The 72,089-nt window shown below is 37.4% G+C and overlaps 2 protein-coding genes across 2 annotated transcripts; one reads left to right on the plus strand and one right to left on the minus strand.

Moving 5' to 3' along the window:
- Positions 1-578: 578 nt before the first annotated feature.
- MS3_00003636 (uncharacterized protein) lies at positions 579-13,523 on the minus strand. The gene is made up of 7 exons (XM_051211479.1): positions 13,474-13,523; positions 6,597-6,733; positions 6,492-6,559; positions 6,350-6,448; positions 6,173-6,310; positions 4,252-4,375; positions 579-1,614 (listed from the first exon to the last, which is right to left on the minus strand). Exons 2-7 carry the CDS (start codon positions 6,697-6,699, stop codon positions 1,469-1,471), a joined length of 678 nt encoding a protein of 225 aa, XP_051073262.1. The 5' UTR covers positions 6,700-6,733; positions 13,474-13,523; the 3' UTR covers positions 579-1,468.
- Positions 13,524-20,773: 7,250 nt separating this feature from the next.
- On the plus strand, positions 20,774-32,699 carry TRAF4_2 (TNF receptor-associated factor 4; the record flags this gene model as incomplete). The annotated part of the gene is made up of 6 exons (XM_035732700.2): positions 20,774-20,840; positions 22,982-23,270; positions 25,992-26,211; positions 27,545-27,901; positions 30,089-30,400; positions 32,287-32,699. 6 exons carry the CDS (start codon positions 20,774-20,776, stop codon positions 32,530-32,532), a joined length of 1,491 nt encoding a protein of 496 aa, XP_035586004.1. The 3' UTR covers positions 32,533-32,699.
- Between the last annotated feature and the right edge of the window lie 39,390 nt (positions 32,700-72,089).

The raw sequence follows: 72,089 nt of genomic DNA on the forward strand, positions 1-72,089 counted from the left end.
CCTCTCTGAGGACCTAACAGGAAGAGATTGACAAGAGCTAAAGATAAATCAATGATAGCAACAGATCCAGAAAGTAAGAAAAAGCACCATGAGTATCATTAGACACTGTAGCTGACTATAAATCGTGACATAAATGATCAATTAACAGTTCTATGAGTAGTAACACTCATAATTTAAGCGGTAGTTACAATAAGTTATCTCATCGACGGAAACTGTTTCATTTTATTTAATATACATACATTCTGGTACAACTGTGGACCAAACGTGTTAGCACTATAGAACTAGACAAATAACAACAGAAATAACGGAGAGTGACTACGATGTATGACAGGGGTCCGGTTCAAATGACGAGATAACCAAGGACATCTTACAACTTAATAAGTTCCTTTTACTTTATGACGAATCTGAAAAAACTGCAGCTGAATCCCCGCTGATGTCTAATCAGACTCATGTCCGACAATCCTTCAAGCCAGAGTGGCACAGTCCCAATCGCCCCAAACGTGGAGTCGTGCCGAAAGGACATATACTAGCTTTATACAGCTACTTTTCATACCACAGTGCCATCATCTGAACCGGCCATCTCTCCACTTTTCTTCATTCATTACAAACATCCAGACATGGTGTACGACATATAGGTCGCTGGGATGACATTCGTAAAGCATGTCAATGCCACCGAAATCGATGGTAACAGCAATTCAATTATCGTCACTACACTCGGACACACATTGCTGAATCTCGGAATTAACATGGCGCCAAGACCGAATGTCAGAGATCCTTCGGATATGACGATCATCAAACACGGAGTCGCCGAGCATCCTCAAATCGGAGAGGTCACGTCTCATAAACATGTAGCAAAGCTGCTCCCAAACAGTATGTTGTAAACCTGATCTTCTACAAACAAACTAAAATCACGATAGCGCCAAAGATGACTCAGATCAACATAAGCCGCTCATTATACGTAGATTGATTTCACTTGTTACGTCATCACAAATAAAAACAACTACTTAAGTACATAAACTTTTCAATTAATTTTAACATGACACAAAAAGTGAATGTAGGAGCAGGTTCCAACCAGTCTCACAGAAGTGCTTTGAATTTAGGAGCAATTTATATACTTCACTTACGAACACTAACTACAAACTGGTTAAGTGTAATTCCCATAGTTTGTGTAACAGGGCACAGTAAGACATCATCACGTACTTAAAGTTGGAAAGTCATTCATCAGGAAACTGTATACATAAGGTAAAACTAAAATCGTACTAATTGAAACTTTGAATATATTATATTAGTTTTTAAAATAAATAACGATGAATATACAAGAAACAGATACACGAGATTTATATATTACATTTGTAAGATTACATAGTACTGTACGATATATATATATATATATATATATATATATATATATATATATATATATATATATCATATGGTACAGTAAATACATATCTCTTTCAACGAAAAATCATTTGCTGTTATGTTTTCTTCTCTTCTTTAAAGGTGAACAAATTGATAGAAAATTAGGATTGGATACATTTGTATTAGTTAGAGCAGTATATAATCGATTTATTGAATTGTTCCGTTCATATATTGAAAGACATAATTCATCGACTAAATCACAATAATTGTAAAACAAATGAACAACGACAAATATCAAATTAAAAAAAATCTCTAAATAGTTAACGATGGTAAGAGTTAAGAATGTAGTTGGTAATTCATGTACACTTTAATTTCTAACCATTGGATTTATACGTTCGAATGTAGTTTAAAACGCAAACACGTATTTACCCATACAATAATAATAATGATAAAAATAATAATGTAACTTAACTATCAAGCACAAATTCATGTGTCCAGTTTAGTGACATTACGCGTCTACTACAAAATGAATTAAGTGGAACCGAGTTTAAACCAATCACCTACCTACTACTACTGGTTAACTCATTTAGATTATTGTATTTTTGATTACTTCTCCGATTACAAATTCTATATACGGATAAATTAAACGTCTGGAAGTAAAGAACTGACGATATTGAATTTATCAAATTCACCAGATATTACTTATTACTGATGGAATATTTCCCGTTGTATATTATACAATTTGACCATATTTTATGTAGACTTGAAAAGTCTTTGTGTTCTAATTTATGTAGCACATTAAAAAAAATAAACTGTAGATACTGTGTTTTTTTAGGAGGAAAATCAGCAAGTCTTGTTTTAAAACAAGCTGACAATTTTACAAAAAATGAAGTATAAGTTCAAGGTAGGAGGAAGGTGTTGAGATAAGTAGGCAGGTTAACACATCACTTACAATTGCTACATATGATATTTTCAACAAACAGATCTTAAAGAAAGGTATATCCATTGATGAAGACATTAATTTGAATAACCCCTGTTTTTATGATGGTATACTTATTTTATGGGACGTAAACTATAGATCAGTTTAATGAAAACATTTACTTTTTTGTGCTCAACTTGATTTATGATGTTAAATTTTAAGTAAATGCACATTCTGAAAATGATAATTGTGTGTCAAATGAAAACTAGTTGACATAATTCAGAAATCGCTAATACTTTATTTCATAGATTTTAACAAGCAATTAGTGATATAACACACTGTATGGTCGGAAAATATAAACTAAACGATAAAAATAACAGTTAATTACTTAAAACGACATATAAGTTTATACATATAGAATTCTAAATAGTTTACATATAAACACTTAACTTTTCGCCTTTAGTTAGCTACTTTTAAACGTCTAGATTGATCATGTATTTTTAGTTCACTGAAAATGAGTAAATTATTGTTTCATTTAGGATAATTAAAATTCATGACATTGTCTCATATGTTTCTTCTTGTAACAATATAAAATTTTGTAGACAGTACGGACTATCGCTAACACAATAACTCATCAGTAATAAGAAAACGAATAAATCTAAGTTCAAAATCACCAGTATAATTGTTTTTATTCCTTATTCGATTCTTTTTCTGTATATTTATATACTACTTACTAATACTCAGTAACTAGTTTCAATTTTGATAACTTTCGAACATTTTATGTGTAGCAGTTTCCATGTTCTCAGTTGTTAACAGTTTTTGTTTTAATTATTGACAATCACTACAAATGCGCTTAACACCCCAAACACCTCACAAATAGAGATTCTTAACCATTTTGTGTGTATTTGTGTAATGGTAATATCGCCTTTTATATAAAATTTACTTCTGATCCGGATTTTTCTCTCTTAACTTCATCTTGTGGTCAGACGCTCTGATAAGATTTTACAATATTGTTATGGAATTACAACATACTGGGACAAATAATAATGAAGCGTTTAAACTGTACAATTAGACTAGTCATTTTCCACGAACAGATAGAAAAGTGACATATATCCGAGGTTCTAAGTCTGCAAAACATTTAATGACCTTCAGATAGTAATGAACACCGATAGATCGTACCGTAGGTAATTTCTAATGATGTTCATTTTGTTTAAAATGTACCTTTGTATGAGAAAGTGCCTCAATCTTTTGTAGAAAGAAAACGACTGCGATTGTACGGTTGATTGATCTGTTATTTTCTATTGTCAATCATAATTGTAACAAAACAGTAGATTCAGTTTTGTGAGCAATTGTTGGTTGACTAAATCATAAAGTTAGGCTTTACTAATCGATTAGAATTTTGTGCATCATTTTAAAAGCCAAATAATGCTCATCAGTCACAGTTCTTCACATTCCAGGAGGACGTAAAAAGTCTACTAGAGAGAAGGAAGATAACTCAGATTTTAATACATAGGTGATTAATTTAAGCTTATTGAAAGTACAGATGTGACGGACGGGAAGATATTGAAAAACAAAAATGAAAAAAAGTAGATCTTTCAACAATTGCACTTAACAAAAAACACCTGCGTTAGTATGTAAGGAATTAATCTAGTTTTAAAAATGGCAGTGACCTAAGTGAACTTTTTAATCCAACTTGACTGTTACGATTTCGCGGTTGTTAAAATAGGCAGCAACGTCAATACTGTAAACCAAGAAATGTAATACAAGATAACTGGGTTAAAACTGGTCAATGTAATGTCACTTTTATCAGAGAAAAGAACTATACAAAAAGATTCAAAGTCTATGGTTTTATCTTTTAAATCCCGATTATCAATAATTCATCAATATATATCATTTAGTATCGCCATAACATGAACGCGGCTAGCAAATATACCTCATTTTAGAAGAATCCTATTGAAGCTAAGACTCACCTGACCTGACACCATAAACATTTTCCAGAGCTTGATTGATGTGTTTCTTCATATTCTTTATGTTATCTACAATTGAGTTGATCTTAGCTGTTTCTTGTTCAATTTTTGTTAGACATGTTTTAAGCTGAAATCATGATAAAAAGTTCGGTAGAATATATATGATCCATAGACAAATAATGTATATATTGCACATGAAGACCAAGAAAATATGTGGTCTACTGTCTTCTATGGAACCAAAAAAATAGAACACAGTTTACGAATCACTACATCCTTATAAGTTATATATACTACTGAATTAATCTGGGTAAACTATATTAGTTATTAGAAATGGTTCCCTAAAACACCTTTTTACAACGTCATCTTGTTGAAGAGTAATTCAACCAAGTATATAAAACGTATTTTTAGTAAGTTGTGGGAATTAGACAACTTAATGGATCATATGTTTAGGGAGATAGAGCAAAAAACGAATTAAAACCTTATTTTTAAAAGTTAAAAATCATATTTATGAGGAAATTTAGCCGTTACAGGGATAAAGGCTATTAGTAAGAAGTCCTAAAGTATTTAGGATTGAGGTATATTTTAAGCAATAAGAACACCAATAGTATCACTTGAGAGGGGCGGTGGTTTGGAAATGCTGCTCAGACCTACATTTACAAACTAGAAACAATGAATAGTTCACTTGTAATGTTTCAGTTGAAGTGGTTAGGACATCTATGACATAAATCAAACCAAAACCTAGCATAACAGGTGTTTTTTGGTGTAAGTTGAAAGAGAGATAAAGATGGCCGAACCAAGACAAGGCATCAGCTCATGAAATCATTGAATGTATGACTGAGTTATGTGGGTAGGTGCAGACCACCTGAGTAGGGTCAAAACGATTATCGTAACCAATGGTTGGAGATGTTGGGTGACATGGCTTGTGATTGATTGAAGTGGGACAGATTCACTCACTCTTGGTCTTCCCTTAGATCTTGAGTTTTTAAATTATCATATTGAGTAAATTTATTCTTTCCTTTCGAATTACATTATCCGTGCTAAATATTTCCTACTACTACTGATATTATTGTTTCTTATCGCCCCCAAATGCCCTGGTACGGCGGAGGGTGGGGAGAGTCAGCTCTCCCTCTCAAAATGCTCCCAAGTGCATACAACTACTGCCAGAGAAGTCCTACTCACCGCCTTCCCGTGACGGGGGTGTTGTTTACGAAATTGAGAAGACGAAAAGCGAATGTCCGGTGTTCTAACCGGGTTGGTTGGTAGATATGGAAGGTCTACCTAGGGGAGTTAGAAAACCCTCATTCCAAACCAATGGTGTACATGGGCTCCAGGATCCTGAGGGAACAAATGACGTGTGAACCAATCATTGATCACCGGCCACCATGAGACCGCATCTTCTGACGATGCTCCACTGACGTGTGGATTGGACATGTAGGTCAAAGGCTCTGGATGTAGACTTCTAAGAAAACCATCTACTTTGGTTTGGGCACCCCAGCAGTATCACAGCCTACACACAAATCAAGTGACTAGTGTGGCGCACATGTATTCGGTGTTCCTTTGTACCAATATTTATGTGTTCAAATAAATAAATAAAATATGTTACTCTTGGATCTATCGATATGGTAATACGGCACGGCAACTTGAACTAATGTACATATGTACCATGTTCTACAATGATCATGACTGACCATTCCAATAATAGGAAACACGAAATAACAACAGATACTCAGAAGTTGTAAAATCAATTGGTTAGTTGCTACAATAGTATAATGAATAAATTTATAATTTGGTAACTAAATCAAACTTTTAATCGCAACAGTTCACCGAATCGGTTATTTATACTTAAAACGTATGGTGAGCATCAAAGTAGACAAAAAACAACATAAGGTGACGAATATTTATAATAACGAAGCATTTTACTCACTACTGTAATTCTATTCGTGTAAGTGATAATACGATTTTCAATAGCTTTGTCACGTTTTTCAGAGTAAACTAGCTGGAGTTCATCATCTTTGAGAACTACTGAAGAACTCAGATACAGTACCTTGCCGACTAAAAATATCTGAAATAATCTGATTTATATTCATTACGGTATATTTACATCGAAAGAATCAAACATGTCTACAAGACGGTCTTCAAGTCTTTCTTTTAAATAATAAGTGAGCGACTGAAGTTTTTCTGACGTAAATTTTAATCCAAACTAAAAGAAGACCATTATAATGTTAACAGGGAAGAGACCAAACTTTATCCAATAACTTCTCACTGAATTCATCTATCATTTGTTCCAAATGAGTAATGATCACATTGTACACTAAAAGGAATGTTGAATAATCACAGAAATGGATTACAATCATCTGAAAGTTGAAGAGGTGCAAACCCAAGTAGCTTTGATACATATTCTTGCGCGACCTCAATTGGAACGGACACCGTCTGTACTTCATTTTCGTGCATTATGAACAACCAACCAACACGAATTTATTTATGTCTAAATAAAATTCACAAATAAGTGAACAAGAGAAGTTAATTTTAATATCATTACATGTAAAACAAACAAAAATCCAAAAATTACACATAGTGGGAGATTTTATATACGTCACGTTGATTGATTCCACGTTTTCAAATCATTTGCATTTTATTGATTTATGGCGTACACAGTTGATTATGCACACAGAGATGACAAATGCGGTTTGTGTTTATTTAAGTACAGGAGAAACTGAGTAAAACTGATGTGCCAGGTAACGTGTCATGCAAATTAAGACGATAACATTGTGAAGAAATGAAATAGGGCATCTAACTTAGTAATGAACTTTTAAAGCAAAGTCCAAGTAAGGGTAGAAAAAAATAAAGTCTTCGTTTTGTTCAGAAGTTAATTTCACTGTACATGTAAACAAGTAAAGGAGACTGAAGTAATATTTTAGAGGTACATTTGACGGTGTTCCAAATAATTGAGGTGTGATGTTTTTGACTGTAATTGGGGGGGGGTCGCATGTACCAGTACATGTAAAAGTCTCATAAACCTATTTTCATTTTAAGGGGCAAAATAACAACGAGCATTTTGTGCTACTTTTGAAATCCCGATTAACATTATTCTAAGTGATTTGAAATAACGCAAATCAGTAGTAGTGAGAATTGTTGATGTTAGCGGAACATAGACTGGATTAAAGCAAGCTCAATGCACGATTGCTTTGGTGCAGGCTGATTGGCTAATTCTTATCCAATCAGCACTAGTCGATAGCTGGAGAATACTCTGGAATCTTCTCATGTAAAAACTATAAATATACTGACGTCTTCCCTATTGTGCTTCTTACTTCCATCTAACCTTGTTATTTGGAATATAATCTCTTTCCTGTTCAACCGCGTTCTGATTTGGGGACCTGTCGAGTGATTGGTGTCCAAGAATATTAAGCAATAGGTATAGCTGGGTCATACCGTAAGAAAGAGAGATTATAACAGTTGACTAGATTTTTTACCAGTAAGATATCTAGACCAAAGATTGGGTAAAGTATTTGACATTGACTCAGAGTAGATAAGTCACTCAAATAACCACCATCCGTTGTTAACATAAGTGTTATGCTGGGTCTCAAACTAAGTGATGTCATGAAACTCGTAATTAACCTGGAGAAGCAGATCCCGACATTTTTTGGGGTTCGTGGTCTTGTTTTATTAGCAAGATTACTAAAAAATCCCTTGGTTAAATCTCAGCTTAAAGCAAACTAGTACCTAAAGTGGTTACGTCATGCGGAATTGGTCGATCTTAACTAGCTATTCAATTTTTAAACGATTTTCCTATGCGCATACAGATTTCTAGGGGTAACAATTCTTCATCACTAACCTTTTTTAGGCTAAAATTAACCGTTAAACTTGACTCAAGTAAAGTGAAATTATTTTGTGAACAACTTGAGTGTATATACACAATCAAAAATGACAAGCATAACCTTACGACTGATTTGAAAACAGAGTTAAAAGGAGTGACTTTTGTTTTTTCTCAAAAGTCCTAAAGGAACTACGTAAAACGAACACACAAAGCTGATTTGTCCTTTACGTTACCCACAGAGCAAATGACGTGTTCATGTGACCATTAGAGCTAATATAGAGCGGTTCATTTTGTTACTTTGTGGATACATGATTTTTGAAAGCTAAAAACACTTATAGATTGCAATTACCCGATCACAGAGGCTGCTGTCATACGAAGAAACAACTAATAAAGTATACCTCAATCTTTACCAGTCAGTCAGCAACAACGTAGAACTTCGTACGTACGTACACCAGTTCAAGTTGTCACACCACATTAGCACAGAGATGCAGTGGTCGATTCAAATCCCGTAGTGGTAGAGGTAATAAGAGTATAAGCAGTAATCAGGAAAATTAGTGTTTGGAGATGTTATTTAAAGAGTATAATACAGTGAAATAAATTTGGGAAGAGAAAAAAAGAGACAAGGAGGAATAAGGAGATCAAAATTTGGGAGAACACAAAGAGTGGATGCACCTGCGCCATTGCAAACGATTTTGAGCCATGTCATTCAGGGTCTCTAACCATCGGTTGCTATCATCTCGCGGTCCCCAACCAGGTAGTCTACACCTACCAACATGACTCAGTCTACTTGTCAGTGACTTCATGGACTTGTGCCATGTTTTGGTCTGGCCGCCCCTAACTTTCTTCCAAACTACTCCTACACCGTAAAACATTGCACGCCGGGGCAGTCGGTGGTTGGGCATACGTAATATGTGTTCCAGCCATCTCAACTGATGAAGTTCCACTACTTCATCAATTGATTTGCCATCCTTACCTAGTACCCGTTTCCTAACAACTGCATTACTTACTCGATGGTCCCAGAATATACGAGCAATATTTCGAAGACACCTATGATCAAATACTAGTAACCTACGGATATCCTCTACTCTTACCGGCCATGTTTCACTGCCATAAAGTAGGACGGAACGAACTGCTGCGCAGTAAACACGTCCTTTGGTTGATAGACGGATATCTCATCTACGCCATAAATGACGCAAGTTGGTAAAAGCTAGTCGAGCCTTCTGTATTCGTGCTGAGATTTCGTCACACACCAGACCACAAGGGCTGACGAGACTTCCAAGATAAGTGAAGCGATCGATATGCTCAATTACTTCACTCCCTATGATTAGTTCGGGTGTCAATGCAATCCAATCCTGAAGCAACAGTTTGCATTTCGAGGGGGAGAATCGCACCCCGAACATGCTTGCATTGTTGCCTAGGGTGGTCAGAAGACTCTGCATTTTGTCAGCGTCTTCGCTAAATAAAACTATGTCATCAGCATATTCTAAGTCAACAAGCGAACCTCCCGGTAGAAGTTCAACCCCTGTAAATTTAGATGAGGAAAGTGTTATCTCTAAAAGTACGTTGACGACAAAGTTGAACAAGAATGGAGTGTACAGCCCTGACGAACACCACTTGAGGTAATCAATTCTGATGACAGTTCGCCATAAGCTCTCACTCTACCAGTTGTGTTCGGGTAGAGAGCCTTTATAAGGTTAATGTACTTCTTTGGTACTCCTTTCAGTGACGAACACTGACATAGAACCTCACGATCAACAGAGTCGAATGCCGCCTTAAGGTCGAGAAATACTACCATTGTGGGGCGTCTGAATGTGTGTCTGTGTTCTAGAACCTGACGTAGTGTAAATAGCTGATCTATACAACCACGTCCAGGTCGAAAACCAGCCTGATTTTCTCTAGTCTGTTCTTCACGAGCTTTGGTTAGGCGTTGAAGTATTATTGAAGCTAATATTTTAGACACTATATTAGTCAGACTGATTCCTCTGTGATTGTCACAAGAGGACTTTTGTCCTTTCTTATGGACTGGAACAATCAGTGATTGGGACCAGTCAGATGGGATTACGTCCAGTTCACAAATTCTACCTAAGACCTCAGTTAATCTCACTGCTAATACTGAACCACCATCCTTAAAAATCTCAGGAGTAAACCTGTCAGGGCCTGCTGCTCTCCCTCGCTTCAGATTTCCTATGGCTTTTTCAACTTCGTAAGGAGACGGAGGACCTACATTAACTTGCCATTCAGGTTGACTGGAGACCGTGGGAAACCGAAGTGTGGCTGAAGGTCAGTTGAACTGATCCCTAAAGTGTTCTGCCCATCGATCCAATCTCCTGGATTGAGAATGTATAATATGTCCATCTTTCTCTGAGTGTTTCTCCAACAGTCGGTTTCCTTAACAAGTCTGAACAATTGTCTGCTATTACCTATTGCCGCTGCCTTTTCCATCTCTCTTGTTTTCGCTACCCACCACTGTTCACGATCATTGCGTAGACTTCTTGTCAGCTTGCGCTTAAACTGACTCCGCTCTTCATTATGTTCAGAGCCAGGTAGAATGAGTTTCCGAGCATCTATCAGTGCGATAGATGCTGCTGAGATCCAGTGTTTCTCCCTAAGCATGTGGTTTACCTTACTAGTAGATATCACTGCTGTTTCCACAGCTTTTCGGATATCATTCCATGCTGCATCGGGGTGGGCATCACATACATGGCTGCCTAACTGTTTTCCTAGTTGTTCCTGAAATATACTCTTAGCTTGACTATCATTAAGTAGGCGCCTAAGAGGTTTCCTTGCAGCGTCTTTCCTACGTCCAGTAAGACGCAGGCAAATACGCGCTCGTACTAGAGCATGATCTGAATCTAAGCATGTGCTCCAGAATGAGCGACAGTCTTCTATCGAGCCCTTCCATCGGTGGCTGATAGAGATGTGATCTATTTGGGTCCGACGTTTGGACGAATTAGGGGTCGCCATGTTAAAAGATGTTTTTCCTTATGCTTAAAGTTAGTATTTGCAAGGAACAGGCGGTTATCTGAGCATAGCTGCAACAGACGGTCGCCATTATCTGTTCTTTGAGCCACGATGCTATAAGATCCACCCAGGTGTCTTTCCCTATCGCTTAGTTTACCTACTTGAGCATTAAAGTCACCGGCCACTATTACTACATCCGAGTGCCTAGCTTTTCGGAGAAGGTCGGAGAGCTTTCTATAAAACTCATCTTTTACATCATCTGAGCTGCAGTCAGTGGGAGAATAGGTAGAGACGACGAAGAAACAACGACGAGTGTCCCTATCTTTCCGGATCCTTACTGTTCCGTTCAGTCGGACAGCGCACAAACGACTGTCTACTGGGATCCACTCTAAGAGAGCTAGTTCTGCCCTGGGACTCAATGCTATACCTACGCCGGCGAGGCCACGGTAAGCAGAATCTGGGTTTCCAGATACACGAAGTGTGAATCGAGTCGGTTCTTTATTTTGACATGGTGAGGTCAAATGAATGACGCTACTTGGATCCTGTATGTGCGTTTCGGAGACGCAGCACACATCGATGGCGCGGGATTCTAAAGTCCTAGCTAAGGAAGCCTGCTGTCTTATTTGGCAGTGTTCGGACGTTAAAAGCTCCTACGTGTAGATTAGAGCGTGGTTTCAGGAGACCAGGAATAGCGTTCCGCGTACTCGAATCGTTTGCCCTAGCGGTGCGAGGTGATACAGAGACGTGAGGAGGGTTAGTCATGGAGATAAGAGAGGTATTAGGAGGTGTAGAAAGGATTTGAATGTGACCAACTTGGTCTCGTGTGCTGTCACGGGTATGAGAGCTGCCTACACCGTGGAAGGGTATTTCTTGAGGAACCTGAAAAGGAAATTGGATTAGCGTTGGTCTTGACGACCTGGGAGCGTGACCGCAGTGCCCAAGGGACAACTGCTTGAGGCCGGTCGCGCACGGCCTTTTCGTGGAAGGTTTTTAACGTGTTAGCTCTGTTCTTCAAAGGGCCTTACCGCCGGAGACGGAAATCCGTGAGGTAAGGTGAGGCGTTACACTTTTAGGGTCAACCTTTTCTAACCCCACCCCTCCTTGTGGGAAGGCAGCATCGCTGCAGATGCTGATTGTCTTTGGGAAACACCTTACTGCTGTCACAACCCTTTACAGTCAGCAGTACGACTTCGCCCTCAGACCTTGAGTTGCTGCTTTTAGTCTTATTGTTCTCCAATCGACCTGCCTGGCATGGTAGAACCTACAGGAGCATGTGTTCCAGCCAATATAGCTCGGTTGGGTCATCACGATAGGCAAGCCCGACCACCGCGTCAAGGTAGCAGCTTCGGTCGGGCATCAATCAATCTTTATACTGACATTCTTACTTATTTGTTTTACTTATCACATGTGCCCCCAGTGCAACATGTGAAAGTGATTAGGTAAGATCCTGACCCTGAATCATCCTTACTAGATCTTGTATTGACCCATTACGAGGATGACGTTATGAACCTCAATTACATGCCATCCCTAGGTAAAAATGATCATGCAGTTCTAATCTTTGACTTTAATATAGTTGCCAAAAACGAGCACGCGTCAGCCCAACCCAGACCTAACGTCTAGAAAGCATCGTCAGCAAATTGGATAATAGAGCCCGAGTTCCCAACTGAAACAGTTTAGGATGTATTTTGAAATTTGTACTTAAAAGTTACTGCGTCCCACATCCCTTGAACTACACCAAGGGGTCCGAAAAATTCTCCACTATGGTTCAGTGGGGAGGTTCGCACCCTTCTCCGTAAGAGAAAAATATGGGAAAATTTTTAGGCTACTGGATATTGATGAAACAAAATCTCAATATCGAGAAGCTTGAAGTACGTGTGCCGCCGTAAGTCTAGAAAGTTGTGCGAAGAAAAGGGCGTTAAGGGACAAAAGAAACTGATGACCAAAAAAGTGGGGAACTGTAAATTATTAGAACCGAAAGTGCTAACAAATACAATAGAAACAAAACACTGAAAAGTACCGACGATAAAAAACTTTAGAAACAAAAATGATACTCTTAGAGGGTAACTTAACTGGAATAAATTCAACTCAAGTGAAAAAAGTAGTCTTGATACGTAACACGATCAAAATAATAGGATTTACTCAGTGAGGAAGAATATCACTGTTTATTTTAAATAGCATGCGTTCCCCTGGATTCAGCAATAGCTCCTTTCGAATTTGTTACTTGCATAGAGTATGAGCTTTGCTTCTTTTTGGTGTTCTCTACGTCTGCCGACGAGGCATGAAGAACGGAACTTATGTAGTACTAAGTATTACACTACTGCTTAAATACCTACGGTGAATATGGTGCAGTTGATTCGAATATTGCGTAAAACTAGCGGATGACTATGGACAAAAATCTATATAATTCTACATCGAACCATGTGGAAACTACCATACTACTAAAGACTAACCAGAAATTCGACGAGCGGATGAGTCGACCACCTCGGAAAGCCGCCAAAACTACAAGGGTCGTCGGTCGATGCATTTTAAAAGTGTATGATTGGATATTGTTCGGGAGTAGACATTTTAATGAAGAATCATATTTATGTATTTACATTCCTTTAACACTTATAAGTCCTGGTGTATTGGATAAACAGTAGACTAAATAAGAGGTAAGGTTGTTGGATCAATCACTGTATGTCAGAAGAGGAAAATGATCCTGTTTCGATCAAAGTCCCACGAAAATCACTAAAAATGACAAGGTATTCCACTCTCATGTACTTTATTTACTTCGCAAGCTACTCATGGTAGATATACTGAATTGAGATGTGAGAGAATGTTGTTTACAAATAAGGATAGCCTTAGAAAACGTGCACATAATTCGGGACCGGAGTATAAGGATCTTTATGCATAAGGAACATTGTTCTTCAGAATAAAAACTCGGCAGAAGTATTGAAAGGGGGGTCTAAGTATTTGTGGACTTCTAATCTACTATAGTTGAACAGGAGTGGTGTGTTTTCAATCTTAGATAGTCTTATGTCGAAGTTGCCGCAAGCGATAATTTCCCTGCTTCCCGTACTCTGAAGTAGCATTCAGGCTATTCTACTTCCACGCCCCAATTTGACAACGAATAGAAGCTCAGTAAAGTAATATCGTGTGTAAGGAATAATATATTCGAGAAATAAAGAGTACGGACAGACAATCTCAGTGACCGATCCATGTCATTTAATTGATCAGTTCGCGTTGGTTATAACTGACCATGATGAAGTTCGCTTAAAGATTCATTGTTTAATGACCAGCCTCTTAACGCGGAAACTGTTTGGCTTGACGGATTATTGGCTAGGGCTCAGAGATAATTCACTGCCTGAACCGATTCTGTACTAATACTGAATAACTACCCTTTCTGACGAATAGTGATCACAGTTTCTTACATAGTAGGTTGTGAACATACACTGTTGCATAAAAATCTATCCCATTCTCCAAAGAATTGATGTGCAGTATCGCCAGTAATCATGCACTACGTTATGTTAATAGGAGATTCCAGTCATTTTGTTCCACCGATCGAAAAAGTGTGCAGTATGTGTACGTCCAGCCTAGAAGAAACAAAGGGCTCATTCATCATACGTTTAACTTCATGTGGCTAATAACATTACCCTCCATAGCACAATAAGCCAATCCAAAAGTTCGCATAGGACAGGAGATATCACTGAAACAGGTTTGTCGAAACCAAACGTGAAGCATTTGGTTAGATTACTTTAAGACTGCAAATATATGACAAACAGAAATAGGCAGATCAGAGACTGATTGTGTCGTCATCATTCTAATTTTCAGGTAACGTTAGATTGAAGGATAAGATGTACTAATAGTGATAATACAAAGCTTCAAAATGGCTCAGACACATTGATTACTGGTATGTCGATAGTCACTAGTAAAACATAGGTATGCCGTTGAGGTTTATGAATTAAAGCAGTTTGGAATGAGGAGTAAATATTGAAGTTATTTTGAACACGCGTGCCCTTACACCTGATACCGTTCGTGGAGGAGCATAGGCCGCTCACCAGCATTCTTCATCGAACTCTGGAGGGTAATACCCTCCAGTTGTTTGAAGTTGCTATTCACTCTTTTTATATCTGCTTCCAATTCTCGACGCAGCGTGTTCTTCAGACTTCATCTTTTCAGTTTCCCTTCATCATTCCCGCTAAGCGCTCGCTTTGTGATGCAGTTTGGTGATTTCCGTAATGTTTTATCAGAATTGTCTTAATATTCGTATTGAAGATTCTGAGTTTGCTGTTGATTGACAGTTGTTTTGAGTCCCATATACTCCCCAGTTGTAGGGATTCTGTCACCACTCTTACATCCCTTGCCTTTACGTCTGCATCAGATCCTCCTCCTTTGTCGATGATGCTATCCAGGCGCGTGAACGTCTCCATATCATCCGGAACCCATGCACCAATCGTGATTTGGTTGCTGTTTGCCGTGTTGTATTTGAGGATCTTGTGTTTTCCCTTGTGTATGTTACGGCGTACAGATGCAGAGGCTTCTGCTACACTAGTTGTCTTCATTTGTTGGTGTGTATGGGATAGAAGAGCTAAATCGTCTGCAAAGTCAAAATCAGGATGATATTATCCGCAACGCAGCCAAGTAAGCTTAATGTATCGTCTAGTTGGATGGAAGCTGTCCATTGTATACCGTGCTCCACCTGAAACATGGAGGTCTTCATAACCTAGTCAACCACCAGAATAAAGAGGAAGAGGGAGAGTAAACAGCCTTTTCTGACACCGGTCCTCACTTGGGATTCATCTGTCATCAGTCCTCCATGCATGACTTTGCACTTTAGTAAGTCGTATAAATTTCATCTGGTGTTGATCTTCTTAGGCACACCATGGTGTCGAAGAGGGTTCCAAAAGTCTTCCTGTCCATACTGTCAAATGCTTTCTCATAATCAAAGAAGTAGGTTTATAGTGACGAGTTCCACTCAGTTGACTGTTCAGCTATGATCCGTAGTGTCACGATTTGTTCTATGCACAACCGATCCTTTCGGATTCCGGATTGTTGATTTAGAAGTTGGGAGTTTGCTGAGTCATTCATCCGGTTCAGTAAGACTACTGAAAACCTTTCCTGGTACTGACAGTAGTGTGATACCTCTGTAGTTTTCATATTGGCTCAAATATCTTTTTTGTTATCTTGATGGGGTAACCTTTTCATTCCGTCGGCACTTGTTCTTCCTGAATAGAACGTGGGGTACATTCGCAGTTACTTCCATATCTGATTTGAGTGCTTCCGCTGGCTTATTATCACGTCCTGCTGCTTTCCCGTTATTGATTTGTCTGATGACTATCCTGATTTCTTCGATCACTGATGGAGTGACAGCTGTAGGAAGGTCTGTGTGTGGTGCTTCGTTATCTGGTGAATTAAATGGTTCTGATATATTCAAAGGGTTCTTCGAACTATTCTACCCATCTGTTTTTCTGTTTCTGAATCTCAGTGAGTCTTGCCTTCTTTTTCCCTGACCAGTCTCTCTGGTTTACTATATTCCCCTGCTAGTTTCTTCGTTGTATCATATAGTTATTTCGTATTTCCTTCTTTTGCAGCTTTATTCTCTGTTGTTGCTAACTGTCCCACATATTTCTGCTTGTAGGCTCTAGTGCTCTTTTTCACTTGTTTGTTTGTTTAAGTGTATTCAGCTTGTTCCTTGACTTTCTTTGTCTTTGTTTTCGTTTTTCTTTGGACAGCGTAAATGCAACACCATGCGTGTGCGAAGCATTTTCTCTTCCATTATTTGAGCACAACAGCGTCTATCTCGAAGCTAAACGTTTCTGTACAGCTTGGGTCCAATGGGTTTTACTGATTCCGGGAACTGTCAAGTTGTGTCTCCTCATTCCCGCAGCTTTTCGCTAGGTCCTCCTGATCTCCATCATTATCCGAACCTTGCATGTACCTACGTTGGTTGTTGCCTCGGTTGTTAGAAGAGGAATCGTCCTCGTGAGTTTTGAAGAATCTCGGCTTTCACCATGAGGCGTCTTATGCCTTCTGTATGACGATTGTTCAACTCAAAGAACAGAGTTTCAATGGTTTAACCTATTTCTTATGGCTAGCATCTTTCCGCAAAGATGTTTCATATGGGATGGGGATGCTGACATTATGCCCAACCTTCCTGCTTTACCCGAATTTGGGACAGGTAATAACCCTAGAAAAGCTACAAGAGTGTCCTTGCTCCTTCGAAACCCAAAACAAAGTAGTTGGGCAAGTGGTGGTTCTATATATTGGTCTGGACTTAAATGTATATTCTTACATAAAAAAGTATTACCACCCAGTTGTTCAACAACTAATCACTCAATAAATAATTATATATTAATTGTGTTAAATCGATAAGTTGATGAAAAAACACAAGAGAGCAGTCAAGTTTAGCAAAGAAAAGTTTCTATTATGTATTCTATTTTTTCTGGACAGATCAAGCACATATTGTTTAAAAGGTAGTACTTAATTTAATATAGATATCAAAAACAAAAGTATCAAGAATTACTCGTTATAACACTAAGTGTTTTCAATTATGGAAGTGTGCTTCACTTCACAATCAAGAAGATGTACATAAGTGCGAACATAGAAAGATTTTCTCACACAACCACAGAAATCTTCGAGAAAGTAACCTACTGTCATCGCTATTATGAGACTTGGGACAAAACTTAACAGTATTTGTGAGACACAACTTGAATACTATCGTGAATTTCAGTGCAGTAGCTACCATAGAGCCTACGTGTTGTCGCCAATTTACAAAGCGTTCAAAGGCTTTGGCGCAGAGATGTCTGATATTGTATGCCTTACTCATACCAGCCATGATATTGAATACTGAATACAGCCAGCCAAATCATGTGTCTTTAGATCTTGAAGTTGGATGTTAAATCCTACTCCAGTGGAATAGGAGCAATGCGCTTTTCTGGTTACATTAAAGTTACACCTTGGGTTTAGTACATAACCTGGCTTATCCTACAGTGGCAATCAAGTGAATCTACAACCCTGGTAACTAGCTAGGATAAATACATTTTTACCAAAGCAGTACATTTTGGAGAAATTTTAACGAGGAATGAAGTTATAACACTGACATATGACCCTTCATAGTACGCTGGTGACTAATCTACACCAGCTACCCATGACCTTGATCAGGTTTGGCGAATCGATTGGCTCTCAGCCGTACATCGCAAAAATGACTTAGTTCGATTAACATTTTGGCCAGTGCACAGAACCATCTCACTGGCCTGACATTTCTTCAAAGATGTCGACAAATTCCATATGTTAAAAGTTAGTCTGGGGAGTGATTGCTACAGCAGTCGGATATAGAACTTTTAACATAAACGGTAAAATAGTAGCCGTTTAACTGTAGCCGATATTCTTGTGTGTTTCATTCATTCATCAGTCGAAGGGGGATGGTGTGAATGCTTTACGTTGAATTCAAACCATTCAATGACTCTCTGTCATGCCCAGCCCTAACCATGTTGCAAGAATAACTCTTAGAGAAATGGTAGAAGCATCCAGGAATAATGCTGTATGTTAGCCAGAATATGTTGAAGAAGTACGTAATATGATCTCACTATCACGTGATTTTATTAATGCTATTCATTGACCGACACTCGTAAGTTTTCAATGTTCTTGACCACTTTCATCAATCGATCAACGTGCAATGATCAGTATCCTACGATATGGATAAGACCAACTTGAGAGATAAGTTGACTAGAGCTCAATTTGACTCAACTGTCTCGATAATATAATATATGTATTTAGCACAATAAAAATCCAGGAATTATCTAAAAGCAATCTAGTTGCTACGAATGAATCAAGATGTGAAAACAGAAGACCATCAAGATGAGTGAGTGTATTGCATCAAAATATGCTGATTATTCGGAAAACATTTATCATTTGATTCAAACACCATGACAGTAGGGTTGTGTCGGCAGAAAAATTTAAAGCTTGTATGACCAATAAAAATATCTGCACATTATAACACCAAAGGCTTTAGTAAAATCATAAAATGACCGAGACTGAGATCAGAACACAGAAACACCTACTACGGCTTACGACGACACCGTAAATGAGGCACCTACCCCCGCCATGTTTACATAAACGCAGACTCTGTGGGTACGATATAACTCCAGCCCACTGTACATACTTGTGACACTTGATCAAATTTACAAGCATGTAATGAGTCGACATGATAGACTGAGATTAAAAATTGTATAAACTGACACAAAACTTAATACTTATGTGGCTGTTATATGCTTCATTATAAACGTATCGGTTACACAGTAAGTATTTATCATACTTGTCAAAAGTTTCATTCATGTACAGTTATTTATGTGCGTGCTCATGTACTATAACTACTCTGATGACCGTACAACACAAACAACGTTGTTATGGAGATATATTAGTAAAAGTAGGTACAAGAAATAGAGTACGACCACGGCCCAATGAACGAGTCCTTGACGTGCAACTGATTGATACGCGTTGGTTTGCCTTGACTTTGATGAGGATTGGTAAGCTATTTAATGTTCAGTGATCTGACTGCCGGGTGATTTAGATATGGGCCCAGTGACATTTCACTGGCCCTACAATACTCCCCCATTAATATATATGCTCTGTGTGGAATTCGAAGATGCCGCAACAAGGTCTGTAGGATAGATACTGTATTGAACGAGAAATTTAATGCTATTTGTTGCATTTACTATTTCATATAAATTAGTATGTAATCGCTGGGGTACACACATAAATTATTCGTGAACATCAAGTCCGTCTTTTAGTGCTTCATACTTGATCAAATCCAACTTGAACCGGTCACTGAGGTTAGATTGTCTATATGGGTTGTGGTTAATTATGACGAAGCCACTTGCTTGTGCAATGGGGTGAATTTAAATTCACTTGGTATTGTTTTGTTTATATCTTCTCATTGAGGTTTAAGACTGCTACTGATCAGTCTGTTATTGGCATATGTGCATACTGTGCGTATGCCTCGATATTGCCCTAATTCATAAGCTTTTATAAGCAAAGATGGATAGTGGCTAGCAGTGGAATTCGGGACCCGCGTTTCGTCCTGTTTGGGACTCGTCAGCTGGATGTACCTGCATCTTAGAGTTGATGTTCACTCTGGGACTCAGTACCGCTCGCCTAAAATGTCATCGCGTTATCCACTTAGCATCTGAGTCCTGGTAGGCACTTGTCCCAAATAGGACGAAACGCGCATCCTGGATTCCACTGTTAGCCACTACCCATCTTTGCTTAAATGAAGTAAATTAGTAATTAACTCACAACGAAAGAGAAAGAACGAAAGAAATAAGGAGATGGAACATTTTTCATGAAAGTTAACCAATCTATTTAAAAACGGGAAAAGGGCATTTATATATAAACAATAAAATCTTTTTTAATGTATCTATATAAGCTTTAGTTAAAATTTCATTTTGCCATATTATTATTTATGTACTGTTTATTTGATTGTCCGGTTATATATAAGTACATATATATAAACCACAAAGTTCATTCTTTTACATTCATAAAGAATAATAGATACCATAGTATCAAGTAAAAAACACACCATTAGAAAACTATTTCTTAAAAAACACCGTAGCAACAACAATGTACATAAAATGATGATTAGTTGCTATGACATCCATAACATTATAAAACTCTATTCAAGTAATCTAATTATATATATAAATGCATATATGAAAACCGATTACCTTTTTACATAGTGGAAATTTTACTAAAGAAAGGGATTAATTAATTTTTATGAATGAAATTAATGTTCTGTCAAAATCTACTGAAGTACTTAATGATAACGTAGATGTCAGTAAAGGTAAGAAAATATCGATTAATTAAAACCGAGTAATAATTTATTTTTATCGCTGAAAAACCCCATTATATTAAAACACAATTATATGAACGAAGAATATTCTTTTCAATAATTTTTCATCAGGTTCTACAATTATAAATCCAAATTAATAATCCATAAAATTGGCCAGATTTAAGACAGAGTGCATCAGTTACGATGGTAACATATGAATCAAGGCTTGTTTCTCATATAAAATCGACTCGTTAATATTTGGGTGACAAATATAAAGTGTTAACTTGAATCAGTTTATAAGCTAAATGAAATTGTGCGACAAATGATCAGAATAAATATGGTCAACTTGAGGTGAAAGAGAAAATAATGGAATAAAAATCAGAAATTACGTAAGATGTAGATTAATATAAATTAAGTCAAAGTAGATTTAGGGGTGGATACTGAATAAATTGCTCAAAAAAGGTTATCAAGTGTAATAATAATAAATGATAAAGGGAACTGTGTGTATGTAATAATAATAACAATGATATTAATAATAATAATAATAATGATAAGATAAATTTGGGATATAAAAATGAACATTAATCAATTACATCACGTTAATTGATTAATGTTCATTTCTGAACAATTTATTCAGCATGCACCCCTATTTACTATATCTGACCTAATTCATTATTAATTCGGATTTATGAATTGTAGAACCTGATAAGAAATTATTGAAACGAATATTCTTTGTTCATATAATTTATTTGTTTAAATCAAGTTGGTTAGTTAGTTGACTGAACAATAAAATTTGATCGAATAGTTTCACAATATTTGGGCGCCGAGTTAATGTGAAACATTAAAGAGGAAGGAAATATCTCCTTGAAAAAAAAATTTGAATCAGATTGCCCGACAAAACGTTGGATTTACTTCAAAATTCATTCGCCGAGATTTTAGAAACTATAATTATCCATTCAATAAAATCTCTTTAAATTTAGCCAATCATAATTCGGTTTTTTTTTAAATAAAAAAAAATGGTTTATTATTATTATTATTTTATGAAATGAAGAATATGATAAATAAGATATAGAAAGTATTTTGTAAGCCAAGAATTCTGTTTAAGAATTTAACATTTAAAGGTTCATATGTAAACTTTTCAGGTAAAATATCAAGTCACAAAAACGGATGATGATAATAATAGTGAAATATAGAATAATCTTGACATGTATATGTCATTCAAATAGCTGTTTATTGTGATATAAAAAAGGAAGTTATATCAATTATTATACCGAATTTACAATAGTTTGATAGAAAAGATATTCTCATTTAGTAACCTGTTATAAATTAGTCATTATGATGTCGAAAGATTAGTTAGATATCATTATCTTCCTAAAGTAGTAACTGTACACTCTTTAAAACAACATAAAATGAATATAAGCAAAGATAGATGATGGCTAGCAATGGAATTCAGAATGCGCGTTCCGTACTCTGGGACTCGAATCCAGTATTTTTCACTTCAAGCACCATCATATTATCTACATGGCTACTGAGTCCTGCTAGTTACTAGCTTGCGCAATGGAGTGAAGTTTAAATTCACTTTTTATTGTTTATTTGTATCTTCCCATTGATGTTTAGGATTGCAATTGATCATCATCTATCTTTGCTTATAATGTTTGTGAGTTAAGTCAATATCGAAGTAATCCGTATAGCATACGCACATGCCAACAAGAGACTGATCAATTGTAGTCCTAAATATTAATGGGAAGATTCAAACAAACAATAAAAAAATAAAAAAACCAAATATGTTTAACACTTTTCAGAAACATGAGTTGCACTAACATTAATTGATCATTGATAATGAACTAGTTTACACTTATTTAGTCTTTAAATTTGATGAAATTCTATCAACCATTTATAATGAATGATTACTTTGTCATGAATTCAGTTGACAGAAACTAATACATTTGCATACTGATGAGTTTATTAATTTCTCAAAGAGGCAATGATCATGATTAAGTATTCAATTTATTATTATAAAACATATGTAAAAGTTCAGTTGTTTTGATTTCACAGAAACCAGATGTAAATCGTTTTAGCTTGATTGTAATTTTACGCAGTACATTTGAATAAATATTTAGCACTATTACCATAAATTTATCATATTCGTACAGAAACTAAGAAACGTTTGGCGCGAATGAAAAGTACGACCAATAGAAAAACTGATCCGTTGAATACATCGAAACTACCCAATGAAGATGAAGAGCCAAAATCGTCGGAGACAGTTAAGGACGAAATCCATGGAATTGAATATAAGATAAGTCGTGAACCAGAGATTGTATTCGTAGACCAGTTGGATAATGCATATAGATGCGTGAAATGCAACCGTGTATTGCGTGTACCATTTTTATTTGAAGATTGTGGACACAGATGCTGTTCTGGTTGTGTACCGGATATATTCAGGTAGGTCAAAATTAAAAATGAACAAATTCTCCAATTCATAAAAATTACTGTCGTAGTTGATGGAGTGTTATAAGTGGAATGAAAACGAAAATGATATGGTAATCATATCTGAATTCCATTTAAACATTACGAAATAACTTTCGATCTCTCAACATCACATATTCACCATAAAGTGTTAAAGGGAAGCATTCACGTCAACGAACAGCTAAATGATTACCTATGTACAAATCATTAGACAAGAAATATTCACAGATATAAATGCATAATAATCATATGAATTCATTTAATGAATTCAAGTGTATCAGTGTATCATCATCAACATATTTGATGTTAACAGTTGGTCAAACTAAAAGGTAATACAGATTCGAAATTTCACTGTTGATCTGATGTCAACTGGATAGAAATTTTGCATACTAAACATGGTGTTTCTCTCATAACTTCCTCATCACATTCCTCTTGTTGATAACTTTTGAAAGTAGATCTCAGTCATTCAACCACGGTGCACCTACCGTTGTAGAAAGAAACCTTTCAGATATGGTAACATGTGATTGAGTTTCATCGCAAGATATATTGAAATTAATGTTGTGTTTCGATGAGAAATCACTCAGTCGGTATTGAGTTGAATCTTGTTGACAGATATCACTGTTAGTTTTAATGAAGCGTCCAACTACACGATTGATGTACGTGTTAAACCAAAGTTCAAGAAGACATCGACTTGTCTAAAGAACGGTTGTTTTATTTGAGGAGCACAAACATACATTGATCACTATCTCAACTCGTGAGAAATCTGGATCGATTAACGCGTCTGTGTGTCTGGGAAGAGAAAGGCTTCGTGTAATAATAACATATATCGTAATAATAACACACCATAGCGTAAATGACAGCCGATAATCATATCGAATGTTAAAGACAGTTAGTCAACAGCCGAAATCGGAAGTAAGACCACACAAATCTGTGAACTGTTGCGTTTAACCAAAGATCCAAGGAATATACAAAATTGAGAATAACTTTCACAGGAGTTTAGAGAAAGCAGTTGTATTAGTAAATACAGGCAATATCACAGGTCAATGAAAATGCTTTAGCATATTACACAGCAAATAAACTTGCGTTACACCATACGTCTACGAATTGTTAGCAATAGAACTGCTTACCGAATATTGACAAGTAATAGTAAAAAGCAATACACAAATTACAGGTTGGATGAGGAGAGAATGGAGACAGAAAGTGCAAACCGACTTAACGATAACACCCATCATTTCCTCACTTCTCAGTAGACTTATCAACTGACCGACTGTGGTGTCAAACACGCTTTCCAATATCAACCATCCAATCAACATCAATCATCATTTGGATCTCTGTCAATCAGTGTCATCAACTAAATTACAAATAAAATGCTTGACTGACATCAACGCTCTAATTCCAGTTCAGTCAATCCATTTACATGAAACTACGAAACTGTCAAACATTCACATGTATGTTACACAAAGTGTTCAACATACACATTATACTATCTGAGATATTGGCACTTGAGTGACGTGCTTTGTACATGTGGATTATATTATGACTGGAGATGAGTAGAAACTTGTGTGTCAACTAATGCATATGGTTCATGTGCTTAATCTATCTTATTCTGATTTGTAAATGAAGAATTTTTGATTGCGTGATTATTTAATTGGATGTTTAGTTAGACAGACTGTGAAGTATTTTGTTGTTGACCACTCTGAGTGTAATTCCGAAGAGCAAGTTATTATTGCCAGTCTAGTTTTGTTCATAATAATGAAGTTAATTGATTTATGTATCTTCCTGACATTTCGGGATTTCAAATGAAACTATTGTTGTATGTACTAAGCAAACACTTGTAAAGCTCCATTGGTTGGTTAATGAAGTTCATATTGTATGTCAGATACATGTCCTAAGGGAATATGTAAATGTATATAATGAAATAATGATAAGCATTTGTATAGCATATGGAGTGTAACCTGTTACTATCGGTATTTGTAGTCTTGTGACCGTCAAATATCTGTTTTGCATCAAGTGAAATGTGATAAGAGCAGACCAACAAAACAATTTACTTGTTTTATTTTAACCGGGAAAATTTGAAAAAATGTATTGAGCAATTTGGGAGTTTCTTAGTTACGAATACTTATGATTTTGATAGTTGTCAAAACACTATTAACTATCTGATAATTATAAACAAAGATGGATAGTGGCTAGCAGTGGAATCCAGGACGCACGTTTCGTCTCGTCAGCTGGATGTACCTGCATCTCAGAGTTGATGTTCACTCTGGGACTCGAACTCAGTACCGTTAGCTTCAAACGCCATCGCGTTATCCAAGTGAATTAAACTTTACCCTATCTGATAATTGCTTATATCCAGTTGTATAACTATCCTATTACACATGCACTAAATAGTCTTTACATCTATCTCGTCAACTTAGAAAGTATGAGAGGTGAGGTTGGAGGAATGTTTCTTCGCGATATTTACTGATTATTATAAATTTAATGTTCATTCCTGACACAACTAAAAAAATTCTATAGTTGAAGCTTTTTAAGCTCTTAAGTATTTTTCCAACATGAGCTATTGTAAACAGGCGTTCATACCTCACCTACATTTCAAACAGACTTGTATGAAGCACCGCATAAAATTTAAAGAAATATATTTACAATAAACCGTTTATGATGATTGACCTAATTTTAAAATAAATCTTCTATTTATGATAGAGCAACTTCAAAATGCCCAATAGACAAGCAAAATCTGAAAAAAGATCGTGTTCATTTGGACAAAGCATTTCAAGAACACATGGATGGGTTGAATGTGAAATGTTCTTATCATATTGAAGGATGCTCATGGACAGGAATTCTCAGTGAACTAGGCTATCATCTCAGTCAATGTGAATATAGAATTGTCTTATGCCCAAATGAATGTGGTACAGAATCTCAAGTTAGTTAATATGACAAAACATATGGATGTAAATATTTTAAAAAAATGCTTTAAACTGATTCTGTGTTTGGAATTATCCTGGAGACGAACCAAAAATAAATTTGTAGGATTACTTACTCACTTATGCCTGTTACTCCACGTCGAGGAGCATAGACCTCCCACCAGAACTCTCTATCCAGTCCTGTCCTGGGAAATCCTTTCCAGTTCTTTCCAGTTGCTGTTCATCTTTTTCATGTCTGTTTCCGATTCTCGACGCAGTGTGTTAGTAATAAATAAAAACATGAATTACTACTCTTATAATTATGCCTATTAGAGAAGTTTAAAAATGAGAATTAGGATAATTTAGATGTTGTATATTAGCATTCAATTGTAATTGAGGCATTTACTTAGATCTATTCATCATTTATCATTTAAGCCTTCCTTATACAGTTTGATTCAAAAGACATTAATAATTAGTTTAATTGACATAAAAGTAAGTATCTCCAACACACTATAAGTGAATGAAGTAGTCATTTATTTATATCAAAATAAAATGTGTCATTTTGTTAGCAAAATATGAGCTTTTTGATGGAGTTTTGTTCTTTGAGCCCCCAAATGCTCTGGTACGGCCGAGAGTTGGAAGAGTCCGCTCTTCCTCTCGAAATGCTCTCACATGGCCACGTCTATATAGCGTCTGCCAGGAAAGTCCTACTCACTGCCTTCAAGTGGCGGGGGTGTTTTTTACGAAATAGAGAGGACGAAAAGCGAATGTCCGGCGCTTTAACCGGATCTCAAACCAAACCATTGGTGCACATGGGCTCCAGTATCCTGCGGGAACAAATGGCATATGAACCAATTGTTCGTCACCAGCTTCCATGGGACTGCATCTCCTGATGTTGCTCCACTGCATTGTGGATCAGACCTTCAGGTCGAAGGCTCGGGGAGTGGTTCCCTAAGAAAATCACCTGCTTCGGTTTGGGCACCCAGGCAGTATCACAGCCCTCACACATATCAAATGAAATTTGTGTGGCGCATATACATTTGGTGCCTCCTTGTACCAATATCTATGTGTTAAACTAAATAAATAATGAATAAAAATTTGTTCTTTGAGCTGGATGATTTGGTCGTGGAGCTTTCATCGTTCTTCTAAACGACATCCTCAGCACAAACTTATACCATAAAAATCATCCATCTGAGTTACAAATCTTCTTCACCATCTCAAAACATGAACTCGTATTGGAACCAATTTTTACTTTTCATTTCTATATATAATAACATTATCAGTAAATGAAATATTAATCAACAAGATTTATTTTTCCCTTTTTTTTTAAATATTTTTCAATCTATCTGTAAGAGAAAATCTATTGAGAATCATATTAGAAATGATTGTTTAAAACGTATTAAACAATGCAAATTTTGTAATGTGAAATATATTGCTGAAAAAGAAATTGAACATACTAATAATTGTCGTGAATATCCAGTATCATGTCCAAATAAATGTGAAAAAATTAAAATTCCAAGAAGTTTAATTACAGAACATTTAAAAAATGAATGTTCTAGACAAAATATACGTTGTCCATTCAATATTCATGGTTGTGAATTTCGTGGTCTTAAAAATAAAATTGATATACATTTAGAAAGATCACTTATAGTTCATTTAAATTTACTCAATTTATCTATACAACAAATGTCATTGTTAGTGGAAACACAAGTAAGTTAAAAAATAGATTAATGTTGCCTTGATTCTAACACTTAATAACCTCTAACCTGTTCTTGCATATATATATATAGTTATTATTGTATACCTTTGTCATTCCAATCATTTACATTCATTTATGTCAACTGTTTCACACTATTTCTTATCTCAATGTAAAATTCTATTACATAATTGGTTGTAAGCAGCTGATGAGAAACCTCGAAATATTATAAATTCATACTATTCTGCATCAATATTTGTTCTTGCTTTATTTAAAGGGAACTAATTGCATGATATAATAATATACTGTTAAGATATTTTATTTTAAATCATTTAAACTGATTTCTTTAATTAGATATTCCTATTATTTTGTAGTAATATCTTATTATAATTACATTTTTCTGAATTTGTGTAAATGAAACAATCGTTAATAGATCCGACTTGATAGTTAGTTCATATGATTATGAAACCTGTACTGAACAGATCTTTCTACGAATTGATTAACAAATATAGTTCATCAATGACCAATAATCACTATGATATGAGTCTCGAAGCAGTAATTGGCTGATATATAATGAATAGTTATAATAATGATTTTAAATTGATGTAAAGAAGTGTGCAGTTACAAGTACTTGCTAAAAGGTAGAAAATTCAAAATTAATCACTCATAATAATACAGTTTATCATCAAAGTTTCAACATTCAAAGAAGATAGTTATACTAAGTAAAGATAGTGGTTAGCAGTAGAAACCAGGACATAGGTTTCGTCCTATTTGGAACTCGTCAACTGGATGTGCCTGCGTCTCAGAGTTGTTACTGACTCCGGGAATCGAACCCAGTACCGTTCGCTTGAAACAGAATCGCGTTATGCGTTTACTTATTGAGTCCTGATAGCCACCTGCTTGTGCAATGGGGTGAAGTTTAAATTCACTTGGTGCTGGGTTTGAGTCCTGGAGCGAACATCAATTCTGAGATGCAGGTACATCCAGTCGACGAGTACCAAGTAAGAGGAAACGCGCCTCATGGATTTCACTACTAGCTACTATCCATCTTTGCTTAAAAAGCTTTTGACTTCAGGCTATCGGCACAGGATTCCTATATGCCAACAAGAGACTGATCAATTGCACTCCTAAATAACACTGGGAAGATACAAGTAAAAAAACAACACTAAATGAATTTAAAATAGTAATAATAGTTTTTAACTTTTAAATTTAAATACTTTTATTCACAGTGTTTACCGTCGCTATAGAAAAAGATTAATAGAATAAGTTTACTCGGCGATTTAAACCATCATATGTAATTTAGGCCACAGTAATTATCAAACATGTTTAAAAACCAATCAACTATTAACTAATATTATACTAAGATTTATTATTTAGATAATATATTTAATCAAAAGGTGACCTGTTATTCTAGAACCACACGAATACTGACATATAGATGTTTATGGTAAAACAACACTTGTTAGAATACGTTTTATACAGAATAGATGGATTATGACCAACAGTGTAATTCAAGATGTTCATCTCATTCTATTTGGGATTTGTCAGCCGAACTTACATCCATCCGAGTATTATTGTTCACACAGGGATTAGAAAATCATTTGGAAACTATGAAAAATTTCATTAATTTGAATGGTTGTGACATTCGACTTATTGTATATTTTTGTTAACTATCAATACATTACTAACTATTTTTTATAGATTTCAGATATGTTCAAGTTACTCATTAAATTGTAAGATACCATTGTTTAATTATCTCTGACGAATATAATTTATATATGCGATAACATCAGTAGAATGTATAAACTAAATTAACATTTCTGAGAAGATCACAATGCATTCATGTTACAGTACTAATCTTTTTGATCGACATATTATGCAACAGTTAGCCATTCGCTAACAATGATGAAGAATAGTAGTAGTAGTAGTAGTAGTAGTAGTAGTAGTAGTAGCAGTATTATTATTATTAGTAGTAGCAGTATTATTATTATTATTATTAGTAGTAGTAGTAGTAGAAATCCAAAATTCTCCTTTTTTAGTTTAAGCATTCAAATATCTTTCACTAGGTGTCTAGTAATTGATGAACTACATATTTGTAACCGTATTTAAAACTCTGGGTTCAATAAACATCAAAGAACGGTATATGTAGAATACTTTTATGTAGCTGTAGTTTAATAATATTTCTGTCTACTTGTTTTTAGACGAAGTCATATGCAGAAGTCCGTAATTCATTAGAGTCTCAGATAAAGCGTGTCACAGCATTAGAACAATGTTTCGGAGCCCCTTTTCTTTGGAAAATCGATTCATATGCTGAAAAATTAAACAATGCTAAATCTGGTAAACAAACTGCTCTATTCAGCTCTCCATTTTATACTCATCGATATGGATATCGAATGGCTTTGTCTGTTTCATTATATGGAAATGGAGATGCAAGAGGAAAGTATATGTCAGTATACGTTTGTCTTTTTCGTGGAGATCACGATTCATTATTACAGTGGCCATTCTCGCATCAGGTAAATAAATGGAAAATGTGTTTTGCAATATACTTTTGGTTAGCGTTTTTTAGCGAGTTAGTTTTCTACGGGATGGGGACGCTAACCCCATGCCCAACCCGGGCTTGGAACCGGCAGTAACTCTAGAAGAGCTACAGGCGGAGAACATATGGAACTCAAAACAACTTCCAACCAATATCAAAGTGAGAATCTTCAATACCAAAGTCAAGGCAGTTCTACTGTACGAAGCTGAAACTTGGAAAACTACAACTACCACCACCAAGAAGGTACAAGTATTTATAAATGGTTGCCTACGCAAGATACTCAACATCTATTGGCCGGATACCATCAGCAACAGCCTTTAGTGGGAGATAACAAATCAGCTTCCAGCTGAAGAAGAAACTAGGAAAAGACGATGGAAATGGATAGGACATACATTACGCAAATCGTCAAACTGCATCACGAGACAAGCCCTAACTTGGAATCCTGAAGGAAGGCGGAAAAGAGGAAGGCCAAAGAACACATTACGTCGGGAAATAAAAGAAGATATGAAAAGGTTGAACAACAATTGGAAAGAGCTAGAAAGGATTGCCCAGGACAGGGTTGGATGGCGAATGCTGGTGGGCGGCCTATAATCCTTCACACGGAGTAACAGACGTAAGTAAGTAATATACTTTTGCAAGCGTTTAATTACAATGAATAATCTAGGCTTTGATTTAGTCTTATACTCTGAATAAATAAAAAATTTAACAATGTCCAATATTTTTCTAAGTTCAGCCATTAAGAAAGTATACACCACATTCAATACCAGTTAGTACTAAATGCTTTAGCAAGAACAGGAAGTGAAAAACCTTAATCATCAATAGAAAAACATATGATTGAAACATAATACATATAATTGATATTAAGACAGTTTTTAAAATGGTGTATAAGAGTTCCTAAGGATGAATGCTTAAGTTAATAGGAGTCATAGCTATCAAACTGTTTTTGCATGTACAGAAACAACTGGACGTAATCCTGAATCTATCCCGTTAATCCTTGATCTATTTTACTACTTAAGGCGGTGTGATAACTTCTCATTTTATTTTAACATATTTTCTGTGCTTATTTTTACGATTATCACTTTATATTTATTTGTAATTCCATTAAATTAATTTTTATGATCAATGTAGGATTGTGAAGATTGTTGAATTTGATTAAGTGGCTTGTCAAGTATATATACAATTAGATTGTTTGGAATATCTAGCACAAATATATCACTATTATCAAATCGAATTCGACTTCTCATTGTTCTGTTGAAATGTATAAAAGGGACTAATTACTTTGAATAATAATAATTCCAGTTAAAGAAAGTATTTTTTCAATCATCTTAACAGTTTATTCACATCGAAATCTGTTGGATTGACAAAAGAACAAGAATACTAAAGAAGTGTAAATGAAATACATCCTACTATATTACGTAAAGATAATAATAATAATATCCAATGAAATATAATCATATTTAAAAATACTGAAGGGTTTTGAACTAATATACGAAAATTAGTTAGGTAGTAGTGTAGTGAAGGAGAACATACAAGTGCGGGACAATTGAATGTATTTGAACACAAAATTATTGAATCTCTTGGTGAAATCTGAGAACCATACAGTAAATAATTCATTTGTAAAATATCATCCAATTGTGTCAGACTTCATTGTTCCTTAATTTCCACATCAACCATTCTTTGTTATCTTTCTCTTTTCTTCAATCTTCTTGACCTTTTGCCTTTAGGTATTTCACTTTCAATCGGTGATACATACTACTTATATCTATTGATATCATTAGCACACACCATAGTAGGTTTTTAACATTTTAATGTAATGCATTCAATAAGACTTTTTATAAATGATTTTATCCTATTCAATTTTAGTTAACATTTACATTGATTGACCAAAATCCAGAGATCAATGCTCGTAAACCAATTGTTTATACAATTAATCCTAGTTTAACTGGTGATTATAATCAATTTTTGGGTAAACCAATGAATGAACGAAATTCATGTTTTGGTGCTCCACGTTTTGTTAAATTAGAGTTGATGGAAATGTCAACTTATATCTTGAATGATGAAATTTATTTAAAAGTAACAATGAATATGGATCAAGTAGTATCGGTTTAATTAAAGATTTTGATCATTTGAATGTTTATATTACTTAAATGACTTTAATTAATAATTGAATATTGTAACTTGTTGTTGTTGTTATTGTTGTTGCGTGATTCAGTTTGATTTTAGAAAAATAAAATTTTTGTTTCGTCATGAATTATAATAAAAGTTTTGTAGTAATTTAAATTGTTTGTTATCAGTAAATTGAAACGATTGAGGAGTCCCACAATAGAAAGAAACAACCGTCTAGTGCTTTCAGGTTTTCAATGGTTCTCTAACACCACTCGATTCATGATCTCAATTAAAGGTTGTTTAAGTAGTTTCAAACGTTCTAATATGTGCGATGAATCAATAAATGAACCGATTAAGTATATATTATAATTTTTTAAGATGATCACGAATATTATCAATTTGTTTTTAATTGTATTTAATGAACGAGAAAATATAGAGATCAAGATGTATAGATGATTAAATTGTTAGTTTAAATAAGCTCAAATAAATAATATATGATCTAATAGTTGAATTTATGAGTCAATTTAAACTAGACCACCATGAAAAACCTGAAAGCACTGGACGGTCGTTTCGTCCTAGTATAGGACTCCTTAGCCGTATGCATCCACGATCTCGCCTCGCTGGATTCAGAATCAGAACTTATCGGTCTCGCGCGCGAACGCTTAACCTCTAGACCGCTGAGTCGGTGTCTAATGGTGTTAATATTTTACTTCAACCAATCATGTAATCGTCAATTCAGCGTTAAGTTAAACTCGTTACAGTACTGTTTTCTCTGGTCCTAACCAAAGAGAAGACAAGAATTCGGGGGTTACAGTAGTATTGTATATGAATTCGTGTATTTTCAACAGGTTGAACGCTAGTTGTTGTAAAGTTATATTTTCGCGCATTTTGCCACTTTTATAGAGTGAAAGTCATTCATAATATCATTAGAAAATTCAATTCTTTCTTTTTTAAAATAATTCTTCAGATCTGTTTTATAATTAGATTTGTCAACTTTACAGTTTGCTATAAAAGTGGACTTTTTCAAATAGTTTAACATGGTGAAGTAAACAAACTGAATCACATGTAATCTAATATTATAAGATACTGAACAACTGATGGCTAAACGGATTTCTCTGAACTGTAAATTTGTAGTGAACGAAAACGCAGTGACTTTGTAAAGTATGAAAATCATACATTAATTACATCATTTGAATAGCTTCCTTCAATTGTCCTTTATATACTCCGTTATTATTCTAGTTCTGTTATTATTCTGATTGTTCTCCGTTTTCCTTCTCTTTCTCTTTATTTCAATCTTCTTTTGGTGAGTATTTCAATTCATTTTCCTACTACATACTACTTATGTCTATCCGTATCAGTAGCAAACACCATAAATTGATCTTCTGTTTCCTAATCGTTAGCTATTACATTCAAAGACTAGTTGGAAAGCTTTAATAACAAGAAGACCGTGTTTAAATGCATTCAATTTTTGTCATACATATTCATATCATAAACATCATAACTAATCGCTAATATCTATGAGTCGGTGAAAATAGAAGAAAATGATTGATAACTCATAATACTCAATATTCTTTAAACCAAAAAAACAACTTAATATCATTATCATTGTCATGTTCAATGGCACTTTGAAAGATTGATCGTATATTCCAAAAATATTTTTCTAAAACAATATCATTCATTATAAGTAAAGATAGATAGTGGCTGGCAATGAAAACCAGGACGCCGCTTTCGTCCTATTTAGGACTTATCAACTAGATATGTCTTCATCTCATAGTTGATGTTCACTCTGGGATTCAAACCCAGTATGGTATGTGCTACTTGTATCGACATAAGTAGTATATAATGTTAGTCGTGAACAGAAGGTCTGGCAGCAGAGAGACAAGAAAATCGATCAGTAAAGAATCGGAACAGAATGCAATTTGTATGTAAATACAAGAACAATGAAGTCTGAGTCATTTTGAGACAATTGATGGACATTTTGCAAATTAAGCATTTACTTTATGATTGTTAGATTTTATTATTATTTTGTGTTAAATACATTCGATTTTCCCCACTGATGTTCTTGTTCACTGCATCAGTATCATTCGCTTCAAACACTATCGCGCTATCTACTTAGCTACTGAGTTCAGATAGCCACTTGTTTGTACATTCATTCACTGTACAACTAATCAATTTATACAACTGATATATTATTTAAACATGAAAGTAGGATATTCAACACGGATTTTTTATTTATTTATAATATTCATAAGGAAATCTTAGGTTTTATGTCTATATTTTTTTCTTTGTTTTAATTGACAGAATGTAATTTAGTTTGTTTACATATATATATATATATATATATATATATATATATATATATATATAGTTTTTTTCTTTTTGTCAGTGTATATTACTCAAATGGTTATGTTTACTATTGAAAGTCATAATACATGAGTAGTATACTTAGTTTAGAATATGAGCTTATTGTATTATACTTCCCCTATATACAAAATAAATTGACATAAAGAAATGAAAATTAAAAAAAAATTTGTTTTGAGTCTATTAAATAGTTTAGAAAAATTAAAATGTGTCGATTAAATTTATATAGGCAAAATAAACTAGTATTTATACTACTGAAAATACTGAATTGAAGAAAATATGAATGATTAATGAACATATTAACAATTCTTTATAATTTAGTGAGTTATCAGTAATATAAATTTCAATGATGGATTATTTAATAAATTAGACCATCACTGAAAACTTAGAAGCATTGAATGTCTGTTTTGTTCTATTGTGGAACTTCTCAGCAGTGCGTATACACAATAGGACGAAATGACTATTCAGTACTTCAAGGTTTTTAATGATGGTCTAACTTCAATTGGTTCATGATCTCAATCAAACATTTAATAATCTTCACAACTGATACTTAATACATATTTTGAAATTTGTAATTCATTAGTAATGTTATCCATTTTTTTGTTTTTGATACTTCATTAGTGATTGTAATAAGGACAATATCAGTAATTTGGTTTTAATATTGATATAAATACAGATATATTCAGTGGTTATATTTGCTTTTATAAGTGACAGTTATTATAGAGATTAGAAAAGAAAAGAACTTCACTTTACAAAAGTTGTTTTACATTATCGTTGTAGAGTCTAGATAATCAATGAGTACTTTAGTATTAGTATATTATTAATTGGATTGAAGATGATTACTGTGGGTTTGCTTCTTTATTTTAACTTATCTTGTTGATGTTAAGCTTTAAAATGACTACTTACTATATGAGTGATCAAATCGAATTTAATTTAATTTTTTGTCTAAGTTACATCTCATTGTATTCTGAGAATGAAAGCTAAACTTTTCTATTAACTGTGTACAATCAATCAAATTGATACATAGAATTGATAAGTTATTTAGATATAAAGGTATTCAGTAAAGTCACATTGCCAATTTTCTGTTACGTAATATTTTAGCGTTAGAGTTAAACATTAACAGATGATCTAAGTTATATTAAAACGCCTCATTATAAAAACTAGATGTATAAAGACAGAATATTACCCTTTTTTATTGTAGTAAACAGCAGTTATACAGTCAGTTTTTTAAATACCTAAGGATAATGAATTTCCAGTCATATTTCTAGAAGATGTCTGGTCTTGGCTCTTGTAAGTATAGTCAACACACAAATAGTGAAGAAGTACCGAAGATTAATATTTGACATGGGTGATGACTGATTTTATCAACTAAATCGTAGTTTAAAATATGAATTTCACAACACAGTTATTGCTGAATTATATAAGATTAAAGAAACAACCAATAATTGAGAATAATGTTTTAGGATGTTCTGAAGGCCTAACCCATGTATTCGTATCATGAATAGCATAATGAATTGACAATATCTAATTGTGAACAGATGGAAAGTCAAGAAGAGAGTCAGTAACCCGTAGCATTCTATAAAGTTCAGATTTAAGATTATTATCCTCACTAATACGATATGTTTTAATTCGAATGATTGATTTCTTATTTAATTTGTTCATTTTTTTAATTAGCTGTGCCAATAATTATCTGTAAACATTCCTTATTAAGAGACTAAATGATCAAAATAATGATACTTTACAGTGATGATAGATTTCCTTAAGATGCTGAACATTTCTTATAATAATAGGTATAAATCAATATAAAATTGAGGTGAAATCTCATTCTAATTCTTTCTAAAACTATTTTATCAAATCTTTGTGTTATATACATTTATTTACTAATATATACTTCTAGACCACTGAGCCAGTATCCGACAGTGTTAATGTCTAAATTCAACTAATCCACAAAATTGAGCGATAAATCCACCATTGTCTTCAGTCAGTTACTATCTCACAACAGACGCGGCTTGGTGCCGGCTCAGTGATCTAGAAGTTAAGCGCTCGCGCGCGAGACGGATATGTCCTGGGTCCGAATCTCGCTAGGAGGGATCGTGGATACGCGCTGCTGAGGAGTCCCATACTAGGACGAAACGGCCATCCAGTGCTTCTAGGTTTTCCATGGTGGTCTAGCTTTAATTGGCTTTTGATCTCAACTATTGAATTTACTATAATATCCACAAAAATCCTCTTCTGATATTATATACTTGTTACATACAATTACTTACTTACTCACACCTTTGACCGCCGGTGGAACATAGGCCACCGACCAGTATTCTCTAACCCATTATGTCTTGAGCCTTCCTTTCTAGTTCATGTAACACATGATAAACGGAGAGAGACTCAAATGAAATAATATTATTTAACTGTTGTAAAATTCAACTTATTATGACTTAATTATAAAGTAGTTCTTTCAATAGATTTATTACTTTTCAGAAAAAAACAACAACTTTGTCTTCAGTTTATCACTTTAATTTATATCAAACATTAAAAAGAAATGATTTATCATTTACTGATTTTAAAATGGGCATTTATGAGCATAGTGAACTCTCTTCCAATGGATGTAACGGATACAGGTATGTAATTCGAATTCACATAAATTAATATATTATTCATATTACTGATGATAAAATATAATTATTGTCTATAATAATAATAATATTCACTAAGCAAAGATGGATAGTGGCTAACATTGGGTTCCAGGACGCCCGTTTCTTCCTATTTGGGACTCGTCAGCTGGATGTACATGCATCTCAGAGTTGATGTTCACTTTGAGACCAATTGCACAAGCAAGTGGCCATCTAGACTCGGTAGCTAAGTGGATAACGCGATGGTGTTTGAATCGGGTGGTACTGGGTCCGAGTCCCAGAGTGAACATCAACTCTGAGATGCAGACATATCGAGCTGACGAGTCCCAAATAGAACGAAACGCGCTTCCTGGATTCGACTACTGACCATTACCCGTCTTCGCTTATAAAACTTGTGACTTAATATTATATTGAGGCGATCGGCACAGGATTCCTATATGCCAACAAGAGACTGATCAATTGCAGTTCTAAATAACAATGGGAAGATACAAGTAAAAAACCAACACCAAGTGAATAATGTTACTTGTTTAATATTTCATTGAATAGAAATTTGTGTTTCTAACTTTTCATGAGTTCAGTATAAGTAGTATCTTCATAGAATCAATAAATAATCAAACTGAATTAATATAAATTCATTTTTTTCAAACAACAATCTATTCAATGTCCAATTTATTTGAAATGATCAAATCAGAGATTGTTAATGGTGATATTTACTATTGGTGTCTATTAATTATTGTAATTATTTTATGTATGATAAATTGAAAATTTCTTATAATGAATAAATAAACTAAAGAATAATAATAGTTACAAGGAAGAATAACTAAGATGTAATCTGGTACTATTCTTAATTATTATTATGAATAAATACCTATATAATCTATCAAGTCAGATTATTGTAAACTGATTAACAAATATTTTATAGTCATTTCAATAGTTGAGATCATGAGTCAACTGAAGCTAGATCATAATGGAAAACTTGGAAGCACTGGATGGCCTTTTCCTTTTATTATGGGACTCATCAGCAGTGCACATCCACGATTCCGCTTCTCGAGATTCATGTGAATAATTTTTTCAGCATTTGCAGTAATGAATTTGGACTAATAATCTTACTGATATATTAACAGTATTTGTGAAAGTATAAACATAAGGGAAAACATTATACGGAGTAGTATTGTTAAAATCTAGTAGTCAATATATTGATAAATGGAATATGAATCGATATGAATTAGAAGTATATAGGATCACGGCGGACCAGTAGGCAATGTAATAATGATAGAAATAAAAGCAAAAACAGAAGGAATAGGAATTTAATTTCACTGTCAGTTGAATTGAATTAGTATTAGCCTGATCTGGTCTGGTATGAATTGAATAGAACTTAAACATACTGAACTGCATTGAATATATATTAATTTTGATATATATAATTATGAGCCACAAATAAATCTAGTCAAAGGAATTAATGCATGATAATCCACCTGGAGCCATTTTCAGGTTACTTTGGGTCTCAGGATCGAATTAACATGGACAGTTGGGCATCGGGTTAGGAAGCTCATCTCGTAGAAAAATCTTGATAAATAAATACCAACCAATCTCAAGTATCTGAAATCTTCCCTGTGAGTTGAAAGGTCTTCATTTAGAAGACTATGATGGAACATAATGAGAGCTAAGATTCTTTGGAAATCATAAAGTCGATGCCCATACTGCTAAACAAAGCGACAATTATTGTAGGTGCAATCGAATGTCTGAACAATGTGACAGACCTGGACAGCCATTCAAATGGCTGTGGAAATGGAAAGATATAACCTTGGAATAGATGAAACTTATTCGATGCATGCTAGACAAAAAGATTTAACTTCAGGAGAGGTTCTGTGGTATTCTGATCACGAAAAAGATAACTCTTGACACACACCTGGAGTTGCACTGATACTCTCCAAAGAAGCGCGAGGAGAGCAACAAATTTTAAATTTTACAAGATCTACCAAAAGAGGAGGAAACCACTGTGGAAAGCAATTAGACAGAGATTACAGAAACGATAATTTTAACATTCTGAAAGATTCTGAACCCTAAAAACACCATCATAAAGAATGGAGTCCTGTGGCAAGTCTGGGCAGGATTATAGAAAGGAAACACAAGACAGTAATCACTAACAGACAAACATAAGCAGAGAAAGTCGAAGCATAGGCTGAATGTACCGAAGCAAACAAATGAGGGCAAAAGAGTATTTGAGCTGACAAGGGGAAATATGTAGAACACTTGACAACAACACCAGAAAAAGTTACAAGTGAGGGAAATATGGGTGAACTATGTAAAGCAACCAACAAGTTTGGAGGGAAATATAGTAAACCAGAGCGACCAGTCAAGGACAAAGATGGCAAGACAATCACTGAGATTAAAGAACGGAGGAACAGGTGGGTAGGTTGCTTTGGAGAACTCTTGAATAGACCAGCTCCATTTAACCCACCGTATATGAAGACCTCTACATCTCAGGAGAAGCATAACATACAATGGACACGTTGGATACAATTCGACTATTTTAATTTCACAGATGATCTAGTCTTTCTATTCTACACAGAGCAAACAATGCAGACAAAGCCAAACAACGTAGTAGACGCCTCTTCACCTGTATGTCTCAAGATTCATAAGGAAAACAGAAAGACCAAGAAATACTACAATCTGCGCAGCGAATATACAGAACCTGATGACAAAGATCTAGAACACATAGAAGCTTCTAAGTATACAGCAGTATCACAACGAAACAAGAATGACCAGATGCAAATATAAGATATGGATTGGGGAATCAAGGGTAACATTCCTGCAATTAAAGTATAAATGTAACTCGAAACATCTGTCAGCCAACACCGAAGTCAGAATTTTCAGTATAAACGGTAAGACAGCTCAATTGCATGGAGCTGAAACTTGGAGTACTACTTCAGCCATCACCAAAAATGTACAGTCATTTATAAACCTCTGTCTCCTCAACATACTACAGATCCATTTCCAAGATGCCATTATCAATAGTCTATTGTGGCAGAGAATAAAACAGCTTCCAGATGAGGAGGAAGTCAGGAAAAGACTGAATGTGAATAACTCACACTTTACGAAAATCATTTAATCGCATCTCAAAGGAAGACCTAATTTTGAATTCTCAGAGTAAAAGGAAAAGAGACGGACCAAAGTCAAATAGCATAGAGAATCGGAAACTGACATTAAAAGAATGAATAGTACTTGGAAACAGCTGGAGAATAGGATCCAGGACAGAGTTAGTTAGAGATTTCTGATCAGCAACCTATGCCACATGAGAGGCGACGGGAGCAAGTAAATAATTAAGTATTGTGATACATTAGTTACGTATTTCACACAAACAATCATACAAAAATAAAGGGGTATATAGATAGATAGGTCGAAGAAGATCAAGTGGATGACCAGCAGAATTAAAATGGCATGTCTTGTTTCACATCGTAATCTGATCTTATAATCAGTTCAATTGAGTTTGAGTTTGCATGAACTTGTTGTATCATAAATTGATCACACTTGATCAATATGACTTGTAGTGTAAACCCTTTAGATTCAAGTGTTACTTCCATCCCGAAACAAACAAATTTCAGTCGACGTAATAGTTGTAATCGAAAGGAAAAAGATTGTTATCAGAAAGGGGTTTTGTGGATAATGTAGTAATTTTAATAGTTGAGTTCATGAGTCAATTGAAGTCAAACGACCGTGGAAAACGTGGAAGCACTGGATGGCCGTTTTGTCCTAGTTCGGGAGTCAGCAGTGCGCACCCACGATCTCGCCCAGCGGGGTTCGAGCCCAGGACCTATTGGTCTGTTATTTTATCATTTACAGTAAATTTTATTCGAGGTAAGAAACTAAAAGTTATAATTGATATATTGATTAATGGATTGCAAATCAGTAATTAAAAAGTACTGTATTAACCTTGAAATCTAGCGGCTTTGAGTTCGACTACTAAATTAAGCTGAAAAACAAAAGAATGGTAATACGTAAGTAATAAGTGGTAAAACTTCTTATGTTGGGAAATAAAAATCCGTTAACATAATAAACCATCTCGTCATGAAAAAAATGTACATCATAATTTTAAAAGAACAGGAAATACAATCAAATCGAAGATGCATAACATAGGACAACTTAAATGAAATTAATACCAAAATGAATAACTGTACAGATATTAAATTCACTCGGTATTGTTTTGTTTGTATCTTCCCATTGAGGTTTATGACTGCAATTGATCAGTCTGTTATTGGCATATGTGCATATTGTGCGTATTGCCACGATATTGCCTGAAGTCTCAGGCTTTATGAGTAAAGATGGATAGTGGCTATCAGTGGAATCAATGACGCGCGACTCGTCCTATTTGGGACTAGTCAGCTGGATGTATTTGTATCTCAGAGTTGATGTCCACTCCAGGACTCGAACCTAGTACCATAGGCTTCAAACGCCATCGCGTTATCCATATTTACTTGTACAGATATTAATAAATATAGTCTTATATATTTTTTTCCAATTAAGGTATCGACATTATATCCAATATCAATGACGGTGAATTAAAATATAATGGAGAATTATTTAGAGTTACTCAGGAGACGAAAAATATTAAAATAAAAGAAGAGTTTAATGAAGAGGATAATGAAAATAAGGATTTACAGAGAAATAGTGAAGGTTACAAAATGATACCAAATTTAACAGAAGCTGAAAAGGAGAGGAAAAGAGTAGCTTCTGAACAACTCAAAAAAAATGAAAACAAACCAGAAAACCCGGATGTAACGGAAAAGAAAAAAGGGTCACAAACAAAGGAAGCACAGAATCGACTGATGAACAAACATGGAATCAAGGAAGACAAAGAAGAAAACAATAAAAAAAAGAAAGAAAAGAGAAAAACAACAACAAAAAGGAAAGAGAAAAGAAGTTCGAACTAGGAAAAACAAAAACAAAACAACCTAGGAAAAGAAAACAAAAACAAAATCACCAAGAGGGGAGAGAAAAAACAACGAAAACAACAAAAAGCACAGATGAGCCACAGAAAAACGAAAAGGAAAATAACCAAACGATAAATAAAATAAAAAAGCAATGATAAAAAAGAACAAGAAAAACAATCGAAGTAGACGGTGGGAACAGAGAATTTAAACAAAACATAAATCAATTACAGATGTCAAAAAATAAAGCGAAAAATGAGGACAAAGAGAAAAATAAAATTAAAACGATAAACAAAAATAAAATTAAGAAAGAAAACGGAGAGACTGAAGAAAACGTATCACAAACAAGCGGACAAGGCCAGAAAAATTTTGATAGACACAGCGAGGTAATTGACAGTGCAGATGTGGATGAGCGTTGGAGTGTTGATAATAATGTGACGAGTGTGACGAAGGAGGATAAATCACGTGAAGGCGAGAGAGGGTCGGTCGCATTAGACATGGACGGTGAGACTGTGACACAGGTAGTTGGTGAGGACAAGATGGTATCAGTTAGTGAGTACGAATTTGTGGACAACGAACTACAGGGTGCATCACGAGCACCCGATGTAGGTTGGGAGTCACAAATCGAAGCGACACCTGAGCCGATCGACCAGACCAGCTTGGATGTGGAAACCAACACGGTTCCGATGCTGTCATTGACTGAGGACAGACTGCAGTCGGGTTCTGTGTCGGATGCTGTACAGTCAGTGGGCCCACATGAGGAGACAGGTTCACACGGAAACAACTCTGTCGGTCCGGATGACAACAAGGAGGGTGAGGAAAATGTGTCACAATCCGGTCGAACGAGTCATGTAGATTTTGGTGGACACAGCACTGTTAGTGACAGTGGAGATGTGGATGAGCGTTGGAGTGTTGATAATAATGTGACGAGTGTGACGAAGGAGGATAAATCACGTGAAGGCGAGAGAGGGTCGGTCGCATTAGACATGGACGGTGAGACTGTGACACAGGTAGTTGGTGAGGACAAGATGGTATCAGTTAGTGAGTACGAATTTGTGGACAACGAACTACAGGGTGCATCACGAGCACCCGATGTAGGTTGGGAGTCACAAATCGAAGCGACACCTGAGCCGATCGACCAGACCAGCTTGGATGTGGAAACCAACACGGTTCCGATGCTGTCATTGACTGAGGACAGACTGCAGTCGGGTTCTGTGTCGGATGCTGTACAGTCAGTGGGCCCACATGAGGAGACAGGTTCACACGGAAACAACTCTGTCGGTCCGGATGACAACAAGGAGGGTGAGGAAAATGTGTCACAATCCGGTCGAACGAGTCATGTAGATTTTGGTGGACACAGCACTGTTAGTGACAGTGGAGATGTGGATGAGCGTTGGAGTGTGGATAATAATGTGACGAGTGTGACGAAGGAGGATAAATCACGTGAAGGCGAGAGAGGGTCGGTCGCATTAGACATGGACGGTGAGACTGTGACACAGGTAGTTGGTGAGGACAAGATGGTATCAGTTAGTGAGTACGAATTTGTGGACAACGAACTACAGGGTGCATCACGAGCACCCGATGTAGGTTGGGAGTCACAAATCGAAGCGACACCTGAGCCGATCGACCAGACCAGCTTGGATGTGGAAACCAACACGGTTCCGATGCTGTCATTGACTGAGGACAGACTGCAGTCGGGTTCTGTGTCGGATGCTGTACAGTCAGTGGGCCCACATGAGGAGACAGGTTCACACGGAAACAACTCTGTCGGTCCGGATGACAACAAGGAGGGTGAGGAAAATGTGTCACAATCCGGTCGAACGAGTCATGTAGATTTTGGTGGACACAGCACTGTTAGTGACAGTGGAGATGTGGATGAGCGTTGGAGTGTGGATAATAATGTGACGAGTGTGACGAAGGAGGATAAATCACGTGAAGGCGAGAGAGGGTCGGTCGCATTAGACATGGACGGTGAGACTGTGACACAGGTAGTTGGTGAGGACAAGATGGTATCAGTTAGTGAGTACGAATTTGTGGACAACGAACTACAGGGTGCATCACGAGCACCCGATGTAGGTTGGGAGTCACAAATCGAAGCGACACCTGAGCCGATCGACCAGACCAGCTTGGATGTGGAAACCAACACGGTTCCGATGCTGTCATTGACTGAGGACAGACTGCAGTCGGGTTCTGTGTCGGATGCTGTACAGTCAGTGGGCCCACATGAGGAGACAGGTTCACACGGAAACAACTCTGTCGGTCCGGATGACAACAAGGAGGGTGAGGAAAATGTGTCACAATCCGGTCGAACGAGTCATGTAGATTTTGGTGGACACAGCGCTGTTAGTGACAGTGGAGATGTGGATGAGCGTTGGAGTGTGGATAATAATGTGACGAGTGTGACGAAGGAGGATAAATCACGTGAAGGCGAGAGAGGGTCGGTCGCATTAGACATGGACGGTGAGACTGTGACACAGGTAGTTGGTGAGGACAAGATGGTATCAGTTAGTGAGTACGAATTTGTGGACAACGAACTACAGGGTGCATCACGAGCACCCGATGTAGGTTGGGAGTCACAAATCGAAGCGACACCTGAGCCGATCGACCAGACCAGCTTGGATGTGGAAACCAACACGGTTCCGATGCTGTCATTGACTGAGGACAGACTGCAGTCGGGTTCTGTGTCGGATGCTGTACAGTCAGTGGGCCCACATGAGGAGACAGGTTCACACGGAAACAACTCTGTCGGTCCGGATGACAACAAGGAGGGTGAGGAAAATGTGTCACAATCCGGTCGAACGAGTCATGTAGATTTTGGTGGACACAGCACTGTTAGTGACAGTGGAGATGTGGATGAGCGTTGGAGTGTTGATAATAATGTGACGAGTGTGACGAAGGAGGATAAATCACGTGAAGGCGAGAGAGGGTCGGTCGCATTAGACATGGACGGTGAGACTGTGACACAGGTAGTTGGTGAGGACAAGATGGTATCAGTTAGTGAGTACGAATTTGTGGACAACGAACTACAGGGTGCATCACGAGCACCCGATGTAGGTTGGGAGTCACAAATCGAAGCGACACCTGAGCCGATCGACCAGACCAGCTTGGATGTGGAAACCAACACGGTTCCGATGCTGTCATTGACTGAGGACAGACTGCAGTCGGGTTCTGTGTCGGATGCTGTACAGTCAGTGGGCCCACATGAGGAGACAGGTTCACACGGAAACAACTCTGTCGGTCCGGATGACAACAAGGAGGGTGAGGAAAATGTGTCACAATCCGGTCGAACGAGTCATGTAGATTTTGGTGGACACAGCGCTGTTAGTGACAGTGGAGATGTGGATGAGCGTTGGAGTGTGGATAATAATGTGACGAGTGTGACGAAGGAGGATAAATCACGTGAAGGCGAGAGAGGGTCGGTCGCATTAGACATGGACGGTGAGACTGTGACACAGGTAGTTGGTGAGGACAAGATGGTATCAGTTAGTGAGTACGAATTTGTGGACAACGAACTACAGGGTGCATCACGAGCACCCGATGTAGGTTGGGAGTCACAAATCGAAGCGACACCTGAGCCGATCGACCAGACCAGCTTGGATGTGGAAACCAACACGGTTCCGATGCTGTCATTGACTGAGGACAGACTGCAGTCGGGTTCTGTGTCGGATGCTGTACAGTCAGTGGGCCCACATGAGGAGACAGGTTCACACGGAAACAACTCTGTCGGTCCGGATGACAACAAGGAGGGTGAGGAAAATGTGTCACAATCCGGTCGAACGAGTCATGTAGATTTTGGTGGACACAGCACTGTTAGTGACAGTGGAGATGTGGATGAGCGTTGGAGTGTTGATAATAATGTGACGAGTGTGACGAAGGAGGATAAATCACGTGAAGGCGAGAGAGGGTCGGTCGCATTAGACATGGACGGTGAGACTGTGACACAGGTAGTTGGTGAGGACAAGATGGTATCAGTTAGTGAGTACGAATTTGTGGACAACGAACTACAGGGTGCATCACGAGCACCCGATGTAGGTTGGGAGTCACAAATCGAAGCGACACCTGAGCCGATCGACCAGACCAGCTTGGATGTGGAAACCAACACGGTTCCGATGCTGTCATTGACTGAGGACAGACTGCAGTCGGGTTCTGTGTCGGATGCTGTACAGTCAGTGGGCCCACATGAGGAGACAGGTTCACACGGAAACAACTCTGTCGGTCCGGATGACAACAAGGAGGGTGAGGAAAATGTGTCACAATCCGGTCGAACGAGTCATGTAGATTTTGGTGGACACAGCACTGTTAGTGACAGTGGAGATGTGGATGAGCGTTGGAGTGTTGATAATAATGTGACGAGTGTGACGAAGGAGGATAAATCACGTGAAGGCGAGAGAGGGTCGGTCGCATTAGACATGGACGGTGAGACTGTGACACAGGTAGTTGGTGAGGACAAGATGGTATCAGTTAGTGAGTACGAATTTGTGGACAACGAACTACAGGGTGCATCACGAGCACCCGATGTAGGTTGGGAGTCACAAATCGAAGCGACACCTGAGCCGATCGACCAGACCAGCTTGGATGTGGAAACCAACACGGTTCCGATGCTGTCATTGACTGAGGACAGACTGCAGTCGGGTTCTGTGTCGGATGCTGTACAGTCAGTGGGCCCACATGAGGAGACAGGTTCACACGGAAACAACTCTGTCGGTCCGGATGACAACAAGGAGGGTGAGGAAAATGTGTCACAATCCGGTCGAACGAGTCATGTAGATTTTGGTGGACACAGCACTGTTAGTGACAGTGGAGATGTGGATGAGCGTTGGAGTGTTGATAATAATGTGACGAGTGTGACGAAGGAGGATAAATCACGTGAAGGCGAGAGAGGGTCGGTCGCATTAGACATGGACGGTGAGACTGTGACACAGGTAGTTGGTGAGGACAAGATGGTATCAGTTAGTGAGTACGAATTTGTGGACAACGAACTACAGGGTGCATCACGAGCACCCGATGTAGGTTGGGAGTCACAAATCGAAGCGACACCTGAGCCGATCGACCAGACCAGCTTGGATGTGGAAACCAACACGGTTCCGATGCTGTCATTGACTGAGGACAGACTGCAGTCGGGTTCTGTGTCGGATGCTGTACAGTCAGTGGGCCCACATGAGGAGACAGGTTCACACGGAAACAACTCTGTCGGTCCGGATGACAACAAGGAGGGTGAGGAAAATGTGTCACAATCCGGTCGAACGAGTCATGTAGATTTTGGTGGACACAGCACTGTTAGTGACAGTGGAGATGTGGATGAGCGTTGGAGTGTGGATAATAATGTGACGAGTGTGACGAAGGAGGATAAATCACGTGAAGGCGAGAGAGGGTCGGTCGCATTAGACATGGACGGTGAGACTGTGACACAGGTAGTTGGTGAGGACAAGATGGTATCAGTTAGTGAGTACGAATTTGTGGACAACGAACTACAGGGTGCATCACGAGCACCCGATGTAGGTTGGGAGTCACAAATCGAAGCGACACCTGAGCCGATCGACCAGACCAGCTTGGATGTGGAAACCAACACGGTTCCGATGCTGTCATTGACTGAGGACAGACTGCAGTCGGGTTCTGTGTCGGATGCTGTACAGTCAGTGGGCCCACATGAGGAGACAGGTTCACACGGAAACAACTCTGTCGGTCCGGATGACAACAAGGAGGGTGAGGAAAATGTGTCACAATCCGGTCGAACGAGTCATGTAGATTTTGGTGGACACAGCACTGTTAGTGACAGTGGAGATGTGGATGAGCGTTGGAGTGTTGATAATAATGTGACGAGTGTGACGAAGGAGGATAAATCACGTGAAGGCGAGAGAGGGTCGGTCGCATTAGACATGGACGGTGAGACTGTGACACAGGTAGTTGGTGAGGACAAGATGGTATCAGTTAGTGAGTACGAATTTGTGGACAACGAACTACAGGGTGCATCACGAGCACCCGATGTAGGTTGGGAGTCACAAATCGAAGCGACACCTGAGCCGATCGACCAGACCAGCTTGGATGTGGAAACCAACACGGTTCCGATGCTGTCATTGACTGAGGACAGACTGCAGTCGGGTTCTGTGTCGGATGCTGTACAGTCAGTGGGCCCACATGAGGAGACAGGTTCACACGGAAACAACTCTGTCGGTCCGGATGACAACAAGGAGGGTGAGGAAAATGTGTCACAATCCGGTCGAACGAGTCATGTAGATTTTGGTGGACACAGCACTGTTAGTGACAGTGGAGATGTGGATGAGCGTTGGAGTGTTGATAATAATGTGACGAGTGTGACGAAGGAGGATAAATCACGTGAAGGCGAGAGAGGGTCGGTCGCATTAGACATGGACGGTGAGACTGTGACACAGGTAGTTGGTGAGGACAAGATGGTATCAGTTAGTGAGTACGAATTTGTGGACAACGAACTACAGGGTGCATCACGAGCACCCGATGTAGGTTGGGAGTCACAAATCGAAGCGACACCTGAGCCGATCGACCAGACCAGCTTGGATGTGGAAACCAACACGGTTCCGATGCTGTCATTGACTGAGGACAGACTGCAGTCGGGTTCTGTGTCGGATGCTGTACAGTCAGTGGGCCCACATGAGGAGACAGGTTCACACGGAAACAACTCTGTCGGTCCGGATGACAACAAGGAGGGTGAGGAAAATGTGTCACAATCCGGTCGAACGAGTCATGTAGATTTTGGTGGACACAGCACTGTTAGTGACAGTGGAGATGTGGATGAGCGTTGGAGTGTTGATAATAATGTGACGAGTGTGACGAAGGAGGATAAATCACGTGAAGGCGAGAGAGGGTCGGTCGCATTAGACATGGACGGTGAGACTGTGACACAGGTAGTTGGTGAGGACAAGATGGTATCAGTTAGTGAGTACGAATTTGTGGACAACGAACTACAGGGTGCATCACGAGCACCCGATGTAGGTTGGGAGTCACAAATCGAAGCGACACCTGAGCCGATCGACCAGACCAGCTTGGATGTGGAAACCAACACGGTTCCGATGCTGTCATTGACTGAGGACAGACTGCAGTCGGGTTCTGTGTCGGATGCTGTACAGTCAGTGGGCCCACATGAGGAGACAGGTTCACACGGAAACAACTCTGTCGGTCCGGATGACAACAAGGAGGGTGAGGAAAATGTGTCACAATCCGGTCGAACGAGTCATGTAGATTTTGGTGGACACAGCACTGTTAGTGACAGTGGAGATGTGGATGAGCGTTGGAGTGTGGATAATAATGTGACGAGTGTGACGAAGGAGGATAAATCACGTGAAGGCGAGAGAGGGTCGGTCGCATTAGACATGGACGGTGAGACTGTGACACAGGTAGTTGGTGAGGACAAGATGGTATCAGTTAGTGAGTACGAATTTGTGGACAACGAACTACAGGGTGCATCACGAGCACCCGATGTAGGTTGGGAGTCACAAATCGAAGCGACACCTGAGCCGATCGACCAGACCAGCTTGGATGTGGAAACCAACACGGTTCCGATGCTGTCATTGACTGAGGACAGACTGCAGTCGGGTTCTGTGTCGGATGCTGTACAGTCAGTGGGCCCACATGAGGAGACAGGTTCACACGGAAACAACTCTGTCGGTCCGGATGACAACAAGGAGGGTGAGGAAAATGTGTCACAATCCGGTCGAACGAGTCATGTAGATTTTGGTGGACACAGCACTGTTAGTGACAGTGGAGATGTGGATGAGCGTTGGAGTGTTGATAATAATGTGACGAGTGTGACGAAGGAGGATAAATCACGTGAAGGCGAGAGAGGGTCGGTCGCATTAGACATGGACGGTGAGACTGTGACACAGGTAGTTGGTGAGGACAAGATGGTATCAGTTAGTGAGTACGAATTTGTGGACAACGAACTACAGGGTGCATCACGAGCACCCGATGTAGGTTGGGAGTCACAAATCGAAGCGACACCTGAGCCGATCGACCAGACCAGCTTGGATGTGGAAACCAACACGGTTCCGATGCTGTCATTGACTGAGGACAGACTGCAGTCGGGTTCTGTGTCGGATGCTGTACAGTCAGTGGGCCCACATGAGGAGACAGGTTCACACGGAAACAACTCTGTCGGTCCGGATGACAACAAGGAGGGTGAGGAAAATGTGTCACAATCCGGTCGAACGAGTCATGTAGATTTTGGTGGACACAGCACTGTTAGTGACAGTGGAGATGTGGATGAGCGTTGGAGTGTTGATAATAATGTGACGAGTGTGACGAAGGAGGATAAATCACGTGAAGGCGAGAGAGGGTCGGTCGCATTAGACATGGACGGTGAGACTGTGACACAGGTAGTTGGTGAGGACAAGATGGTATCAGTTAGTGAGTACGAATTTGTGGACAACGAACTACAGGGTGCATCACGAGCACCCGATGTAGGTTGGGAGTCACAAATCGAAGCGACACCTGAGCCGATCGACCAGACCAGCTTGGATGTGGAAACCAACACGGTTCCGATGCTGTCATTGACTGAGGACAGACTGCAGTCGGGTTCTGTGTCGGATGCTGTACAGTCAGTGGGCCCACATGAGGAGACAGGTTCACACGGAAACAACTCTGTCGGTCCGGATGACAACAAGGAGGGTGAGGAAAATGTGTCACAATCCGGTCGAACGAGTCATGTAGATTTTGGTGGACACAGCACTGTTAGTGACAGTGGAGATGTGGATGAGCGTTGGAGTGTTGATAATAATGTGACGAGTGTGACGAAGGAGGATAAATCACGTGAAGGCGAGAGAGGGTCGGTCGCATTAGACATGGACGGTGAGACTGTGACACAGGTAGTTGATGAGGACAAGATGGTATCAGTTAGTGAGTACGAATTTGTGGACAACGAACTACAGGGTGCATCACGAGCACCCGATGTAGGTTGGGAGTCACAAATCGAAGCGACACCTGAGCCGATCGACCAGACCAGCTTGGATGTGGAAACCAACACGGTTCCGATGCTGTCATTGACTGAGGACAGACTGCAGTCGGGTTCTGTGTCGGATGCTGTACAGTCAGTGGGCCCACATGAGGAGACAGGTTCACACGGAAACAACTCTGTCGGTCCGGATGACAACAAGGAGGGTGAGGAAAATGTGTCACAATCCGGTCGAACGAGTCATGTAGATTTTGGTGGACACAGCACTGTTAGTGACAGTGGAGATGTGGATGAGCGTTGGAGTGTTGATAATAATGTGACGAGTGTGACGAAGGAGGATAAATCACGTGAAGGCGAGAGAGGGTCGGTCGCATTAGACATGGACGGTGAGACTGTGACACAGGTAGTTGGTGAGGACAAGATGGTATCAGTTAGTGAGTACGAATTTGTGGACAACGAACTACAGGGTGCATCACGAGCACCCGATGTAGGTTGGGAGTCACAAATCGAAGCGACACCTGAGCCGATCGACCAGACCAGCTTGGATGTGGAAACCAACACGGTTCCGATGCTGTCATTGACTGAGGACAGACTGCAGTCGGGTTCTGTGTCGGATGCTGTACAGTCAGTGGGCCCACATGAGGAGACAGGTTCACACGGAAACAACTCTGTCGGTCCGGATGACAACAAGGAGGGTGAGGAAAATGTGTCACAATCCGGTCGAACGAGTCATGTAGATTTTGGTGGACACAGCACTGTTAGTGACAGTGGAGATGTGGATGAGCGTTGGAGTGTTGATAATAATGTGACGAGTGTGACGAAGGAGGATAAATCACGTGAAGGCGAGAGAGGGTCGGTCGCATTAGACATGGACGGTGAGACTGTGACACAGGTAGTTGGTGAGGACAAGATGGTATCAGTTAGTGAGTACGAATTTGTGGACAACGAACTACAGGGTGCATCACGAGCACCCGATGTAGGTTGGGAGTCACAAATCGAAGCGACACCTGAGCCGATCGACCAGACCAGCTTGGATGTGGAAACCAACACGGTTCCGATGCTGTCATTGACTGAGGACAGACTGCAGTCGGGTTCTGTGTCGGATGCTGTACAGTCAGTGGGCCCACATGAGGAGACAGGTTCACACGGAAACAACTCTGTCGGTCCGGATGACAACAAGGAGGGTGAGGAAAATGTGTCACAATCCGGTCGAACGAGTCATGTAGATTTTGGTGGACACAGCACTGTTAGTGACAGTGGAGATGTGGATGAGCGTTGGAGTGTTGATAATAATGTGACGAGTGTGACGAAGGAGGATAAATCACGTGAAGGCGAGAGAGGGTCGGTCGCATTAGACATGGACGGTGAGACTGTGACACAGGTAGTTGGTGAGGACAAGATGGTATCAGTTAGTGAGTACGAATTTGTGGACAACGAACTACAGGGTGCATCACGAGCACCCGATGTAGGTTGGGAGTCACAAATCGAAGCGACACCTGAGCCGATCGACCAGACCAGCTTGGATGTGGAAACCAACACGGTTCCGATGCTGTCATTGACTGAGGACAGACTGCAGTCGGGTTCTGTGTCGGATGCTGTACAGTCAGTGGGCCCACATGAGGAGACAGGTTCACACGGAAACAACTCTGTCGGTCCGGATGACAACAAGGAGGGTGAGGAAAATGTGTCACAATCCGGTCGAACGAGTCATGTAGATTTTGGTGGACACAGCACTGTTAGTGACAGTGGAGATGTGGATGAGCGTTGGAGTGTTGATAATAATGTGACGAGTGTGACGAAGGAGGATAAATCACGTGAAGGCGAGAGAGGGTCGGTCGCATTAGACATGGACGGTGAGACTGTGACACAGGTAGTTGGTGAGGACAAGATGGTATCAGTTAGTGAGTACGAATTTGTGGACAACGAACTACAGGGTGCATCACGAGCACCCGATGTAGGTTGGGAGTCACAAATCGAAGCGACACCTGAGCCGATCGACCAGACCAGCTTGGATGTGGAAACCAACACGGTTCCGATGCTGTCATTGACTGAGGACAGACTGCAGTCGGGTTCTGTGTCGGATGCTGTACAGTCAGTGGGCCCACATGAGGAGACAGGTTCACACGGAAACAACTCTGTCGGTCCGGATGACAACAAGGAGGGTGAGGAAAATGTGTCACAATCCGGTCGAACGAGTCATGTAGATTTTGGTGGACACAGCACTGTTAGTGACAGTGGAGATGTGGATGAGCGTTGGAGTGTTGATAATAATGTGACGAGTGTGACGAAGGAGGATAAATCACGTGAAGGCGAGAGAGGGTCGGTCGCATTAGACATGGACGGTGAGACTGTGACACAGGTAGTTGGTGAGGACAAGATGGTATCAGTTAGTGAGTACGAATTTGTGGACAACGAACTACAGGGTGCATCACGAGCACCCGATGTAGGTTGGGAGTCACAAATCGAAGCGACACCTGAGCCGATCGACCAGACCAGCTTGGATGTGGAAACCAACACGGTTCCGATGCTGTCATTGACTGAGGACAGACTGCAGTCGGGTTCTGTGTCGGATGCTGTACAGTCAGTGGGCCCACATGAGGAGACAGGTTCACACGGAAACAACTCTGTCGGTCCGGATGACAACAAGGAGGGTGAGGAAAATGTGTCACAATCCGGTCGAACGAGTCATGTAGATTTTGGTGGACACAGCACTGTTAGTGACAGTGGAGATGTGGATGAGCGTTGGAGTGTTGATAATAATGTGACGAGTGTGACGAAGGAGGATAAATCACGTGAAGGCGAGAGAGGGTCGGTCGCATTAGACATGGACGGTGAGACTGTGACACAGGTAGTTGGTGAGGACAAGATGGTATCAGTTAGTGAGTACGAATTTGTGGACAACGAACTACAGGGTGCATCACGAGCACCCGATGTAGGTTGGGAGTCACAAATCGAAGCGACACCTGAGCCGATCGACCAGACCAGCTTGGATGTGGAAACCAACACGGTTCCGATGCTGTCATTGACTGAGGACAGACTGCAGTCGGGTTCTGTGTCGGATGCTGTACAGTCAGTGGGCCCACATGAGGAGACAGGTTCACACGGAAACAACTCTGTCGGTCCGGATGACAACAAGGAGGGTGAGGAAAATGTGTCACAATCCGGTCGAACGAGTCATGTAGATTTTGGTGGACACAGCACTGTTAGTGACAGTGGAGATGTGGATGAGCGTTGGAGTGTGGATAATAATGTGACGAGTGTGACGAAGGAGGATAAATCACGTGAAGGCGAGAGAGGGTCGGTCGCATTAGACATGGACGGTGAGACTGTGACACAGGTAGTTGGTGAGGACAAGATGGTATCAGTTAGTGAGTACGAATTTGTGGACAACGAACTACAGGGTGCATCACGAGCACCCGATGTAGGTTGGGAGTCACAAATCGAAGCGACACCTGAGCCGATCGACCAGACCAGCTTGGATGTGGAAACCAACACGGTTCCGATGCTGTCATTGACTGAGGACAGACTGCAGTCGGGTTCTGTGTCGGATGCTGTACAGTCAGTGGGCCCACATGAGGAGACAGGTTCACACGGAAACAACTCTGTCGGTCCGGATGACAACAAGGAGGGTGAGGAAAATATGTCCCATTCCAGTCCTTTTGATATTGGTTTCTTTCTTTAAGAGACCGCCCTTTTTCTTAATGATGTTGTGAATATTGGAATATGTTTCATTATTTTTCTTGGTATTTTTGTAGCGGTGTTGGTTTTTGGTGTTCTGCGGATTGATTTTGGTAAATGTTTATTGATTTCCGTTTTATGTCGATTGGTTTCATTTTTCGTCTGTCACTTTATTACTTTCCATTTGTATATTAAGGGCATTGTTTTTGATGTTTTCTGATTCTTTTTTAGATTTATAGACGTTTAATATTGCTGTTTTTAAGCTTATTCTATGTCTGTAATTTAAATTTTGTCATAATTATTGTGGTAATATATTTTCTGCTTTCTGATACACTTTTAGATGTATATTTACTGAATGTGGAATATAACTGTTACTGTGTAATTATATTAGTTGTTTTTTGTTTTATATACAACCCTATTAGTAGCAGCTAACTACTTATTCAGTCAACAGTTGCATATCCAAAATTATATAACTTGAATTTGGAGTTCGTTTACTATTTTTCATACTGATCTCCTACCTATGACTAATTAGATGAAATAGTTTTGCGATGCTTCCTGGTTGTTTAATGATCATTAGAGATGTTGTTAATTTTACGTGCTGTATAGTTTTTAGGAATTAAACTATTCACCACTAATTATATGGTTAAAAAATCCAAGTGAATAGTTCATAAACATAATTTACATTAATGATGTTTTCATATGTCTATCAACATCAATTTATGCTACAGAGAACGCTGTGTAAAGCTAATCAATTCAAAACACACAAACTTGATATTTAACTAAGTTGTACTACTAATTTGAATGATTATACTACTCATACAATAATATGAGTAAGTAGTATGAAATTAAAATAAAAATTTAATGTATGAAAGATTTGAATCAATTAAATAATTAGATGAGTGCACATTCAAATTTGATGTGCAATAAAACTTTAAATGGATTTCGACAAACACTGAATACACTATTTCAAATTATTCTGTTTAGTACATGCATGCAAACATTAGTCAAGAAAGTTGATTATTAGCTTAATGTAAACAATTCACATAAAACTCAACAATCCTTAGATCAACAGGAAAAAATAATGATACATGACTATTTAATAATACTAAACACTAAAAAGTGTTGATCGGGTAATTATACAAACATAATGTATGTTAGATAAGAAAAAGATGGAAGGCTACAATAATTCACTCGGTGAATACGAACCTGAATAGATCTTGAAATTAACAATATTGACAGTATTGATAGATATGTGGTGTAATCGATATTATTGTGTTCGGTGACTCTTTATTAGGCGTAAACATTAGAATTCAAGAACGGAACTCAATGTATAAAACATCATTTCTTTATAGGATTCACTCTTTTGTGTGTTGCACAGTACTAGTGATCGTCAGTCAGTTTAACTTGAATGATATGTAACCAGTCCAGTGTGTTTATTCATCGAGATTATCTATCCAACATCATCTCTTTTACGTGTGAGTAAGGTTTCATCGTTTCATAACATATCGATTGCTTCACAGTGCTACTCGACAAGCGACCCTTCCGTAGTGTACCTTCCTCTCGATGTCCGATTTTCCAGCTATATAATTAACTCGATCATTCTCTAATAGAGCTGCTTTGTCCTATCCTATGTTGTGTAATCTACATCATTGTGTTCGTTGACTCCTCAGTTCGCGTACATATTCTTATGTTTACATACATGTAACAATGTTTGTAGAGGATCTGTTTCAAAACGATGTTGTTCCCTACTATAACATACGAACTTACTAATACACAAAGCTTCCATCGACTATCAAGCATTGTGTGTTATATTATTATTATTATTATTATTATAATTCTTATAATAATAATAATAATAATCATTATTATTATTATTATTATTATTATTATTATTATTATTCAGTAACGGTGATGTCTACAACATTTCGCGCAAACGACAAATGATTATAGTTGAGTGGCATACAATTCACCATAATATACAGATGTTTATAACGAAGATGTTGATGTATTTCGTCTTTGGTGATCACCGTAAATTTGATATTTATTAATAATTTTATAAAGTGATATAGGAATCGTTGAAATGTTGTATGTTTTCTGTTTTGAATAACCTATCAATATGGTGAACTAGGAGTGATTGATCGAGGAATTCTAATTGTGATTATTCGATTTCGAATATGAATTGACGCGAAATACCAATACCAGTGAAATCTGGATGAATGCTTATTCTTTAGTCAACATGTTTGTAGTTCAATCAATTCGAGCAGTTGTGTGGAAGTAAATAATAAACAGAATGGTTTACTCACTGTGATACTGAAACAGAACTGGAAATATTCTGACTTGAATATGAATACGTAAAGATAATTAGAACGGAATAGAAAATTACTACAGACTAACTATATATATTTAGTACAAATTGGATTATTTAAATACAACATCACAAATGGACGTTCTACTTGTCCGGATAGCGTGTTGGATAATTTAAAGGTTATTCGAGAGGAAGCACGGAAACAACCAAATTGGTGTTCTGATAGGAATATGATCACAAGAGTGGTTAATAATAACATTCTCTACGGTAGTGATGATAATCATGATGGTGATGATGACAGTCATGGTGATGTCCGTGATGATGATGATGATGGTGGTGATGACGACAGTCATCGTGATGTCTGTGATGATGATGATGGTGGTGATGATGACAGTCATGGTGATGTCCGTGATGATGATGGTGATGTCCGTGATGACGACAGTGATGATGGTGATGTCCGTGATGACGACAGTGATGATGGTGATGTCCGTGATGACGACGGTGATGATGGTGATGTCCGTGATGACGACGGTGATGATGGCGACGATGTCCATGATGATGGTGTCTACGGCATCCATGGTGGCTGTGATGGCGGTGGTAATGGCCATGAAGCAATTGTGATTGTGTGGCATTTTCACCGCCAACATTCTCTAATATACTTGCATCAGTGTGATTACTTTCACTCGTGCTGTCTGTCGGATCTATTTCTTCACTTCCATATCCACTGTCAGAATCCTTCGTCACATTGTCCTGTTGCAGTGGCTCAGTAACAATGACGGTCGGTCCTATAACAAAACAAGACTTCGCGTTAGGGAATTATTGATTAATGAAATATGTGGGAGCATAAACAAGCACAACTGACTGTGTGCAGATGTTGACCTGTTTGTTTGTTTTTGGTGGAACGACATAACGCTCTACTGTTAACTCGTCAGGTGATCATCTGTAAGCAATAACACACAATTCAAGAAAATGTTCGGAACACGTGTCACTCAGAACTGTCTGTCAACTGCACAGAACACTATCTCGAGCAGCAATACACAGATGTCTGTAACGAGACACTCAACCACTACAATGCCCCACATATCGTGCATAACAAACAGTGATACTTGATGAATTGAAGCGTAATAAACGATATATTCACGTTGAGAGACTTTTCGGTCGACACATCCTCAGATATCTCAACAACACACCCACTTACCTTCACTAGCTGGAGAGACTGATAAGGCTTCGACCAGTCGGTGTTCGAAGACGAACACACTCAGTAGTAGTATGACGATGAGTTTCATTGCAATTCTGGAAGAGAGAGAAATGTTGACCTGTGAGTAGTCAGTATATCTCTCTTGGTGAGTTCATGTGTATTAGTCGGCGTGAATGTAGTAGAGTAGTAATAGCATCACGTCAGTTACAGAAATTTCACCAACTTACTCTCCTCACTCTGACTGTTTATCTTCCACTACTCGACAATGTTAGTGGGAGTCGCCAATCGAAGTGTGATTTAACTGCACGTGTATTTATATGGCAATGTGGTCTATGGAAAATAGGTTTAGAAAGTCACGTAATAAATCACTCAAATCAATCATGATAATCACTTGTGTCCTCATGACCGATGAATGTTCATACATCCACTCCGGTCACATATGTTTTCTTCCGATCGTGTGGATTATCTAAGATCCTTAAGCATGTGACTCACGATTCCAACTGCTTTTTCAGTTTGTGAATATATTGATCACTTTTTCACGTTTTGCCAAATTTAAGAGGAACAACACAACTATACACTACACCCAGTTATCGATATACTGATGTTTCAAAACACTGATTTTTGCACACGTACAGCAGGTTTGAAATTCCTAGTGTTCCAGATTTCTAGGAACGTGACAGAACACCCTTGACAATCTCCATACAAAGTTTCAAATCAGTTCAGATTCAATCCTCTAACCAGTTTCAATTGTGTTTTGCTGTCGAATAGGACGGTTTTCTGATCTCTGGGTTCGTCGATGCATTTGACGCTAACTGACCATGTCACAATTGACGAACGTGTTTGCCAACCTTGATTAGGTTGTTTGGTTACGCTTCCATACGTATCTGTGTCCACACGTACACACACACACACATTTGAATTGATAAATGCAGTGGGATGTCACGTTATTGTTTCAATGATGTCTAAGTGTACGCAGAATAATAGGCTTAGTCTTCTCGATCACAATCATAACTTACTGTTCTCAATTACATTCAGAGTGATCGACAACAAAATACTTCACGGTCTATCTAACTAAACATCCGATTAAATAATCACGCATTCAAAAATTCTTCATTTACAAATCAGAATAAGATAGATTAACCATATGAACCATATGCATCAGTTTACACACAAGTTTCTACTCATCTTCAGTCATAATATAATCCACACGTACAAAGTACGTCACTGAAGTGCCAGTATTTTTAATTTTTGAAAATATTTAAATTATAGTACGAACTAAGAGTTCCAGAAATAACGCAACTGAATTAAGAAGTAAGACATAAGCACAAACGAATGTATTGTATTTGGAATTCGAAATCCAGCATTCAACAAGTACAAAGGTATCATTAGTTCGTTCAAACACCACATCCACCACAGCTTAAATTGGAGTCCAGGTGTTTGTAATCAATCGTACGTCTTCTTCTCAAATTCATCCTGAGTCTGTCTGACATTGTATTGGATAGGGTTTCTGTATTATCTAGAATGTGCTCATTAGTATTGGAATTAACAACCGAAATTGGAACTGACTCACCTGGTTCCTGAAATTGTATTTGATCAACATGTCGACTGTGTGTACTTAAGTCATTGATGTCTAGAATTCGCACCATCGATTTTCCGACATTCTTCAGAACAATACCTGTAGATGGTCGAAGATCATTTCTTCGATAGTATAAAACTTCTGCAGACTCCAAACATCACATATGCGACCGAAGAATTCTTCCTTTCAACAGCTTTGCTGGAGTCTCCTTCGTCACCGAATGTCTGGCATTTCTATATTGCAATAGAAGGGTATCTACTCCCCTTTCCAGCCCATTAAATGTTGAGGCGGCTATAGGATCAATAGCAGTCTTTAATGTCCTGACAAAATTCTCTGCATGGCCATTAGAACACGGATGTTTGGGAGCAGTAAACAGATGTTTGCACCCTATACCGTTCAACCAGGTAGTGACTGCATCTGCAGCAAAATGAGAGCACGATACTGTTAATCTGAGCGATGTAGAACAGACATCAACAAAAAAATTATCGACAAAATCATTGAGATAATATAAAAATTTAGTGAAGCGTCAAAAAGTGATCAATTTATTGATAATCTGGAAAAATGCAGTTGAAATGGTGGGACACATATTCAAATAACTTAGGTAATACACAAAGTGCAATGGTAGCGAAACGTTCACACACGATCGGAAGAAAACATATGTGACCGGAGTGGATGTATGAACATTCATCGGTCATGAGGACACAAGTGATTATCATGATTGATTTGAGTGATTTATTACGTGACTTTCTAAACCTATTTTCCATAGACCACATTGCCATATAAATACACGTGCAGTTAAATCACACTTCGATTGGCGACTCCCACTAACATTGTCGAGTAGTGGAAGATAAACAGTCAGAGTGAGGAGAGTAAGTTGGTGAAATTTCTGTAACTGACGTGATGCTATTACTACTCTACTACATTCACGCCGACTAATACACATGAACTCACCAAGAGAGATATACTGACTACTCACAGGTCAACATTTCTCTCTCTTCCAGAATTGCAATGAAACTCATCGTCATACTACTACTGAGTGTGTTCGTCTTCGAACACCGACTGGTCGAAGCCTTATCAGTCTCTCCAGCTAGTGAAGGTAAGTGGGTGTGTTGTTGAGATATCTGAGGATGTGTCGACCGAAAAGTCTCTCAACGTGAATATATCGTTTATTACGCTTCAATTCATCAAGTATCACTGTTTGTTATGCACGATATGTGGGGCATTGTAGTGGTTGAGTGTCTCGTTACAGACATCTGTGTATTGCTGCTCGAGATAGTGTTCTGTGCAGTTGACAGACAGTTCTGAGTGACACGTGTTCCGAACATTTTCTTGAATTGTGTGTTATTGCTTACAGATGATCACCTGACGAGTTAACAGTAGAGCGTTATGTCGTTCCACCAAAAACAAACAAACAGGTCAACATCTGCACACAGTCAGTTGTGCTTGTTTATGCTCCCACATATTTCATTAATCAATAATTCCCTAACGCGAAGTCTTGTTTTGTTATAGGACCGACCGTCATTGTTACTGAGCCACTGCAACAGGACAATGTGACGAAGGATTCTGACAGTGGATATGGAAGTGAAGAAATAGATCCGACAGACAGCACGAGTGAAAGTAATCACACTGATGCAAGTATATTAGAGAATGTTGGCGGTGAAAATGCCACACAATCACAATTGCTTCATGGCCATTACCACCGCCATCACAGCCACCATGGATGCCGTAGACACCATCATCATGGACATCGTCGCCATCATCACCGTCGTCATCACGGACATCACCATCATCACCGTCGTCATCACGGACATCACCATCATCACTGTCGTCATCACGGACATCACCATCATCACTGTCGTCATCACGGACATCACCATCATCATCACGGACATCACCATGACTGTCATCATCACCACCATCATCATCATCACAGACATCACGATGACTGTCGTCATCACCACCATCATCATCATCATCACGGACATCACCATGACTGTCATCATCACCATCATGATTATCATCACTACCGTAGAGAATGTTATTATTAACCACTCTTGTGATCATATTCCTATCAGAACACCAATTTGGTTGTTTCCGTGCTTCCTCTCGAATAACCTTTAAATTATCCAACACGCTATCCGGACAAGTAGAACGTCCATTTGTGATGTTGTATTTAAATAATCCAATTTGTACTAAATATATATAGTTAGTCTGTAGTAATTTTCTATTCCGTTCTAATTATCTTTACGTATTCATATTCAAGTCAGAATATTTCCAGTTCTGTTTCAGTATCACAGTGAGTAAACCATTCTGTTTATTATTTACTTCCACACAACTGCTCGAATTGATTGAACTACAAACATGTTGACTAAAGAATAAGCATTCATCCAGATTTCACTGGTATTGGTATTTCGCGTCAATTCATATTCGAAATCGAATAATCACAATTAGAATTCCTCGATCAATCACTCCTAGTTCACCATATTGATAGGTTATTCAAAACAGAAAACATACAACATTTCAACGATTCCTATATCACTTTATAAAATTATTAATAAATATCAAATTTACGGTGATCACCAAAGACGAAATACATCAACATCTTCGTTATAAACATCTGTATATTATGGTGAATTGTATGCCACTCAACTATAATCATTTGTCGTTTGCGCGAAATGTTGTAGACATCACCGTTACTGAATAATAATAATAATAATAATAATAATAATAATAATAATGATTATTATTATTATTATTATAAGAATTATAATAATAATAATAATAATAATATAACACACAATGCTTGATAGTCGATGGAAGCTTTGTGTATTAGTAAGTTCGTATGTTATAGTAGGGAACAACATCGTTTTGAAACAGATCCTCTACAAACATTGTTACATGTATGTAAACATAAGAATATGTACGCGAACTGAGGAGTCAACGAACACAATGATGTAGATTACACAACATAGGATAGGACAAAGCAGCTCTATTAGAGAATGATCGAGTTAATTATATAGCTGGAAAATCGGACATCGAGAGGAAGGTACACTACGGAAGGGTCGCTTGTCGAGTAGCACTGTGAAGCAATCGATATGTTATGAAACGATGAAACCTTACTCACACGTAAAAGAGATGATGTTGGATAGATAATCTCGATGAATAAACACACTGGACTGGTTACATATCATTCAAGTAAAACTGACTGACGATCACTAGTACTGTGCAACACACAAAAGAGTGAATCCTATAAAGAAATAATGTTTTATACATTGAGTTCCGTTCTTGAATTCTAATGTTTACGCCTAATAAAGAGTCACCGAACACAATAATATCGATTACACCACATATCTATCAATACTGTCAATATTGTTAATTTCAAGATCTATTCAGGTTCGTATTCACCGAGTGAATTATTGTAGCCTTCCATCTTTTCTTATCTAACATACATTATGTTTGTATAATTACCCGATCAACACTTTTTAGTGTTTAGTATTATTAAATAGTCATGTATCATTATTTTTTCCTGTTGATCTAAGGATTGTTGAGTTTTATGTGAATTGTTTACATTAAGCTAATAATCAACTTTCTTGACTAATGTTTGCATGCATGTACTAAACAGAATAATTTGAAATAGTGTATTCAGTGTTTGTCGAAATCCATTTAAAGTTTTATTGCACATCAAATTTGAATGTGCACTCATCTAATTATTTAATTGATTCAAATCTTTCATACATTAAATTTTTATTTTAATTTCATACTACTTACTCATATTATTGTATGAGTAGTATAATCATTCAAATTAGTAGTACAACTTAGTTAAATATCAAGTTTGTGTGTTTTGAATTGATTAGCTTTACACAGCGTTCTCTGTAGCATAAATTGATGTTGATAGACATATGAAAACATCATTAATGTAAATTATGTTTATGAACTATTCACTTGGATTTTTTTAACCATATAATTAGTGGTGAATAGTTTAATTCCTAAAAACTATACAGCACGTAAAATTAACAACATCTCTAATGATCATTAAACAACCAGGAAGCATCGCAAAACTATTTCATCTAATTAGTCATAGGTAGGAGATCAGTATGAAAAATAGTAAACGAACTCCAAATTCAAGTTATATAATTTTGGATATGCAACTGTTGACTGAATAAGTAGTTAGCTGCTACTAATAGGGTTGTATATAAAACAAAAAAACAACTAATATAATTACACAGTAACAGTTATATTCCACATTCAGTAAATATACATCTAAAAGTGTATCAGAAAGCAGAAAATATATTACCACAATAATTATGACAAAATTTAAATTACAGACATAGAATAAGCTTAAAAACAGCAATATTAAACGTCTATAAATCTAAAAAAGAATCAGAAAACATCAAAAACAATGCCCTTAATATACAAATGGAAAGTAATAAAGTGACAGACGAAAAATGAAACCAATCGACATAAAACGGAAATCAATAAACATTTACCAAAAATCAATCCGCAGAACACCAAAAACCAACACCGCTACAAAAAAATACCAAGAAAAAATAATGAAACATATTCAAATATTCACACCATCATTAAGAAAAAGGGCGGTCTCTTAAAGAAAGAAACCAATATCAAAAGGACTGGATTGGGACACATTTTCCTCACCCTCCTTGTTGTCATCCGGACCGACAGAGTTGTTTCCGTGTGAACCTGTCTCCTCATGTGGGCCCACTGACTGTACAGCATCCGACACAGAACCCGACTGCAGTCTGTCCTCAGTCAATGACAGCATCGGAACCGTGTTGGTTTCCACATCCAAGCTGGTCTGGTCGATCGGCTCAGGTGTCGCTTCGATTTGTGACTCCCAACCTACATCGGGTGCTCGTGATGCACCCTGTAGTGAAAAGTAATGTTGATTTCACTGAGATAACTATGTTTTGTTTTATTATTTTAAAGCTTTATTATCTATGTCTCATTTTGTTTCTTATTTTTCTTGCCATTAGAATTCGTCTCTTTGTAATATTTTCTTAATTTTAATATGTTTCCCAACTGTTTGTGTTCTTGCTTTTGCGTTGTGGGGATCGAGTTTATTTGATAAGTGTTTTTGACTCAACAATCAGCGACGACTAGATATAATAAGTAAGCATTCAAACGACAAGACAATCAGCATTCAACTGACAAGTTATAACAATCAAAATTTTCGAATTTTATCATTATATTTTTTAAAAACAATTTCACAAAATTGATTTTCAGTACAATAGTTTTCGCATCATATTTCTTTCTAATTCATCAAACCATTAGCACTGTTTTTGGACGAACCATTATCATGTGTTGTTTGTTTTTCCTTGTTTTTTCCATCTTTATTTTTGTTTTTGCTGTTATCTACACAGGTTGACAAGTCTTCTGGATCGTCTATGTTTCGAATTCTAACGTATTCTATGATTTCTTTTAGAAACAGTGAGTCAGAATTAGTGAATAAATATAGATAGAACACATTGTAGATATTTGGTTTATTATCAGTAATTGTGACTTGTCTGTAAAATATTTCAGATAAAGGGCTCATTAAAGTACTATAAAATATGATTATTTCTATTCTGACTCAGTAAATATCTGATCTGCTTGAGCATGCTTCAATCAAAATGACGGAAAGATTAGAATGTATCAACTACCTGGTCCGATATACCAGAATTTCTTACTCGTTGAGTTTCCGTGAATATTACTTCTCGAATATAATTTGTACATCAACGACTGCATCTACTGTAGAAATCCCTTGTCAAGGTTTCATTTTCTGATTGAAATCATGAGTAAATTAGAGCTAGACCACGACGGATAACCTGGAAGCATTGGACGGCCGTTTCGTCCTAGTATGAGACCCCTCAGCAGCGCGCATCCATGATCCCGCAACTCGCGAGATTCGAACCCAGGACCTATCAGTCTCGCGCCAGGCTCTTGACCAACTAGACCACTGAGCCGGCATCCAGTGGTGTTAATGTCTAACCTCAACCAATTCACGAAATTGTGCAACCATCTTCCATTGTACTGAGGTAGACACCTGTTTCTACCAGACACGGATTAGCTCCACTGGTCACGGCTTCTCACCAGAACTCCGAGAATTTTCTCACGAAGCTTGTCACTAGTGAGCACATGGTAATTATCAGTTTAGGTGTTGTGGAGATTGTTCGATCAGACCATGAATGATCCTTGGTTTTATTTTTGGTTACATTAAAATACTATGAGACTAATCACAATATTGACTCATAATGAATTGTGTGTAAAGTTGATAACCTAAGTGATTATGATGTGTTGTTGCTATTTGGGCTAAACTTTATGGTTTCATATCATACAGTGAACGTTGGTCAGTTGTGCTTTTAGCAGAATACAACGCCTGTGGGGAACCGTACTCAGGTTTCGTATTTACCAGCATTTACTACACTATTTACTATGCTACCTAAATGTGCGACAACATGAAACACGATAATCAAGGTTCCTGACATAATGAGTCAGTCAAAAGTCGTAGAATGGGAAGGCCACGTTGTGTCACTCAAAATGTTCATGGTGAAAAGTCTATGTGATTGGTCAAGAAATGGCGTTGATTTCTAGATTCTAGTCATGTTTGTGTGCATAAATGAGTGCTTGTGAATGTGATTCGCTTTAGCCTAGTAAACTATTTTCTCCACACTTAGTCTTCTAATTTTATAGTTGGATGGGGTTTGCCTGTAGGAAGTTTGTGTATCAGTGTTTATCTTGGATACCACATATCGTAACAATTACATGAGTGATGTTTATTTACTTAAAATAAATTATATTTGAAATAAGTTTATTTTGATAGATTTTGTAAACACACGCTAAGTAAAAACAATGAACTTACCATCTTCATTTTCCTCTGTCTTTACTCCTTGGAAAAGCACCAATGATAATAAGGCGACTATTATTAATTTCATTTGTGACATGATATAGTTTTGAGTCAAGTAGTCAGTAAAAGTGATACCAATTTTGAAGCATAAACAATACACCTAGCTCATATAAGTACCTAAATCTCCTTCAGAAATACTTATATATTTTCAACTAAAAGCCGGAAACACACAGAACTAACATTGAAATCAAAACTCATTTTATGCTTTTATATACACAAACATTCTAGTAAAATTCGATATTTCATTTAATAGAAAAGACGATGAACGGAAAATGCTTGCAATTTTGACGGTTCTCTGAAACTCATCACTTTCTTTATTATATTCGAATTTCAAAGTTTGTCAATTGAGTCGTTTTATGTTTAGCAGTGAATTAGAAAATTCAAAATTCGTGCTTATATTTGTCATCTCTCATATTTAACAGACTATGATGGTTCATTTTTTTAAAATATACATTCATCTCATCTAGATGATTTTGATTTGAGTGAACCGTTTATATTAATGAGATATATGTGTTTTAATTTACAGAGAAATTGCGGATACTAACTAACATTTACATATGTGAGATGTAAGTTATTGGTAAATAAAGTAGGTCATATTTATTCCAAATATGTAGAATGAATTCAGTGTATATGACAAGTGGTATAAAAGTTACTGTCTTTAAAAGGTAACATCTAGCGTTGACAATAGTTAATAACTGACAAGGAGAATAAAGTCAACATTATGCTATTTGGTATCATAATTTAAATCAAATTTAATGTAGTATTCTACAACTAAACAATGATTTAATATATCCAAATGTTGATCTTCATAATTGAATTTTGATGAACACGACCCATAACTTCTACGCTTAGAGATTTGCTTGAAATTTCATCACTTTGATAGTTGGTTTAAGTAGACTTGGAAATCGATCGTCAAGTGTTGGAGAGCTCTCCTCTTCAACACATCCCATCTATCGAGAATAGATTAAATTGTATTCGTAAAACCTGTACCGTTATTTGTGATTATTTTGATGATGGAGTTAGTAGATGGCTTTGTGTCAATCACTTCAGATCAATATTGTAGCTTTCACTTAAGGAGAACTTAAAAATCTTGTCGGTTCTATGCAGATGTGTACGATAATGTTGACGGATAAACTAACCCGAACTTGAGATGAAATTAGGATTTCACTAGCCTGGATCTTCTACTAACAAATACAAAAGATGGAACAATGCAAATGAACCTGCGAAAGAAATATACTCGAATAGGACATGTAAATACATCAAAGTAGATTTTATTACACACCGTTTCTTTAAGGCTAAGCCTTCATATGTTGTAAAATCTATCTGCGCACAACCCGATAACATCATTCACATCCAATTTAGACAGTATGGTGTTATGTATGATTAGGTAGAAGAAATTGATAATGACCGTGAAAATCTTCCTGGGAATACTCCTCGTAACTCATTAGTGGTCAGGCTGCTGATGGTTAAAATGTTGACTGTCATATCGAAAACTTGTTTATGCACATACTTTAGCTGTTACAGAGATTCTGGAAATTGATGACATTTTATCATAACTCCCACAAATATATTATGTCATTAACCTCAGTAATTAACTAAAGTATTCTAGATATCTTATTAACTACCATTACACTCGGATAATTATGAGGTGGTAAGTTGTTAATTATGGTTAAAACCATGAGAACACTCTACTGACTTTCATTCTATCACTTCGTTGATCATAATAACACTATTTACATGTCATGAAGTCAAGTAACATTTGCCAAATATTATGCATATGGACTGTTGTATTACTCTTTGTTTTATGCTTGAATAAATAACGAAATTTCAACTGATACTTTTAAAACTTTTGCAAGCTAGTCATTGTATTCAGTGGTATTAGATTGATTTACAAAGTTTTATAATGCTTAACACTATTAGCTTTAACTGATCTGATTCTAAAGATAATAGACGCTAAATAGTTGTGTGTTTATAATAAATATATCTTTGTTATGTTATAATGAATAGGAAAGCTGTATTTCTGATGTTCCATGACTTAATATAAGCTACTTCTTCAGAGTAAACAAATAACTGGACTAAATTTACTCAAGTTTAAATAACACATTTATGATCAGACAGGGGTTTTAAGGAAATTGTAGTAATTTAATAATTGAATTCATGATTCAATTGAAGCTGGACCAGTATGGAAAACCTGGATGCAATGGATAGCCGTTTCATTCTAGTATGGAACTCCTCAGTAGTGCGCATCCACTATCCAATCTCGGGAGATTTGGACTCAGGACCTATCGTTCGGACGCTTGGACGCTTAACCACTAGATCACTGAGCCGGTCGGCATCCAACGGTGTTAATGTCTAACCTCAAACAATTCACGAAATTGTGCCACCATCCACCATTGTTTTCAGTGAGTAACTATCTCATAACGAACCCGTTTGAACTCCACTGGTCACTGGTTCTCACTAGAACTCCAATAAATAATTCTTGGAGACAGTCACTAGTGAGCATATGGTGATAATAATCAGAGAGGGTTTTGTGGAGATTGTAGTAATTTAATAATTGAATTCATGAGTCAATTGAAGCTAGACCACCACGGACGGCCGTGTAATCCTAGTATGATCCCACTTCCTGAGACTGGCTGAGGTTATACATTAGCATCATTGGATACCGGCTCAGTGGTTCAGAGGTTAAGTGTTCGTTCGAAACTCGTACGGCGGGATAGTGGGTACGGACCGCTGAGAAGTCCCATACTAGGATGAAACGGCCCTCCAATGTTTCCAATGATTCATGAATTCAATTATTAAATATATTTATGATTAATTTCCTACTCGATGCTCAATTTATTTGAGACCATCAAAATGGTGGTGGTGGGGGTTGTAGATATTGTGCTCATTTACTAGTTGAATTCATAGATCAATGTTATCACTATTCTGTTTTATACCATAATCATTAAATGACTCTATATCATGATAAGAATAGTTTGATTAAACGATGAAATAGATAAAAATATCTAGTCAATTGAACTCATTTCTAGTAATATAGTAACAAGAAATATAGTGAAGTTTGACATTATGTTATTACATTTAGTAATAAATAACATTACCTATGATTTATATAATGAAACTTCAATGTCATTACTAGTTAACTAATTAAGTCTTATTCATTTCAACTTTTATTACAACTATTGTGGTGCATGCTGCTTATATTGATGTAGGTAGTATGTGACGCGAGTTAAAGAACATAATGTCTGACAGCAGAAGATGGTGGAAGATCAAGAAACAAAAAGCGGGAACACAATGCAACTTGTAAGAAAACTCATGAACAATGAAATGTGAGACAATGGATTGATGATTACAACAGGAACAGTCCGGTTTGATATGATGGATTGATATTTTGCAAATAAACGATTTTCTATGTGGATTTTCTATTTTACGGAATAAATCTGTAATTTTGTGCTAAATACAATTCGATTGTCCCCACCCGTGTTCTGTTCACTACACTATTACTATTATTATGATTACTTGGTAATGAAGCCAATTTCTAGGAAACAATTCCAAGTTTCATACATAAATTTGAAATAACACACGATAAACGATGAAAGAGAAACAAAACAGAACAAAAAGAAGAAAAGAAAGAACTATCATCGGAAATTTTCTCTATGAAACTTTTGTTGTTACAAGAATTTTATTCGTTATTTATGTCATTTAATTTGAATAGAGTTTAATGAATCGATATTGAAGTTTCTCTTTCGAAACGAATCAATCTTCCTTCATATTTTAACCATAGAAATGGTAGCTAGAAAATATTTTTTAGAGAAAAGAAAGGGGGATTAAGTATTAGTGAAATTTCATGATTTATTCAATGAAATATACAGAGATTATTTAAAATCTTATAGAACCATGGAAACTAATATTGTAGAGTAATACTATGCTGTGGGCATCGTTGATCTTATCATCATTCGAAATTCACAACTTAATTAGTATAATGCATTGTGCCATTCAGATTCTTTCAATACAATTGAAGATACGATAGTTGAATTTATGACAACTTTCATAACCTTTTAGAAGTGAATAGTTTAACATTTGTCAAGCATGTTCTTTAAGAATTGTCACGAATTATCACTTTGTCAGAAATACATTTACAATAAGTATTAGTGAAATTTCATTATTTATTCAATGAAATATACAGAGATTATTTAAAATCTTATAGAACCATGGAAACTAACATTGTAGAGTAATACAATGGTGTGAGCTACTTATATCTACACAGAGTAGGATATAATGATAGTCAGGAATAGAATTGTATTTCAGTAGAAGATCGAGAGAGAAAGATAGAACAAGAACACAAAGTATTTGGTATGAAAATGCAGGGACAATGAAGTCTCAAACGATTGACTGATATTTGTAATCGGAACAGTCAAGTTTGAGATAGTTGATTAATATTTTGCAACTTATGTATTTTAGTAAGATGTTCTGTAATTTTGTGTGCTAATATGTTTGATTTCCCTCACTCGTGTCCAACTCCATTACAATACGTGTTGTAGACTATATGATTATATTATATGAAGTTGATGAATTTAATTCATAGGAGTAGTTCTACAAGAAACATAACCCACCATTTTGACCAATATGAAATATGTTTCATTTTTAGTTCCGTTTCATAAGTGATTGTCATAAATTATGTTTAATGCATTTGTTTAGTGATAGAAAAGTCATTACATTGTTACTTGTTGACACGATAGAAGTTAGATGTTGTGTACATCAAGAAACTGATGAAGCTCTTCAAAATGTATTACCAATTCAAATGGATTATATTCTGAATAAAAAGTAATAGTTAGTTGGCAGTGATTTTCTTGTTTGATTTTAATCGTAGAAAATCATTCAATATAGAAATTTTAAAATGTGTCGATATCATTCCGTTTAATGTGTCAGTAAAATATATTGAAACTATATATAAGGTATTATGAGCAGAGATGGAGGGTAGCTAGCAGTGGAATCCAGTTTGACGCGCGTTTCGTCCTATTTCGGACTTGTCAGATGGATACACCTGCATCTCAGAATTGATGTTCGCT

The sequence above is a fragment of the Schistosoma haematobium genome, chromosome 1 (genome assembly GCF_000699445.3).
Source record: "Schistosoma haematobium chromosome 1, whole genome shotgun sequence".
Classification (NCBI taxonomy): domain Eukaryota; kingdom Metazoa; phylum Platyhelminthes; class Trematoda; order Strigeidida; family Schistosomatidae; genus Schistosoma; species Schistosoma haematobium.

Coding starts and splice junctions, on each gene's coding strand:
- MS3_00003636 (XM_051211479.1), bottom strand. CDS start 6,699: ATGCACGAAAATGAAGTACAGACGGTGTCCGTTCCAATTGAGGTCGCG. Junction 6,449..6,491: donor GTGAGAAGTTATTGGATAAA/GTTTGGTCTCTT, acceptor GTCTTCTTTTAG/TTTGGATTAAAATTTACGTC. Junction 1,615..4,251: donor TGTTTATGGTGTCAGGTCAG/GTGAGTCTTAGC, acceptor ATTGTGATTTAG/TCGATGAATTATGTCTTTCA.